Below are 72,089 nucleotides of genomic sequence, written 5' to 3'. Positions count from 1 at the left end.
CTCTCATTTTTGCTGCAGCTTTGAAGTGACTTTTTTATGGTAGTGCAAGAGGCCAAAACATTATTTTAGCATATAGTGGTGATATGTATAGAGTAGTTACAAGCTCTATCCAAGATCCCATGTTTCAGCAGGCAACAACTTCTAAATCTCCAACTGGGCGCTACCATCAATTCAAAACAAATTGTTAATATAATAAAAGACTTGCAAAGTTACAGTTTTGAATTAAATCATGCATCACTGCCAAAATAAATTACCTCAAGAAGCAACCTCTATACCCTCTCCGAGCACTTTAAAATTTATTGGTTTGATGAAGCAGTAAGTTCCGGAACACAATTCAAAGGCCACTCTGGTTATTTGTAGATTATGGTGTGAGCCTGCATCGTAGGTCAATCGGATCACGGATTGCTGAGATGGAAAAGAATCCTGAAGTTATGTTCAGCCAGTGTGTCAAACAACATTCTTACCTTAGACTATGGGGTATGGGGCGGGGGTTGGGGCGTGAGTTGGAGAGAAACGCCCAAGTCACCACCCCGGGTGGGCTTGGGTTTGGGCGTGGCCCCTTGGGCGGGAGTTTTAGGCCGGGCGTGGGGCGGGGCTACCACATGACATGGCGGAACCTCATTGGCCAAGAGTACTAGTCATTTGAAATGGTTTTTTTTCCACGCCTCCCAACCCACGCCCCACCATACCCCTTTGAAATTGGCTTTTGGTCTTGGGTGTCCCATAGTCCACGTGTCGCACCATGTCCCCAACCCACGCCCCACCATACCCCACGCTCTTAGTAAAGTTTCGAAGTAGCAATGGACAAGTTTGTATTTCAAAGAAAAGGTGTGTATCAATAATAACTAAAAGTATTGCAATGAAATGTCATATTAATAAGTTGATAACTAATGATAAGTGAAGAATGACAAAATTAAAATATTTTCTTAAATCCTCATTAAAAACTTCATACAATTGTTAAGAGTAAAGCCACACAAAATGACGCCGACTCGCAAGCTTTAAACATCGGAATTTGATGCTAAAAACTGGTGTTCTTCTTTTGCAAAAACTCTACTTTGCATATTAAAAATGGAAACTGAGGCTGCTATAACTGAGCTTTTAGTTGGTTTGAATTAGACTTGGAGATTTGATAATGCTAAAGCCCTGTTAAATTGTATATTTTCAAAATAGCACTTGTATTCAACTTACCTGTCACCACAACATTTTTGTTAAACACAAATGATATTCCCCTCAATATTTCAAGGTTACACTCTGGCATCATAATCAAATAAGATTATAAGTAGAGAATTCAACTAAGAAATTGAATTAACATAATTTAGGGAAAATTTGATTAGAAAGGAATTTGTTAAGGTATTGGTAACGGTACCCACTTTCCCCGTTTTTCGGTACCGGTACCGGTATCGAACCGGTATATTCGGTACCAGTACCGATACCAACTTTTCCCGTTTTTCGGTACGGAACGGGTACCGTGCTCATCCTAGTGGCACATCCTATATATTTAATCTAGTTACCAACATTCAATCAAAAGTATAAATAAAGGACTTGAAGGTGGAAGCAATGAATTTTGACATTAATAATCTAACTATTAGATGACTTTTACTAAATGAGAAAGATGATGAATACAAACCTTTGTAGTATCTAGTATCCATACTTATGATTCTATTGTGAAAAGAATGACTGGATTACAAAGATAATGAAAAAAATAGCGCCTGCAATCTATATCAGATTAATTAATAAACATTTAATTCAAATTTTTAATAAATATGTAGACAAGTCTTATAAAAACATAAACCTCATATGCAAATCTCTCAGATAATTTGGGTTGCCAAACTCTTCCCTCCAAATACAGCAGCAGCTTGACACAAATGAAACAACCCTATGTATCAATTTTGCATATTTCTTTAAACTGTAATTAGTAGGAAAAAAATACATAGACACACCTATTTTTGGGACAGAGAGCTTTTTCAATGCAGCAGCGTATCCGTCAGCTAAATGTACATGGATATAATCCTGTACCTAAAGTCCACGGTGTAAATTGAAATAGCAAGATCAAATTCGCAAACGTTGCATACTCAAAACCTTAGAATTTCTATGAAATTATAGAATATTAAAGGACTGCATATCTAAATATCCAATCAAGTAAACATTACACAACATACCCTTGTTCCATCTTTAGTTAAGTAGTCAGTTCCAAAAACTCTTAAGTTCAGGTAGGCTCCCAATGGCAACTTACTGAAAAAACATATGAGTGTTGGGGACCCCCACGTGAGTGTTCACCAATCTCACCAGTAGGGTGTGCACCAACAGGGTCAAAGTACAGCAATAATATTATTTTCTATTTATTATGTGAAGCATAGCCATATCTTCTCAATCATCAGCTGCAGGGATTGATCAAATAATTATTAGTATATAATACTTTGGGTGATGGACGAAGCAATGAAAAAATGATGTCTGTTTTGTATACCTGCAAAGTTACTCCTTTAATTTATCATCTCTGGCCCTACAAAAAAATCACAACAATTTAACGGAATTTATCAGAAAAAGATTATTTTTATTAGATAAACGCTATATAGTCAACTAATATATGCAGGCAGTTACCTGATCACCGAGCACTCTACACATGCAAGAAAGTTCCAGTGGTATCAATGTTGATTTGCATATATCAATATAAAACTTGTTCAACAGTGAACAACTGGTTTTGATTAGGAAATAGATATATGTAGAAGCAAATATTATAATTTCATCTATTGTAGTGAAACTATGAAAGATGATATAATCATACCTCTCCTATTGTTGTATCTTTCTTTCCCTTGCGTAAAAGCTTCACAGCAGAGCATAGTAAAGTCTACACTAAAGAAACGGCAGAAAATTAGTTTACTTCAAAGAAAAGATCGTGGTGACAGTTGACCAGCGATGATTATGAACAACGACCACTTTGTAACGGTTCCATCGGACCTCCGTCAGTGCGCTAGACTTCAGAGATATGATTAATGGATAATTGATATCAGTGAACTCAAAAAATCAAAACCCTAGATATGCAAATAAACATAAATCTCGCTGATTTAGGGTAAATCCCATAACTATGATGAATACACAAGCAAAGCGTATAAATCCATTAAAAAAACCCTTTGATTCAATGAAAATTAAAACGTACCTTGAGAGAGAGGCTGATACTACAGAGAGATACGATGAAGACGAAGATTGGTGGCTGGAGAGTGGAAAGATGCGAGAAGAGGGTATTTGTTTACCGAAACATGGGAGGTTACCAGCGAATAATGTGGGTAGGTGGAGAACGTGGAATTTAGGGGAGTTGTGGCGACGTGGGGAAGAGAGAACGGAAATTTAGGTGAAAAGCTAGAACCGTCGCTAACTGCAGGTTTATGGGAGAGAGAGTGTGGAACTGTGAAACTGCAAGTAACTGTAAAAAAAACCGCCATCATAGCGGTTATTTTTGGGAGTTTAAACGGCTGAGATTTCATCTCAGCATGATCGAACGGATAATATTGATTTCAAAGGTAACTTCCACTTAATGGGTTCCATATATATATATAATTATCCCATCCTGAATATAGAACACATTTGAGATGCACAACGCTGCAAGCTTCGTGTTTCTGGCGAACCTGGTCCTTATGGTGACATCCCTACTTCATCGTCAATGCACCAAACGAAACTTTCATCACCACAATATACCTACTTCGAATCAAAATTGTAAACTGCACAACGTTTTTTTTTTTGAAGCAAAATAAACTTGGATAATATACATTTTCTCAAGAATGTATTCTGATAGACTGATTATATAATATTATAAAAATAGAGATGAGTACAAACTAATGGCAGGTAGACGAGCAACAAGTTGCGCCGCTACCCCCTTCTGAATAGCAAACCCTACCCTGCTAAACACAAAATTCTGCCCCTTAACATGCGCGGTGTTACTGCTTACCACCTGCTGAACCCGCTTGAGGAACCGCACCGCGTCAGGGGCGAGAGCGCCAAAAGTATCGAAAGCGAACGGGACAAACACGTGTTGATTCTTGATGCAAGCTTTTTCATGCTTAGCTACTTTGGCCGCCTCTGCCTTGGTTATTGCTTGGCCCGCCACAAACCCGTGGTCCCTTAGCCCAACGAGGGGGGACACACCTGTCAAATCAATACACGCGTGTTTCCCTCCTTCCCATCCAAAAACAAGAATGTCAGTGGCTAACGGTTGAAATTAACGGCGTTAGGTAGCAGGGGTACATTGATGTCTTTTGGAAACGTCAGGGTGTTAAATTGACACAAAGGGCCAAATCCACCACATGTAGGCCGGGTCAAAACTATAACATGCTTGCTACTACTTTGTGTTTCTAAACCCATGCAAAAAACAGTAAACACCCATCGAAGTAACTACATGTAATAAAAGAAAATATACTGAGGAGAACATCATGACCCCATAACAAGTCCCATGCGTTACACAACATTTAGCTTCACGGTTAACTCCCTTCAAGAAAGATTACGTCCTGGTAATCCGTGAAAGCGATTCCCATAGAGCACCTAAATCCACATTCCCCCCCCCTGAAATTACAATCCCAATGTTTTGAGAGCAATTCCAGCGAGAATTTTTCTTGGAGTTATCGGAGAGTACAGCAGCAAGTCCTATTGCAGCACTTGGTTCAACTGCCACCTTAAGTACCTCATAGTTGTATCTCATTGCTTCTAGAATCTCTTCATCGTCCACTGTGATGATGTCATCAACCAAATCACGTACAATTGGCCTACGTAAAATAATTATATTAAACCAAGGTTGTGGAAGCCCATATTGGTTTTGGTTATCTTAATTATAACAAGGCTAATCTACTTTCTGTGAATGTATTTTACATAAATTAATAAGATGTAATAAATCTTCTTTGGGTGAGTTTGACATAGTGTTTTTAAAGTGATTATTTTACTAATGTGTTTTCTATTAATTTGTTGATAACTAATTTCTAATGCTTGGTAGAGTGAAACTGTTTTTAACTAGTAATTTGTTTTCGACAAACCACCTAAAACAACATGCATATCAGAATCTTTCACACACAAAATAATTGACTATTGAATTTAATGTATGTTTTTGGCACTAGTTATTATGTGTATGATATTATTACCAAGTGATATCTCCCAGGGAAGCTCGAAGGCCATCAGCAATTGTGTTGGTGTGACTCAAGGTTATAAGTCTACCATATGCTTTTGATTGTGCTGCATCATCGGCTCCTTTTGGCTCAGCACCCAAGACCCGTATGGCTGGATTCCTTGACTTGGCTCCAACAACCACCCCAGAAATTAAACCACCACCTACATGTTTCAACTTCGCGTTAACAATAAGGAAACCAAACAAACAGCTTAAGAGCATAAGATTCATAGATGATAGCGGAATATACAAACCACTTATTGGAATTATTAGAGTGACAATGTGGTAGTGAACCACATATGCTGGAATTCTTTGAAGATTTGCAGCTAAAGCTAGTGCCGCAACATGATTACCACTAAATTGAAAAAAAAAGGAATGAAATCATAATATAAATTAGGTTTTAAGTGAATTTGGATTAGTGAAGATGAAATTTTCTTTAAACTATAAAAGCTAACAAATAATTTGTTAGCATTAACCTATCTGTACCATTGGCTACAAACAAATTAATTCTAAAATTAGTATGTTTAAACAAAGTAGTGGTATGTTACCTGCTGTGAGTAACTGAAAAGACACTCTTTGATGTGCCCCTGAATTTAGAACCGCCACTGATAATCATCAAAGAAAAAGCGTTAAGAAACATATTAATTTAACCACCTCTTGATAATGAAAATCTCTCTTACCTCTTCTTGAAGCATTCACATTTAGAAGATAATGTTTTTCCTGTAAGTGAATATAAGGCCGTTGAACGCATGGCCGGAGTTAAATTAGCATACTGCTTGATTACGCTTGTGCCATCAATATTGTATATATTCATAACAAGTGCATATTTCTTATACCCCCTTGTAATATCTTATGTATAACTCAAGTTACTGCAACAAAAAAAAAAAAAAAAAAAAAAATCAAACACTCAAGTTGGGATCAGAGTAGGGTTTTACTAGGATAGGATGGAGGGAGTAGAGATGGATGACTCAAGCATGTTTGGGTAGTGTATATATATAAATTTGAGACCCTCCACAATCTTCTATTTGTAGAAGTTAGGTAGAGAATCAACTTTGAGTGGAACATGTACCAACATAATCTTTACAACCTTCACAAATGCATGGTGGTTGTGAAATTAAAATTTTAATCCATGTGACAAAAATAATGGCAACAAGCTCGAGCCGGATTGTTTGACATACGAGAGCTTGAGCTTAATTCGTTAACTTACGAGAGTGCTCAAGCTCAGCTCGTTTAACTTACCTGAGATCGACTCGACTTGTTTAACTTATGAAAGCTTGAGCCTTGCTCGTTTTGTTTACAAGAGATCGGATTGGCTTTTTTAACTTACAAGAGGCTGGATCGGCTGTTTCGAGCTCTATTTGTATAGCCTGAGCTCTGTTAGTAACTAGTTTACTAGTTCATTTATATATAAATAATAATAATAATAATAATAAATAAACTAGTATTGTCATTTTTTAAAGCGAATGGTCAATTTATAAATTGACAAACTTCCTTAATTAGCAAACTCTTTGTTGGAAATTTTAGTGAAAATGAGTTTTTCACTAAATATTTTGGACATCAATAATATTTATATATGTGTTGTATAAATAATTATTTATGGTTTGTGTTCAAACTATGTCCAAATAAAGCTAAGATGAATGAGATATCGAAGCTTGAAGTTGTATGTTTGGAACAAACAAAGATGAATAAAATGGATTAGTTTTGTCAACGTGTCCCACATAGGTGGGATGACAAAATTCAAAGTGGTATATAAGGAGGAGCACTCCTTGTAAATTGTTTTCCTTAAAAGCAAACAATAGTGGGGACCAAAGGGTGCACCGCACCTGCACATATGCACGCGTGATGTGGGCTATAAGCCCAATGTGGTGCGTTTTGAACTTCGCATGCCGCCTTTGTATTTTTGCCCATGAGCGCGTGGTCAGATACATGGCGGGTCCGCTTATAGCGCACCCTTGGGTGGCGTAGGTGGATGCCTTGGCATGGCGCATGGCGCACGTCATTGGCTATGGCGAAGACTGCAAGTGGCGCACGAATATGGATGGCACATAACCAGGTGGCGTCCTGGTATGCGTAGTGGCATCCAATTAACGCGTGGTGCAAAAAGGTGTGTCTCCGCGGAAGCGCAGTACAGACTCAACTAAGGCGCGTCTGCATGCGCACTCGACCGGTCAAACCAGTCTACTTACTAGAGAGTTATTGTTAGACGGTTTCCACTAGTGCCATAAGTTGAATGGCGGTTTCTTTTTCTACCACTTAATATCCATTAAGTTAGTGTTTAAACCCTTTTTTATTACAAGATTAATTATCTTGTTAATAACAAGATTAATTATCTTGTTAATTACTTGATTAATGATTTTGTTTATGACAATCATTAAGAGGGTTGAATGAGTCTATACATCTTATTATAAAATGAATATTGTTTATTCATTTGAAAAAAAAGAGAAGAAAAATAGACAACAAATTCATCTTTGTTCCATGGAAATTTAGAGAATAGATTTCTCTAAATTGTATTAAACAACTTAAATTTTCCACTAGATTAGAACACTATTATACCCGGTGTAATCTCGGGCGTGAGTGCCATCTCCGGCAGTACACATACTGTTCCGGTTGTTGTACCCTGGGAGACAGACCGTCTGAGAGGAGGCGCGGAATCTGTTTTAAGGGAAGCGTGTTGAACGCGTGCCTCAACCAAAACCGTCAACGATATTTTGCTTGTCTTGTAGTAGAGTTTCAGCCATGATGGATTGCACAAGAAGGTGCGGTTGAATGAAGTTCTTCCAAAGACATCGACTTGAATCATGATTGGTACAATTAAATTGTATTTACATTTGTTTGTTTAGTTTATGTAACCGGTATTGTACTAGAAAAATTTCCCACAAATAACGAGAGTCTCGTTATTATATATATTTGTAATATATTTTATTAAAAACGTGAACCTAGTTCCTACAATCTTAAAATAGACTTTCGTGAAGATTGTTTCTACAATCTTAAATCCCTTCTCTACCAGGATTTAGGTTCACGAAAGTTAAAATATTTAATGGGATTTTTGTTAAAATCTTGAAAATATTTTTGGGAAATAGTTATTTAGTACAATGAGTCGGATTAATTTTATGATTGGAGTACAATCTTTAATCCGAATACCGGGTTGCAAAACGACTGTTTTGATTCAGGTTTTACTGTTCATGGGTTTTTGTTCGTGTTTAGATAAACCGAACGATATACAAAATAATATGTATTTCAATATGTTTTGAAATACTAAAATTTTCTAATGAGCGTATTAGAAAAATATATTTTGTAACCCCATACAAAAATGTTTGTAACATTTTATTTTTTTATTACAAACATGTTATAAACTTTAATTGGTATATTAATATTGGTTTAAATGTCTTGAAACACATATAATTTCTAATGAGTGTATTAGAAAGTAATTTTTTTTTTTATAAAATTACAAGTTTTAAAACATTTATGTATTCTAACAAGCGTGTTAGAAATAATTATTTTGAATAATAATAAGTTTTAAAACATCTATATGTTCTAACGAGTGTGTTAGGAACAATGTTTTAAAGACGGTTGGATGTTCTAACGAGCGTGTTAGAAACAAAAGTTTAAAGACGTTTAGATTTTCTAACGGGCATGTTAGAAAAGATTATTATTACAAATAATTGTTAAACGAGCGCGTTAGAAACAATTATTTTGGATAATAAGAAATCTTGAAATGGTTTCGTATTTTTTTTTATTTCTAATGAGCGTATTAGAAATAGTTTTTATAAACTTCAAAACAAAAATTGTAATAAGTTATTTCTAATGAGCGTGTTAGAAATGATTTAACGACTTTGGCATTTTTTAATATTTCTAACGAGCGGGTTAGAAAACGTTTATTTTATATATGCCAAAAACGGCTTATGGCAATAAATGATCGTTTAATTCTAACAAGTGTGTTAGAATTTTATAGAATAATAAGGTTTAATATCATCTATTATATCTAATGAGCGTGTTAGATACGATAATTTTGTAAACCGAACTACTTAAAAGACGATCAGATTTTCTAACGAGTGTGTTAGAAAAGACTTTTGTTGCAAATAAGTATTAACAAGTGAGTTGGAAACAATTTATGGATAATAATTAACCTTGTAACGGTTTCGTTTGAACCTTTAAATTTCTAACAAATAAGTTAGAAACGGTTTTTTACATAAATGTTAAAACGGTTTCGTATTTGTTTATTTCTAATGAGCGTATTAGAAATAGTTTATATTTTTATAAACTTCGAAACAAATTCTGTAATCGTTTAATTCTAACGAGCGTGTTAGAAACCTTTTAACAATTTGCAATCGTTAATTTATAACGAGCGGGTTAGAACCGGGTTAACCATGATAAATTATTTAACATGATTTGTATCCGGTTTATATATTTTCTAACGAGCGTGTTAGAAAAGGTTTGTGTTTATTTCTAACGAGCGTGTTAGAAAACGTTCATTTAAATAAACCAAAACTGGCTTATGAGAATAAGTGTATTCGTTTTATTTCTAACGGGCGCGTTAGTAACGGTTTACTTTATAAAAAACCGAATATTTTGAATGTTTGATAAACATTTAAATTCTAATTAGCACATTAGAATTGGTTATCATACAAACCACTCATTTTAACGATCGGTAATCGTTATTATCTAACAGCGGTTAGAAATGGTTTAAATATGATAAACCAACTATTAAAACGACGTGTATTCGTTTTATTTTTCAAACGAGCGAGTTTGAAATTGTTTTATTTAATAAACTATTATAAGGTTTATTGTTTTGATTTTTAATCAAAACATAAATATATAGTTTATTTTTAAAACACTTGTAAAACGAGAAATGTTTTAAACAAATAAAACATGTCTTTGCGAATTATAAGTGATTCGATATACTTCCACGAGAAGTATAACGTCTTGAACCATATAATAGTCTCTGAAAGACTATTTAGTGAAAAACAACTCAATGTTGTTATAGACATAATAAGTTGCTTAACTACTTGCAAGTAGTTAATTGTAAACAACTTTATATTTTTGGACAACTTGTGATTATTCAAGTTTGGAGTTCCAAGATGAGGGAGTACCTCAAAACATGACACCGAACGAAATATTTGCGTTTATTTCGGTCAAAGTGTTGAAGATAATAACACTTTGGCATTTGATGTTTAGATATCTTTAGTGTATCCGTTTTATTTTTGTCCACTTTTAATTTATTATAAATGGTAGACTATCGTTTGGGTTTATTTAACATAAACAAATGGTTTAATTATAATAAAAAAATAAATATTTATTTTGGACTACTAATAATTTGTCAAAAGGATACACATTTTGGTACAAAGTGTCAAAAGTAATTTACACAAACACAACGAGCGGGTTGTGATCATGACTTATGTAATAAGTCACAAATCAAACATCAAATGCATAACGGCGTCGTAAGAAACGTGGTGAATGGTTTGAGATGAAATGCACGAAACCAAAATATGTCATCTAATGTTGAGAGCATCAACATGGAAATGCACATGTGAGTTTTTCATAGAATATAACATATGAAAGAAATATATGTTATTATTGTAAATGATTTTAATAAATTTAGAAAATTTATTAATGGAAATTTACAATAGTGATGGACTTGTAGATGTTTCTACCACCATCAATGTTGTTTAAACTATGTGGAGGCATGGTTCTCAATTTGGGAGAGTATCCCAATACATGGTATTAATGAAACAACAATGTAAATGTATATATCACTATAGGCATACGTGAATGCTTTGTTGTTGAGAGTCAATCTAATTGGCAATATCTCAAGACTCAAGTGATTTTATACAAAGATTTTTCATCAAAGTGACTTGGATTAAGACTTATGTTTAAGTCTTTAGGAAGTCAATGGTGAAGCCTTGGAGATAAAAAGACAAACGAGTTATGATCCTAATGGATGGAGTTAACTATGGTTTTGAGGCCTTCCTAAAAACCGATGGTTTTGGAATGGTGAAATAAATTTCATTATTGTGTCTAAACTAAGAAACGAATGTTCGAAAGAGATAGTGCGTTATCTCTTAAGGCTGTGAAGATTCAGAATGATGCATCTTCTGTTCACATGCTAGAGTATTGTGGTCTAAAGCATGCTAGACTAATACTTGTTAATTTATATGCTCGACGGAGATTAAATTAACTTTAAACATTCAAAATATGTGATGACACAAGAATGAATTTTGTGCTAAAACAAAACTGTAAAGATAGCTTCATTTTAGTCCTAAAGGATACTTAATTAAAATGCAAGCAATGTGGGGGGGAGGAACCATTTAAGAAACAAACCCTTTAGGGTATGAAGAAATGGTAGTTGAGAAGTTTTCTCAAACTCGAAATGAAAGGGAGAACCTTTCATCACCCCATTTGGATGTTATCCAATTACACTTAAATGTGGGGGTGGCTTGCATTTGAATGTGGAAATGGGAGTTGAGAAGTTTTCTCAAACTCGAAATGAAAGGGAAAACCTTTCATCGCCCCATTTGGATGATATCCAATTATACTTAAATGTGGGGGTGACTTGCATATATTGCAAACACATGACCAAGTGGAGTACACAATGGTTACATGGAGTCAATCGAGTAGATTGGACTCGAATGCCAATTGGTTAGATTCAAAATCTAGTAAGATGTCAGTCATGACACACCAAAGGCATGGTGAAAACGTGTCTAGCCATGAATTGAGTTTCATGTCATTCTAAAGACAAGGTACATAACTGGATCCAGGTTGAGATCACGAGTTATAAGTCTTATGAATCGACTAAAAGGCAAAAATGACTAGCAAGTCAAGAACACGTTAGAACAACTGATCTAAACTGAAAAATTATTGTTGTTGACTTAATGAAGTCAACAAATAATTTTGGATCCAACAACCAGTGGGTTGATAACAGATCACGTTGTGGAATGGGACTAAAGCCATGGAAAAAAAAGGGACATGAGGGAAACCTAACCTAGTTGACTGGAGATCCCAAGATCTAGGTTCAATAGGCCAACTTAATCATGAACCGAAGGGTAGTCACTATGGGGGCGTAGCTAATATATATGTTTATATATAAGCTAGTTTATATGTTTCATATACCCCCCTAAACTATAAAAGGGTGTTTAATTACATCCTAGTCCATTCCTATAATATTCAGTGACATTGTTGTGAGGTTAAGCATAATATGTGGTTTTATGATTTGTGTAAATCATAATAAACCATAATGCTTTTAATGATTTAAAGGGAAATCACCTATGTTGGAGAGAAGTGTGGTCGCTTCGAATGGAATTAGGGCATAATTCCTAGAGCTCCCGCAGAACCAGGAAAGTGCTCCATGACCATTATAGGACACGCTAGTGAGGGGATGGCCCGGCTAGGGAAAGTATTGTGTGAATGTATATTGTCGCTTACAGAAATGGGGGGTTGTTCAAGGACATCACGTCTACAAAACCCTAGTAGGCTAAGTATGCTTCACAAAGGAAGGTTCAAAGGCAAAACCTACCTATCCTGCAATACTTGACTGTTGAGGTTTCATCAGGGAATTTTGTGTGTTTATCGATCTCCATTCATGTGGGGGATTGTTGGAAATTTTAGTGAAAATGAGTTTTTCACTAAATATTTTGGACATCAATAATATTTATATATGTGTTGTATAAATAATTATTTATGGTTTGTGTTCAAACTATGTCCAAATAAAGCTAAGATGAATGAGATATCGAAGCTTGAAGTTGTATGTTTGGAACAAACAAAGATGAATAAAATGGATTAGTTTTGTCAACGTGTCCCACATAGGTGGGATGACAAAATTCAAAGTGGTATATAAGGAGGAGCACTCCTTGTAAATTGTTTTCCTTAAAAGCAAACAATAGTGGGGACCAAAGGGTGCACCGCACCTGCACATATGCACGCGTGATGTGGGCTATAAGCCCAATGTGGTGCGTTTTGAACTTCGCATGCCGCCTTTGTATTTTTGCCCATGAGCGCGTGGTCAGATACATGGCGGGTCCGCTTATAGCGCACCCTTGGGTGGCGTAGGTGGATGCCTTGGCATGGCGCATGGCGCACGTCATTGGCTATGGCGAAGACTGCAAGTGGCGCACGAATATGGATGGCACATAACCAGGTGGCGTCCTGGTATGCGTAGTGGCATCCAATTAGCGCGTGGTGCAAAAAGGTGTGTCTCCGCGGAAGCACAGTACAGACTCAACTAAGGCGCGTCTGCATGCGCACTCGACCGGTCAAACCAGTCTACTTACTAGAGAGTTATTGTTAGACGGTTTCCACTAGTGCCATAAGTTGAATGGCGGTTTCTTTTTCTACCACTTAATATCCATTAAGTTAGTGTTTAAACCTTTTTTTATTACAAGATTAATTATCTTGTTAATAACAAGATTAATTATCTTGTTAATTACTTGATTAATGATTTTGTTTATGACAATCATTAAGAGGGTTGAATGAGTCTATACATCTTATTATAAAATGAATATTGTTTATTCATTTGAAAAAAAAGAGAAGAAAAATAGACAACAAATTCATCTTTGTTCCATGGAAATTTAGAGAATAGATTTCTCTAAATTGTATTAAACAACTTAAATTTTCCACTAGATTAGAACACTATTATACCCGGTGTAATCTCGGGCGTGAGTGCCATCTCCGGCAGTACACATACTGTTCCGGTTGTTGTACCCTGGGAGACAGACCGTCTGAGAGGAGGCGCGGAATCTGTTTTAAGGGAAGCGTGTTGAACGCGTGCCTCAACCAAAACCGTCAACGATATTTTGCTTGTCTTGTAGTAGAGTTTCAGCCATGATGGATTGCACAAGAAGGTGCGGTTGAATGAAGTTCTTCCAAAGACATCGACTTGAATCATGATTGGTACAATTAAATTGTATTTACATTTGTTTGTTTAGTTTATGTAACCGGTATTGTACTAGAAAAATTTCCCACAAATAACGAGAGTCTCGTTATTATATATATTTGTAATATATTTTATTAAAAACGTGAACCTAGTTCCTACACTCTTGTCCTCAAAATGAATGGTACATTTATTTCAGGGTGACATCTTTGACCCGTATTTTAACATATATTCAAATCCATAACTTAACCTTTGATAATGAAAACCCAAACAATAAAATCGCAATATAACCAAAAGGATGTCTACATATTTATATTTTTAAGCAGTTAAAAAAACCTAATGCAATACCATTCTTTTAACAAAGTACCGCACAAACTGCATGCTACAACCATGGGCGGACCTACATAGATCTCTATGTGTGTGGGTGGGGGGTAAACAAAAAAATTAGTGTAATTTGTATGTAAAAGTCTTGATTGCCCCCTTAAAAGTTCGGTTAGACTGCCTGATCGTCCTCTAATATTATAAATCATAGGTCCTCCACTTACTATTAATCATAATCTTGTTTGTTATTGAATCTTAATTAAACCATTTCATATATGTATGACTTGACTTGAATTGAATATAAATATATAACAAAAAGAAAACAGAAAAAGAAGCTTATTTAAAAAAAACAAAACGAAATAAAGAAGGAACAAAAGATCGAAGATATTTTTAATATATATTTATGGATAATGTGAAATTGAAAAATAATTGATACGAGTTGCACATGTATGACGTTAATCCCTTGGCTTTTTTGCAGGCTTTACCAAAAAATTGCACATGGATTTTGCACCAATGTTTGTTACGACACCCATTGTACGAGTTCTTAACGAACCTTTAGATACCAAATTACAAATCACCCCACACTATATTATAATTACAATTAAGTGCCTCTATTATTTGTTATGTATCAGTTTTAAACGAAAAGAAAAGCAATAAGCTAATTAAGAGTGAGGGGCACAAATTGGCAGCCCCACACTATTCATAACACCTTCCGTTTGTTTATAGGTATAACTAGTGAGATTATCCGCGCGTTGTCGTAGGAATTCAGTAAATATATCTGTTAAGTTCGTTATGATAATAACACTCGCTATAGGACGTAAGAAAAAACCCAAAATATAGTCCAATGAATTTTATATGAAGGCGTAAGTAAAACTAGAACATTGCATTGATATGTTTGAGATTTGAAAAAAGAAATAAATAGAAAAGTAAATTAAAAAAAATCTAAAAAAGAACTATAGATTTACAATTTACGAATGCTCGTGATAGAAAAATACTAATAACTCATGTAAGGTTATGGGTTCATATACTTGTAAGTATAAAGTAGAGGTGGAATTAAGGTGTTAGTATGTTAAAAAAAGTAAATAGCGAAAAAAAGTCAAAGTATTAAAATAATGTTTTTAGGGTAAATTACTTTTTGAGTCCCTGTGTTTTAAGGGTTTTAACCACTTAAGTCCAAAATCAAAATGTTAAACGCCCTGAGTCCCTATAGCCACTTTCTTAACCATTTGAGTTCAAATTTCTAGCGCCATCCACCAAGTCTGTTAACTATGAGGGTAATTTTGTCATTTACACAAAAAATACAAGTCTTATATGCACATGAGTACAAGGAACAAGTCTTTAATATAATATATATAAAAATTAATAGATAAATAAAAAATAATATAATATATAAAATGTCTAAGAGCATTCACATCCTGAGAATCAAAATCTGTGTGTGAGGTTTTTTAAAATATAAAGAGTGTAAAAAATGGTTGTGAGTGGAGTGATGTATTGCAAAATACATCTTTTATTCGTGTAAAGTTTGTGTAGTTTTCGTTATATTTAGTTTTGATTTTCGTTAGAATATGTATACTATTGATCAAATCGTGTTTTGCAGGTCTTGATGTTCAAATATGCGAGAAACCGAGTAAAACGAGTTAAAATATTGAAGTGTCAAGTCTTGAAACATGTTGGAAAGGTTGAAGAGTTGAAATAGAGTTTAAAAGCTGAAAAGTCACTTTCTGGCACCCCATCACCCACTGAGCAAGTTTCTGGCACCTGGCGAGAGTCTGAAGTTAGTTAATGAGCTGAAAAACAAGGTGGCACCCCACCACCAAGTCCCTGATTTTCTGGCGCCCAGCCAGAACGTTCTGATTGGCAATTATTACGAATTTAGTAAAGGGTTTTTATGGAAAGTGATATAAAAACATCCTAAACTTGTGAAAAAAACCCTAATTCGACTTTGTGGAGTTCTTGGGCGATCGTTGAGCATTCTTGGAGCTTTTTCGGAGATCTTGAAGCCTAGGAATCATTGGTACGAGTTCGGGGAAGAAGACTTGAAGATCTAATCGGGTTTTCTAGTTCTTTGTTCTTGATTTTTCTTACGAAACTTGTTATGATGAATTCCCTGTTGAACATCTTTGATTTGTTTTCGTTTATGAACATGCTTGGCTAAACTTATAAACCACCTAGACATTGATGAATGGATTAATTTAAAGTTTTTACCGTTTATGTTATTTGCATGATAGTTATGGATTGATTGTGTTTTGTAAAAAGTTTGATTTAATGGTTTGATGTGTATGCGTACTTTGAATTGGTTCATTGTTATTATTTGCTTCGTATGATTCTTAGTGACGGTCTATATCACAACATAGAGTCATATTAGGGTTTAGGATTTCGGTGAGTGTCTATATCACATAAGAAAACCTTAACTCTTTAGGGAGAATTGGCCAATAAACCCTAGAAGTAAGTGGTAATAATTTGCTAAGTCTTAGTGTTCTGCTAGTCCTAATACCTGGAAAGTGAGGGGCTATTGGTAGGTCTTACCCGGCGAATCGCTTTAGATATTCCTTGGAAAAGGTCATGTCTTGGTTTACCTGTCGGTTTTATTTGTCTATCAAGTCAAATTAATTACTTCAAACTACCCTAGATCTATGATTGGAAAAGAGTAGGTCAATATTAGGGTACTTACACAATAATTAGACAACTGGAAAGGCGTCTAATAACCGGTAGAATTAACGGCCTAGGTAGTGCCACAGGTTTCTCCTTGAGAAGGGTCGAGGGGCCTCGTTGGTTCTTAATAGGTTTCGTACTTTACGATCCCGGTTCCATAACTCGTGCATGTAACTTAATCGGTAATCTCTTAAAAACAATCCAGGATTCTTGTCTAGGTGGTCTCGTTCTCGCATAAAGAAAAGTCCTTAGTCTTAATTCGTATTAGTCTAGTTCTAGTTTAATTTAGTAGTTTAATATAGATTTCTTAGATTTTCCGTAACCCCCCCCCCCCCCAAAAAAAAAAATAATTAAAACAAGTAAAGTCGTGTCTGTCAGCGTCTGTTAGAGTCTAATTTGCGTGATACATAGAGTCCTGTGGTTCGATACTCGGACTTGCTTAGGCTTTACTACATTGACCGGTACACTTGCCGGTTGTGTGGTTTAGGTTTTAGAGAGTCTGTTTTTATAAATTTAAAGCTTTGTAGTGTCTAGCTTAGGGAGTCTAATTTAGTTAATTTTTATAGTCTGTTTAGCACACATCAAGTTTTTGGCGCCGTTGCCGGGGACTCTTGGCAATCGCGTTCATTAGCTTTGATAGACTTTATTGACATATACGTGCTACGTGTTTAGTTTGTTTGAGTCTTTTGTTTGTGTTTTTATTTTCGTTTGAGTCATAGTGACTACTGTGGCTTTTCTCACATTCAGGTTTTTGCGGATAGTGGATGCCACATCTGCGCTCGCACGGACCGCCACCGAAGCCACCAGTCACCGAGTCATCATCATCGTCTCGTTTGGGCCAAGGCCCACAGGTTAGTATTTCATCCACGTCTCAGTTTCCCAATTTCGATTCCAGTCCATTACCCACCCCACTTCAATCACCCAAAACATCACCTAAGATTTCCCCACCCGATAGCCCTACTTTTAGCACCTCTAGCATCCCAGAGAACCTAGAACACATGGCCAACGCTAGGCAGACCGTTCACCAACAAGCCACCCAAGGCTTCACTGGTCTAGCGTCACCCATTACTGTTCCACCTATAGTTAGCGAGAACTCATGGCAGATTCCATCTTATGCCATGCAAGCCATCACCAATAGCATCCAGTTCCACGGTCGAGAGGATGAGGACGCACCGGCCCACATAAACCGGTTCTCCCGTATCCTTGCTACTTTTAGCCTTCATGGAGCACCTAATGATGCTACTTACCTTCAGCTTTTCCCATTTTCACTAGCAGGGCGTGCGGCTACTTGGTTGGACTCTCAACCAACCGGTACCTTCACCACATGGGCTGGGCTTCGTCAAGCCTTTCTGAATAAGTATTTCCCGCCAGCTAAAGCCTCACGTCTTAGAGACCAAATCCACTCCTTCCGCATGGAGCCCGACGAGCCTTATTACCTTGCGTGGGAGCGTTTCCAAAACTTGTGTGCTCGTTGCTCCCAACATGGTCTTTCCGATTGGGCTTTATGTGAGAAATTTTATAACGGTCTCACCCAAGAGACTCGTGATAGGTTCAACACTAATGCGGGGGGGCATATGATGGGTATCCTTACAGTTGCTGAGTGTCTAGAGCGTTTTGAGGCATTTGCTCAGTCTCAATCCCAATCACGATCCGATCAGAGGTATCAAAGTGGTGGTTCCAACACCACTACTAGTGCACCCGCCCGAGGGGTGAACCATGTCACCATGGACCCTAGTTTAGCCGCTGTATTGGAAAACATGTCTAGGGAACTTAAGGAAATTAAGGCTAAGGTAGACAAATGTGAGTATTGTTGAGGGGGTCACGACACGAGTGCGTGTCCACTGCTAGTAGGTGAGGAGCAAGTCGATTTTGTAGGAGGGGGTCAAGGTAGAGGTCAACCTAGTGGGTTTGGTAATAATAACTTTGGTTCGGGTTGGCGTAATAATAATAATAATTTTGCTTCTAACAACAATTTTCGCTCAAACGGACCCCCTGGTTTTCAAATAGCTAAAAATTCAAATAGGGGTTTAGGTTCACTCTTTGGTGGGGGTTCAAATGGGCAAGTTAATGATGGGGGGTCAAGTAGTCAGGTTCAATCAGGTCAAGGGTCAAGCTATGATCTTGGGGGTAGTCTAGAAAGGATGGAATCCATGATGAGTCAATTAATTGTTAGGGATCAAACCACCCAAAAGAAACTTAGCGAACATGACCTTATGCTTAAGAATCACCAAGCTGCTTTCCAAGACCTTCAAAGGGTTGTAGGTGATATGTCTAAGAAGTTAGAGGAGAGATTACCCGGTCAGTTTGCGGGTAACACCCAACCGAACCCGAATGCTCATGTAAAGGCCATTACCACCCGTAGTGGCAAAACCGTAGGGGACCTGAGCGTAGAGGAGAGAGTGGTCGATGAGGATGGAGATATTGTAGACGAAGAGATAGAGATGGAGGCTCCCGGCAAAGTGCAATCGAGGCTGCGCCCAGCAAGTACCGCACAGCCCGGTGAGTCTCAAGGTGAGAAGAGAGTAGAGAAACCCCCCGTGGATGTTAGGCCTTCGCCTTTAGTAAACCATGCGTATGTACCTTTCCCTTCCCGTCTTAAGAATCAAAAATACTCGAGGGAATACGGGCAGTTCTTAGACATCTTCAAGCAATTGAAGATTAATCTTCCTTTTATCGAGGCACTTCAGTCCATGCCTAAATATGCGAAATTCTTGAAGGACCTTCTTAGGAATAAGGAGAAGTTAGGGGAGTTGTCGAATGTCCCATTACATGGAGGATGTTCGCCGTTGTCTCAAATCAGCTTCCTGAAAAGCTTACCGATCCCGGTGTTTTCACAATTCCTTGTCTATTCGGTAGTAACACTAATACTAGAGCTTCAGCCGACCTAGGTGCTAGCATCAATTTGATGCCCTATTCTCTCTACGAAAAACTAGACTTAGGCGAGCTTTCACCCACCCGAATGACATTATCCTTAGCTGATAGATCCGTGAAACACCCTAGGGGCATAGTCGAGAATTTGCTTGTTAAGGTGGACAAGTTCGGTTTCCCGGCTGACTTCGTCATTCTCGACATGGAAGCCGATGAAAACGTACCGTTAATCTTAGGACGCCCATTCTTGAACACCGCTAAAGCTCTCATAGATGTCTTTTTAGGCACCATCACACTTAGAGCGGGCGAGGAATCAGTAGTTTTTAAGGTTATGAATTCGAGAGGGTCAAGTGATAGGGTGCAAGCGGTGTCGTTAGTGGGTGAGTGTGAGAAGGATGAGAGAGATGAAGAGAAGGTGGTGAGTGATCCGAGTCTAGAGAAGGTGATAGGACTCAAGTGTGGGGATCCACCGGATAGGAGAGTAGAGGAATTAGAGGAGAGAATCGTGCATTTAGAATCTAAGCTAGAGATACTAAGTAAAGCTCAATTAGGGGAGAAACTTCGATATGACGAGTCTAGATTCAAACCGCAAGATGAGGAGTTGAGAGGTTGTGAGAGTGATAAGGGTGTTTGGATTGTTTCGGGCAATAAGTATAATGGTGCTACAGCCCGTGAGTGTGTGTTTGGAGGTGAGCTGCATCTCTATGATCCTCCATAAGTATGTGAAAAGTTGAAATCTCAAGTGTAGATTTTGTACCATTTGTATCTTCGTTTATTTTTCGTGTTTTTGGTAGCGAACAGTTGTTTTTCGTAGTTTTTTCGGGTCCTTGTTTGTGTTTTGAGTCGTTTGCAGGAGTGCATCACCGAGGATTTGCAGGAAATTGCGAGGAGAATAAGGTTCCAAGTAAGTTTTCAGTCGTAGAAAAAGAAACAAAAATTCGGTGGGTTTTTGGATGGTTTGGGTAAAATCAAAATTGTTTTTAAGGCATGAAAAGGAGATTTGGGGTAAACTTTCCAAAAAAAATATATATATGAAAACAAAATTTTTCGGAAAATAATACATGGTGGCGGGCCGCCACCATTTATTGAACTTTCTGGCCAGCGGCCAGAAGCTATAGCTGAAACCCCACTTCGTTAAAAAAAAAAAGAAAAAAATGAAAAAAATATGATTGTAAACTCTTCTGTTTTTGATATAAGACGGTTGGGAATTGGTCCAGTGATCGTTCCTTTAGTCCTATAAGCTTGAGGCGGGAGTAGATGGACCGTAGATTCTAGCGTGAGACCCTAGGTAGACTGACCGCACTTAAATTAAATTCACATGATAAGGGCTTAGGATTGGATTCGGGTTTAAGGGGACAAGTATATTCGCAATCGCAGCTAACGCAAGTCCTGGTTTTAATTAAATATACCTATGCTTTTGACCCGAGTGAATATTTGTCTATGATTCCGTTGCATAATTCTATTTCGAGGACGAAAAAAGAGTAAGTGTGGGGATGTTTGATGTATTGCAAAATACATCTTTTATTCGTGTAAAGTTTGTGTAGTTTTCGTTATATTTAGTTTTGATTTTCGTTAGAATATGTATACTATTGATCAAATCGTGTTTTGCAGGTCTTGATGTTCAAATATGCGAGAAACCGAGTAAAACGAGTTAAAATATTGAAGTGTCAAGTCTTGAAGCATGTTGGAAAGGTTGAAGAGTTGAAATAGAGTTTAAAAGCTGAAAAGTCACTTTCTGGCACCCCATCACCCACTGAGCAAGTTTCTGGCACCTGGCGAGAGTCTGAAGTTAGTTAATGAGCTGAAAAACAAGGTGGCACCCCACCACCAAGTCCCTGATTTTCTGGCGCCCAGCCAGAACGTTCTGATTGGCAATTATTACGAATTTAGTAAAGGGTTTTTATGGAAAGTGATATAAAAACATCCTAAACTTGTGAAAAAAACCCTAATTCGACTTTGGGGAGTTCTTGGGCGATCGTTGAGCATTCTTGGAGCTTTTTCGGAGATCTTGAAGCCTAGGAATCATTGGTACGAGTTCGGGGAAGAAGACTTGAAGATCTAATCGGGTTTTCTAGTTCTTTGTTCTTGATTTTTCTTACGAAACTTGTTATGATGAATTCCTTGTTGAACATCTTTGATTTGTTTTCGTTTATGAACATGCTTGGCTAAACTTATAAACCACCTAGACATTGATGAATGGATTAATTTAAAGTTTTTACCGTTTATGTTATTTGCATGATAGTTATGGATTGATTGTGTTTTGTAAAAAGTTTGATTTAATGGTTTGATGTGTATGCGCACTTTGAATTGGTTCATTGTTATTATTTGCTTCGTATGATTCTTAGTGACGGTCTATATCACAACATAGAGTCATATTAGGGTTTAGAATTTCGGTGAGTGTCTATATCACATAAGAAAACCTTAACTCTTTAGGGAGAATTGGCCAATAAACCCTAGAAGTAAGTGGTAATAATTTGCTAAGTCTTAGTGTTCTGCTAGTCCTAATACCTGGAAAGTGAGGGGCTATTGGTAGGTCTTACCCGGCGAATCGCTTTAGATATTCCTTGGAAAAGGTCATGTCTTGGTTTACCTGTCGGTTTTATTTGTCTATCAAGTCAAATTAATTACTTCAAACTACCCTAGATCTATGATTGGAAAAGAGTAGGTCAATATTAGGGTACTTACACAATAATTAGACAACTGGAAAGGCGTCTAATAACCGGTAGAATTAACGGCCTAGGTAGTGCCACAGGTTTCTCCTTGAGAAGGGTCGAGGGGCCTCGTTGGTTCTTAATAGGTTTAGTACTTTACGATCCCGGTTCCATAACTCATGCATGTAACTTAATCGGTAATCTCTTAAAAACAATCCAGGATTCTTGTCTAGGTGGTCTCGTTCTCGCATAAAGAAAAGTCCTTAGTCTTAATTCGTATTAGTCTAGTTCTAGTTTAATTTAGTAGTTTAATATAGATTTCTTAGATTTTCCGTAACCCCCCCCCCCCAAAAAAAATAATTAAAACAAGTAAAGTCGTGTCTGTCAGCGTCTGTTAGAGTCTAATTTGCGTGATACATAGAGTCCTGTGGTTCGATACTCGGACTTGCTTAGGCTTTACTACATTGACCGGTACACTTGCCGGTTGTGTGGTTTAGGTTTTAGAGAGTCTGTTTTTATAAATTTAAAGCTTTGTAGTGTCTAGCTTAGGGAGTCTAATTTAGTTAATTTTTATAGTCTGTTTAGCACACATCAAGTTTTTGGCGCCGTTGCCGGGGACTCTTGGCAATCGCGTTCATTAGCTTTGATAGACTTTATTGACATATACGTGCTACGTGTTTAGTTTGTTTGAGTCTTTTGTTTGTGTTTTTATTTTCGTTTGAGTCATAGTGACTACTGTGGCTTTTCTCACATTCAGGTTTTTGCGGATAGTGGATGCCACATCTGCGCTCGCACGGACCGCCACCGAAGCCACCAGTCACCGAGTCATCATCATCGTCTCGTTTGGGCCAAGGCCCACAGGTTAGTATTTCATCCACGTCTCAGTTTCCCAATTTCGATTCCAGTCCATTACCCACCCCACTTCAATCACCCAAAACATCACCTAAGATTTCCCCACCCGATAGCCCTACTTTTAGCACCTCTAGCATCCCAGAGAACCTAGAACACATGGCCAACGCTAGGCAGACCGTTCACCAACAAGCCACCCAAGGCTTCACTGGTCTAGCGTCACCCATTACTGTTCCACCTATAGTTAGCGAGAACTCATGGCAGATTCCATCTTATGCCATGCAAGCCATCACCAATAGCATCCAGTTCCACGGTCGAGAGGATGAGGACGCACCGGCCCACATAAACCGGTTCTCCCGTATCCTTGCTACTTTTAGCCTTCATGGAGCACCTAATGATGCTACTTACCTTCAGCTTTTCCCATTTTCACTAGCAGGGCGTGCGGCTACTTGGTTGGACTCTCAACCAACCGGTACCTTCACCACATGGGCTGGGCTTCGTCAAGCCTTTCTGAATAAGTATTTCCCGCCAGCTAAAGCCTCACGTCTTAGAGACCAAATCCACTCCTTCCGCATGGAGCCCGACGAGCCTTATTACCTTGCGTGGGAGCGTTTCCAAAACTTGTGTGCTCGTTGCTCCCAACATGGTCTTTCCGATTGGGCTTTATGTGAGAAATTTTATAACGGTCTCACCCAAGAGACTCGTGATAGGTTCGACACTAATGCGGGGGGGGCATATGATGGGTATCCTTACAGTTGCTGAGTGTCTAGAGCGTTTTGAGGCATTTGCTCAGTCTCAATCCCAATCACGATCCGATCAGAGGTATCAAAGTGGTGGTTCCAACACCACTACTAGTGCACCCGCCCGAGGGGTGAACCATGTCACCATGGACCCTAGTTTAGCCGCTGTATTGGAAAACATGTCTAGGGAACTTAAGGAAATTAAGGCTAAGGTAGACAAATGTGAGTATTGTTGAGGGGGTCACGACACGAGTGCGTGTCCACTGCTAGTAGGTGAGGAGCAAGTCGATTTTGTAGGAGGGGGTCAAGGTAGAGGTCAACCTAGTGGGTTTGGTAATAATAACTTTGGTTCGGGTTGGCGTAATAATAATAATAATATTGCTTCTAACAACAATTTTCGCTCAAACGGACCCCCTGGTTTTCAAATAGCTAAAAATTCAAATAGGGGTTTAGGTTCACTCTTTGGTGGGGGTTCAAATGGGCAAGTTAATGATGGGGGGTCAAGTAGTCAGGTTCAATCAGGTCAAGGGTCAAGCTATGATCTTGGGGGTAGTCTAGAAAGGATGGAATCCATGATGAGTCAATTAATTGTTAGGGATCAAACCACCCAAAAGAAACTTAGCGAACATGACCTTATGCTTAAGAATCACCAAGCTGCTTTCCAAGACCTTCAAAGGGTTGTAGGTGATATGTCTAAGAAGTTAGAGGAGAGATTACCCGGTCAGTTTGCGGGTAACACCCAACCGAACCCGAATGCTCATGTAAAGGCCATTACCACCCGTAGTGGCAAAACCGTAGGGGACCTGAGCGTAGAGGAGAGAGTGGTCGATGAGGATGGAGATATTGTAGACGAAGAGATAGAGATGGAGGCTCCCGGCAAAGTGCAATCGAGGCTGCGCCCAGCAAGTACCGCACAGCCCGGTGAGTCTCAAGGTGAGAAGAGAGTAGAGAAACCCCCCGTGGATGTTAGGCCTTCGCCTTTAGTAAACCATGCGTATGTACCTTTCCCTTCCCGTCTTAAGAATCAAAAATACTCGAGGGAATACGGGCAGTTCTTAGACATCTTCAAGCAATTGAAGATTAATCTTCCTTTTATCGAGGCACTTCAGTCCATGCCTAAATATGCGAAATTCTTGAAGGACCTTCTTAGGAATAAGGAGAAGTTAGGGGAGTTGTCGAATGTCCCATTACATGGAGGATGTTCGCCGTTGTCTCAAATCAGCTTCCTGAAAAGCTTACCGATCCCGGTGTTTTCACAATTCCTTGTCTATTCGGTAGTAACACTAATACTAGAGCTTCAGCCGACCTAGGTGCTAGCATCAATTTGATGCCCTATTCTCTCTACGAAAAACTAGACTTAGGCGAGCTTTCACCCACCCGAATGACATTATCCTTAGCTGATAGATCCGTGAAACACCCTAGGGGCATAGTCGAGAATTTGCTTGTTAAGGTGGACAAGTTCGGTTTCCCGGCTGACTTCGTCATTCTCGACATGGAAGCCGATGAAAACGTACCGTTAATCTTAGGACGCCCATTCTTGAACACCGCTAAAGCTCTCATAGATGTCTTTTTAGGCACCATCACACTTAGAGCGAGCGAGGAATCAGTAGTTTTTAAGGTTATGAATTCGAGAGGGTCAAGTGATAGGGTGCAAGCGGTGTCGTTAGTGGGTGAGTGTGAGAAGGATGAGAGAGATGAAGAGAAGGTGGTGAGTGATCCGAGTCTAGAGAAGGTGATAGGACTCAAGTGTGGGGATCCACCGGATAGGAGAGTAGAGGAATTAGAGGAGAGAATCGTGCATTTAGAATCTAAGCTAGAGATACTAAGTAAAGCTCAATTAGGGGAGAAACTTCGATATGACGAGTCTAGATTCAAACCGCAAGATGAGGAGTTGAGAGGTTGTGAGAGTGATAAGGGTGTTTGGATTGTTTCGGGCAATAAGTATAATGGTGCTACAGCCCGTGAGTGTGTGTTTGGAGGTGAGCTGCATCTCTATGATCCTCCATAAGTATGTGAAAAGTTGAAATCTCAAGTGTAGATTTTGTACCATTTGTATCTTCGTTTATTTTTCGTGTTTTTGGTAGCGAACAGTTGTTTTTCGTAGTTTTTTCGGGTCCTTGTTTGTGTTTTGAGTCGTTTGCAGGAGTGCATCACCGAGGATTTGCAGGAAATTGCGAGGAGAATAAGGTTCCAAGTAAGTTTTCAGTCGTAGAAAAAGAAACAAAAATTCGGTGGGTTTTTGGATGGTTTGGGTAAAATCAAAATTGTTTTTAAGGCATGAAAAGGAGATTTGGGGTAAACTTTCCAAAAAAAAATATATATATGAAAACAAAATTTTTCGGAAAATAATACATGGTGGCGGGCCGCCACCATTTATTGAACTTTCTGGCCAGCGGCCAGAAGCTATAGCTGAAACCCCACTTCGTTAAAAAAAAAAAAGAAAAAAATGAAAAAAATATGATTGTAAACTCTTCTGTTTTTGATATAAGACGGTTGGGAATTGGTCCAGTGATCGTTCCTTTAGTCCTATAAGCTTGAGGCGGGAGTAGATGGACCGTAGATTCTAGCGTGAGACCCTAGGTAGACTGACCGCACTTAAATTAAATTCACATGATAAGGGCTTAGGATTGGATTCGGGTTTAAGGGGACAAGTATATTCGCAATCGCAGCTAACGCAAGTCCTGGTTTTAATTAAATATACCTATGCTTTTGACCCGAGTGAATATTTGTCTATGATTCCGTTGCATAATTCTATTTCGAGGACGAAAAAAGAGTAAGTGTGGGGATGTTTGATGTATTGCAAAATACATCTTTTATTCGTGTAAAGTTTGTGTAGTTTTCGTTATATTTAGTTTTGATTTTCGTTAGAATATGTATACTATTGATCAAATCGTGTTTTGCAGGTCTTGATGTTCAAATATGCGAGAAACCGAGTAAAACGAGTTAAAATATTGAAGTGTCAAGTCTTGAAGCATGTTGGAAAGGTTGAAGAGTTGAAATAGAGTTTAAAAGCTGAAAAGTCACTTTCTGGCACCCCATCACCCACTGAGCAAGTTTCTGGCACCTGGCGAGAGTCTGAAGTTAGTTAATGAGCTGAAAAACAAGGTGGCACCCCACCACCAAGTCCCTGATTTTCTGGCGCCCAGCCAGAACGTTCTGATTGGCAATTATTACGAATTTAGTAAAGGGTTTTTATGGAAAGTGATATAAAAACATCCTAAACTTGTGAAAAAAACCCTAATTCGACTTTGGGGAGTTCTTGGGCGATCGTTGAGCATTCTTGGAGCTTTTTCGGAGATCTTGAAGCCTAGGAATCATTGGTACGAGTTCGGGGAAGAAGACTTGAAGATCTAATCGGGTTTTCTAGTTCTTTGTTCTTGATTTTTCTTACGAAACTTGTTATGATGAATTCCTTGTTGAACATCTTTGATTTGTTTTCGTTTATGAACATGCTTGGCTAAACTTATAAACCACCTAGACATTGATGAATGGATTAATTTAAAGTTTTTACCGTTTATGTTATTTGCATGATAGTTATGGATTGATTGTGTTTTGTAAAAAGTTTGATTTAATGGTTTGATGTGTATGCGCACTTTGAATTGGTTCATTGTTATTATTTGCTTCGTATGATTCTTAGTGACGGTCTATATCACAACATAGAGTCATATTAGGGTTTAGAATTTCGGTGAGTGTCTATATCACATAAGAAAACCTTAACTCTTTAGGGAGAATTGGCCAATAAACCCTAGAAGTAAGTGGTAATAATTTGCTAAGTCTTAGTGTTCTGCTAGTCCTAATACCTGGAAAGTGAGGGGCTATTGGTAGGTCTTACCCGGCGAATCGCTTTAGATATTCCTTGGAAAAGGTCATGTCTTGGTTTACCTGTCGGTTTTATTTGTCTATCAAGTCAAATTAATTACTTCAAACTACCCTAGATCTATGATTGGAAAAGAGTAGGTCAATATTAGGGTACTTACACAATAATTAGACAACTGGAAAGGCGTCTAATAACCGGTAGAATTAACGGCCTAGGTAGTGCCACAGGTTTCTCCTTGAGAAGGGTCGAGGGGCCTCGTTGGTTCTTAATAGGTTTAGTACTTTACGATCCCGGTTCCATAACTCATGCATGTAACTTAATCGGTAATCTCTTAAAAACAATCCAGGATTCTTGTCTAGGTGGTCTCGTTCTCGCATAAAGAAAAGTCCTTAGTCTTAATTCGTATTAGTCTAGTTCTAGTTTAATTTAGTAGTTTAATATAGATTTCTTAGATTTTCCGTAACCCCCCCCCCCCCAAAAAAAATAATTAAAACAAGTAAAGTCGTGTCTGTCAGCGTCTGTTAGAGTCTAATTTGCGTGATACATAGAGTCCTGTGGTTCGATACTCGGACTTGCTTAGGCTTTACTACATTGACCGGTACACTTGCCGGTTGTGTGGTTTAGGTTTTAGAGAGTCTGTTTTTATAAATTTAAAGCTTTGTAGTGTCTAGCTTAGGGAGTCTAATTTAGTTAATTTTTATAGTCTGTTTAGCACACATCATGGAGGATAGAGAAAATGTCACTATTCATCTATATATTTGGGGGGACACTATTCACCCACTATAATTTTTTAATATATATTGAAAGTGGTTGTGAGTGAAGAAGAGAGAAAATGGAGTCTTGCCTCTTTTGAAAGCATTCACATTTAGAAGTTAAATTAACATATATATATAGTGCTTGATTACGGCTTGTGCCTTCATTATTGTATTCGTAGCCACTGCACAATGGATTGATAGATGGATGACTCAAGCATGTTCGAGTAGTGTACATATATAATATCTGAGATTCTCCACATGAATCTTCTATTTGTAGGAATTAGGTAGAGAATCAACTTTGAGTGGTACATGCATCCGTATCATCTTTACAATACAAATGAAAGTTTGTTGTGAAATTAAAACCATGAGGACAGTTGTTATAAAAGAGGTGATCAATTTGAAGGTACTAAGATACAAATAGAAACCAAACCTACCACTAGGGCTCTTCACGAGCCGAGCCGAACCGAGCCGAATCGAGCGGACCTTTGCTCATGTTTGGCTCGTTTACAAACCGAACCGAGCGAAGCGGCTCATTTAAAACCGAGCCTCAACTCAAGCGAGCGTGTTTTGAGCAGTAAATATTCCGAGCGAGCGTCGAGCGAAGTTCGAGTAATTTGGACAACCGTGTTGCCCGATTTAAATTTACTGAGAGAGATAGAGACAATGTTTGGTCTCAAGTTTTATGTCTTTAAAAACATGCACATTTCATCGTATAATATTTTTCTTATGAATAACAATGTGGCCGATGAGACGATGATCATATTGCATGAACAATTACATTGAGAGCAGGAGACGATCGACTTAGGGTAACGATAGGAAACATTGAGGCGATAAGCAGCCTGTCTTTTATCGGTTTATGGTTTAACTTTTAGATTTGATATTAATTTTTTTTATTGGCGGGATTGGTCTAGTACGTATAGACGTAATTGTAAATTTGTATATAGTGAACCAATATTTGTATATAGTGAACCAAAATCTAATATAGTGGTATATATAAAACTATAAATTTAATAATTTATATTTGTGCATATATATGTGTATATACATGTTTATATATGTATGTATACTAATTAAAAATAATACTTCGAGCTAAACCGAGCCGAGCGGACCTTTGCTCATGCTTGGCTTGTTTACAAACCGAACCGAGCAGAGCGGCTCGTTTACAACCGAGCGTCAAATCGAACGAGCATTTTCCAAGCAATTTCCGAACGAGCGTCGAGCGAGCGACGAGGGGTGAGCGATTTGAACGGCCCTACCTACCACTTTATGTCTTTTGATTTTCTACTTACTGAGATTTGGGATGTGTACTACGCAAATTCCAAAACTAAATGTGTTTATCTCAAAGCATATATGAAAACATATACCACTTTCACATATTCCATGGTGAGGCAAGAACTAAGAAGAAAATATACTAGCACATACTACAACAAATGATAAATACAAAACCCAAACAATAAAATCGCTACATAACCAAAATGATATCTAGATGTATTTAAAAAAAAAACTGCAATACCAATTTCATTAACAAAGTATGGCACAAACTCCTTGTTACAAACATGGGCGGACATACATAGGAAGGGGGGCGTAAATAAAAGATAGTGTAACTTTTATGAAAAAAATCCCAATCGCCCCCTCTTAAAAATTTGTTTAAATGCCCGATCGTCCTCTAAAAAAACAGATCATGGGTCTGCCATTAGTTACAAGTCATAATCTTGTTTGTTATTGAATTTTATTATCAAGATACACACTTGTTAAACCATTTCACACATATATTACCTAAACATACAAAAATAACAAAAAGAAAACAGAAAAAGAAGCTTATTATAGAAAAAAGAAATAAACGAAACGAAATAAAGAAGGAACAAAAGATCAAAGTTATTTTTAATTATATTATATTATACTAGGTTAGAACCCCGTGTGTTACACGGGTTGAATAAATATAATTTTATATATTAAATAATAAAAAGTAATATCATTATGAACCACGTATATTGTACGAGTTAAATAAATGTAATTTTATATATCAAATAATAAAATAGTTATAACTTAAAAATCATTTGTATTATACATATTAAATAAATGTAATCTTGTATACTAAATACTATAAACGTCGTATCTTTAAAAAACCCGTGTATAATCGGGTTGAATAAATCTACCAAATAATAAAAAAATTACATCCTTAAAACCTCGTATATTACACGTGTTGAATAGATCTAAAAAAGAGTTATATCTTTAAAAATCATATGTATTACACAGATTAAATAAATGTAATTTTGTATATTAAATACTAAAAACGTCGTATCTTTAAAAAACCCATGTATAGTCGAGTTAAAAAATCTACCAAATAATAATAAAAAAAATTATATCTTTAAAAACCCCGCGTATTACATAGCAAATGATAAAAAAGTTATATCTTTAAAAACTTCATGTATTACACGGGTTAATTTTGTATACCAAATAATAAAAAAATTATATTTTTAATAAATTATGATAACATTTAATATTAATTCATTATTTATATATCTATATCTATCTATATACTATATATAAGCATTTCCCATGTACAAATTTGTAATTTTCTTTAAAATTTTAAGATGGGATATCAAAAGCCAAGTTAAAACCCCTAATTTTTCAGAATGCTTTTCCCTTTCTACCCTTCTCTCCATATAATAGAATAGGGATGTGGCTTTATTTTTAAGACGTCGTAGGGTTAAAATAGAGCATTTACTATCTGGAATTCCAATTGTCAAAACCGTCGATGCTTGGTGTTCTGTGATGTTGATAAATCACGGCAGACTTCAATCAAATCGCCTCCCCCGTTTATACAACATCCTCCATCTCCAAACATCACCTCCACTTCGCTGGTCACTCACCCTCATCAAGCACCGGCCGCCGCCGCCACTCACACGATCCATCTCCGTCTCCGGTCACCCACCACCGTACTCCTTCTCCACCCTGAACCCCAATCGCCGTACAAGGACGTATTTCTGGTGGCCGTCTCCGGCGGTGGAATGGACGCATCAATCACTGGTGAGTATCTATTACTTTTCAATTTTTCAGTTTGATTCATCTTCAATCTTATTGGAACCCTAGAATTCGTATCCATGTATATGTAACTCAATATGCAGGGTTTGAAGAGGGGTTATCACATACATGGTCAGCCTAGGGTTAGGATGAAGATTCAGTGAGATGACGGCACAGGTAAGCAAATGACATCTTAATTTATGCAAAAAAATCTGATTTGTTTCGATTCAGTATGGTGGGTTGAGTGTGGATTATTGTGATTGCAATCCTGAATTTACTATTGGTGATCCGGCTACAGTTGTTACTGTTAAACCAACCACTAAACAAACTGTGGAGATTATCGTAAATGAGGTAAAATTACAAATAGTTTTGAGAGCTGAAATCTTAATTTATTTGGTTTGTGAAAGCTCATAAGATGACAGTCAATAAACTTGAGATTTTAAAGGACTTCACCCGGTCATGACGATGCCATTTGGGCCCAATCAGCCACCCTCCTCCAGGTTTCAATTCCCTCCATTTTGACCTTTTTTATAGTTGAATTCAGTTTTGTTAGCCTGTTTCTGTTTTTGGTTCAAATCTAACTCGGATCGATACTCTTGATTTGTAGTTGAGACTAAAAGGTAAGTACTTTTTCAAGCCATTAAGGTTTTGGTGAGTGAAGCATTGGATCTGGATTTTCTTGTCAAACCAAGTAAGTCCGGTTCAACTGCTTTTGACTTGAATGTATTAAGTGTCAAGCCCTTCATCTCCAAACGCCGGTGAATCCCAAATGATGTTCCCAATCCCCCAACCGGTGAATCCCAATCGTCGTACGTTATGTGTTGTACATTGTAATTGTATACTATTTATTACAGATTAGGTATTCGATCAATCACTTTTGTAATTCAGATCATTTTTCTTGTTTTGTTTGGCGGTGTTCAGTCAAGAATCATTACATCGAGATTCGCTTTATGGGATTACTAATTCGGTACATCTAACATGGCAACATACAATTTTAGAATTTCATGAAAGCTACAAGGTAACCTATGCTTTATAAATCCTTTTTTTATTTATGGTTACTTATATGCCTGTTCGAGGTTTGTATTGATTTGTTAAGGCTTGGATAGATCCAACGGTTGTAGATAGATTTTCAGCTTAGTTAGGGTTTAAAATGATTTATTTTGAATTAATTTTAGGAATGATACATTTGATAATTTGTATTTGTAATTTTAGCGTAGTTAAAGTACAGTTTGATTTTAAAATTTATAGATGCTCAATTTGTATTTTGATGTTGGTTGAAGTTAACCAGTTATAAGTAGAATGTTATGTGGTAATGGAATTAGAGATGTTGAGTTTGTGACTTGAGCTATATTGATCTTGTGTTTTGAGTTTTGAAATCTATTAGGTTTAGGTCCCTTGATTGTATTTTGTTTCAATGTCGGAGCGAAAAATCAGTTACAAGGTTTTGAATGATAGAGAAAGCGTGAAAGATCTAAAGCATGAAGTGGATAGTTTTTGCTCAGTTAGTGTCATGATGATTCAGGTTATCATGTCTTTATTAACAGGCTGTGTCAGGACAAGCGTTGCATGGCTCTAATATTCGCGAGATGGTATCTGGTGCACGCTCGTTTGCAACCAAACACTCCTTTTCTACTGATAAAGGTATGACTCAGGCTGTTAAGTTTCTTTTTTATCTTATGGGAAACGTTGCATAAATACTTATGAGAAGCTTCGAGAACAGGAAAAATACAACTTTCTGATCAGCAGATGGTACGTTGCTACTGGATCAGTTTATTTTTGACGTTTTCTTGTTGCTTGGGTGTTCTTCATGCAAGTGGTCATCAATGAAGGCCCAACACTTACATATTTTGTTCCTTTTTTGCTTTCATCTTGCTGCACTAGATACAATATCTGCAAATCAATGAATTAGGACATTTTTATATTCATAGTGGTCATTGTTATCATATTAACCTTGATGTAACTTGACTATCTTGATGTAACTTAACTGTATTGATGAGAGGAACATAATTAACATTCTACACACTTGTAAACGTTGGGTAAGTAAACTGCATTATGTTTTTAATGGTTGCTGCTTTAAACTGAAATTTTACTAAACAAAGCATTTATCTGCAACAGAGGAAAGGCTAAGGGTGAGAGGGGCACTCCTCTCTTAGGGGAGTGACCTCTTTTACACACACCCAATCAGCACGCGACACGTCAACTCCCTTCTTAAGTCCCCATTTTGCACTCAAACGTTGACATCACTCCACTCACACAATTATCACAATTATTTGTTTATAAAAAAAGAAGAAAAAAATAGGATTGGTGGAAAAAAGGGTGGACCCACATTAACAACCAATCACCCCCTCTCTCTCTCCTCTCTCTCAATCGGTAAGTACACACCGCTCCCCCACCCCGCTTCCCCTCCCCGAATTGATGGCGGCGGTGTTCCCGCTCCCGGACTTCACTCCCCGCTCCCCTCCCCGAGAAGTGCCCCGCTCACCCTAAGCAAGAAAAGTAGATCCGAAAGCCCGCATCAGTCGAGATAGAAGCCGTTTAAAACAACAGTCTCTCAGTTCACATTTTTGCATATATACAAATATACGTTTTTTTTTTCATTTTGAATTATATTTCTGTCCCGTACTGTCCACTCCGCCGCAACGCGCGGGTTCCCGACTATACTATATAATAAAAGAAACCTGATTTTGGACACGTGTCATTCATTGAAGATGTCTACATTTGTAATTTCCTACATTTTCATACTTAATATTATTATTTACCAAATTGACACTTTTTTTTATTTAGTTTACCCTTATCTCTTATTTAGTATATATGGTTATAACCTAGGAATGATAGGAGACCCGTGTGCAAACATATAACCATGGTTGCAAAAGTCGTTTGGCGCTCCCTAGTCGGTCGACCAGGGAGTTGAGAGTAGTCGGTCTAGGCGGAGAGTACTCGGGGAGTACTCGGACATGTTAAATTGTAAAGAAATTACTTTTTGGAGATTAAATATATGTCAAATAGCATAAATTTACTAATATTTATAACAAAATATGTGAAAATGATATTCATTCTTTAATATGATAGGCATAGAAATTATGTTTTATTATTATTTAAGTCAAACTAGGACCGAGTTGACCTACTAGATCCAATTCTGGCCGAGGTTGACCGCGTTTGATGGACTCCGAGTAATTAGGCGGAGTCGAAGAAAGTCGCCTCGGCAGCCTACCTTGTAGCGACTACTCGGGGAGTACTCGGCCTTGGAAACCTTGTTTTACAACCATGCATATAACATATAATATATAATATATAATATATAGTTACTATAATATAATTGTTCTCTCTCTAATATATAGTAAACTATAATATATAGGAGAGATAAGGCGTATGTACTCCAACGCTTAAGTTATTATTAGATTGACATGTATGCGCAAGAATTGTAATAATATATAGTTACTATATATATTGTTTGTAATAAGTTTAGGTTATAACATTATATTAGTTTACAGGCGTAGCTTTTTATGTAACCAAAACTCAGTTATTTTTGTTTTTAGAAAATCATAATCCTTTTTTTTATTCAATCATTCTAGAAGTTTTAAAACTAAAATATAATCCATCATAATCAAATTCACATTTCAAAACTCTCAAAATTCAACCATTCAATAATCACAATTACTCACACGTATAAGCCCATATATAATCTAACCGACTTTTAATAAAGGATTCCAATTAATTCTACGTGAAATTCATAAAGACTTTTTGTTATACACTTAATTTCATATATAATCTAATCTAACTTTTAATAATGTATATATGTGTGGACGCTCGGAGGACAAAAGTGAAATTGCACTAATTTTAAAGTTATTTCACTAAATTTGTGAAAATAACGTTAAAACCGGCGGACGGTTAATCATGCATCATCATCATGTGGTGGCGTTGATAGCAGAAAGACAAAAGGGAACATGCACTAAACAGTCTTTGTCCCGATTGCTGAGTGTTATGTGCCTTATGTCCAAGGCTTGATGCAAAACTACTATCGAGTCGGGGTCTTACTGATAGCAGCCTCTACATCTTACTTTCCTCAGAGTCTATCTTAGCTTTGCTATTTGTGGGATTTACTGGGTATGATGATGATGATGATTTAGTATATGTAATTAGATTTATTCAACCCGTATAATACACGGGGTTTATAAAAATATAATTTTTTTATTATTTAGTTTATAAAATTACATTTATCCAACCCGTGTAATATACAAGGTTACAAAATTACATTTATTTAACCCGTGTAATACACAGTGTTTTTAAAGATATAACTTTTTTTATTATTTAGTATATATAATTAGATTTATTCAACCCGTACAATACACGATTTTTTATTATTTGGTATACAAAATTACATTTATTCAGTACAATACATGAGGTTCTTAGAGATATAACTTTTTTATTATTTAATATATAAAATTACATTTGTTCAAACCGTGTAATAAACGAGATTTTTAAAGAATAATTGTTTTAATTTAGTATATAAAATTATATTTATTCAACCCGTGTAACACACGGGGTTCTAACCTAGTTTTATATAAGATAAGTAGGAAAGATAGGTATTTGTTTTAAAAATATATTAAATTTACAATTTGGATTTGAGGATAATATTTTATTAAAAGTATGAAGATTTAATATTAATTTATTATTATTTAGTTAATATAAAATAAGTATAGATTTTTCAATAAATGACACGTGTACAAAAGTTGGTTTATTTTATTATATTTATGAAGAATTTGAAATTGGAAAATAATTGACAAGAATTTGCACATGGATGACGTTAATCCCTTGGCTTTTTTCAGGCTTGCAACGGTTTTCACCAAAAAAATTGCACATGGATAGGACATTTGTAGTAGTGTTTGTTAGGATACCCATTGTACGAGTTCATAAAGAACCTTAGATACCAAATTACAAAGAGATATTAGATTTTAATAATTTTAATTATTTGTTGTTAGTCGCTAACAGTTTAAACTTAAAAAATAATCACTGTTAATCCCAACTATTAACATATTAGCCTCCAATAAACCCTAACTAACCGAATCTTAATGTCGCTAGTCTCCGGTCGCCGAAAACCCGTTTTTGGCTGGAAAAGGTTTTCTAAAGGTCCGATCTAAGGTTATAAAGAGAGTTGGGACGAAAATGTTGAGTTTTCTGGCCAAAAAGTTGAGATTCCGGACAAAATGAAGTTTTCCGGTGAAAAATGAGTTTTTCGGCAACTTCAATAATTTGGGCTTTTACTAGAAAGCAATAAGGTTATAAAGAGGTTTGGGACGAAAATGTTAAGTTTTCCGGCCAAAAGTGAGTTTTCCGGCCAAAAACGTTTTTCCAGCGACTAGAGACTAACGGCACTACGGTTATATAAGTTGGGAGTGTTGGCGGCCAATGACTCATAATTAGGATTATTAAAATCCAATATTCCAATTACAAATTACCCCACACTATTCATAAAACCTTCAGTTTGTTTATAGGTATAACTAGGCTTGAGACCCTCGCTTCGCAAGGGAACAAACCATTTTGTCATAGATTTGACACCCTCACTTCACAACTGAAAGGAACCTATTTTTCAAAGACGCAAATCAAACACACAATTAAAAATAACATTAAACTAACGTAAAAAGAGATTCATAAAAAAGTATTAAAGTAACGTTAAACAAACATAAAAAAAGATTCATAAAAAAGGTATAAAACCGAGGAAAAAAGTAAAAGAAGTGGTTATCCCCTTCCATCTTAACATGTATGTAGTGGTTATCGTTAACATGTGCAAGCGTTATGAATAGTGGTTGTCGATCAGCCGGAGGACTCAATATCGGGAAGAAAGTGGAACTCCCATCGATGCTTAATAGGTGCACCCCGATACAGTACCTTTGTGCAATAAGAAGCCCTACGTGGGGGAAGTCCATCCAGTGACTCGGCGGACAACCGGACACTGAATCCCAAATTAGGCCCTCACGATGCCTGATAAAATATCCTTCATCCCATGCTTCAAATATTGGCAACCAGGTCGATTCGTTCTTATCCATCTCTTGCACAAGGTCTCTTCGAATGTGCCCCCATAAACGTTCTCCCATACCTAAGCCCACAGCCACAGACCGAAACCCACAATGACCATCCGACCTCACATCTTGTATGCATGACATGTGCGGGTGAAACATTGACGGAAGGGCAGACTTAAACTGTTTGATGATTTCCACGTTCTCGTCCCCAACTATTAACGAAAAACCGTTATCATCTCGTATCTCTTTCTTTTAGAACTCGTTGAACGGCTTCGGCCCGTTTTGGGCTTTTGAAACCTTATAACCGACTGTTGAGAGGCCTGTGAAGGAACGTACGAGCTGTGGCGGGTGTAACCGTAATTACTTTGTCGGGAACCTTCAAAGCACGCATATGCATCACCGAAGTAGCTTCTCCTCAATTCTTCGTCTATACGAGTGGCCTCGTCCAACCTTTGTTGTACTTGCTTTGTTGTTGGTCGACCATGAGTATTTTGTTGGACAGCCGGTGATTTCTTGGTAGATTTGGTTGGAGCCAACACCGCTTTAATCTTTGATAACAAGCTTTTTTTTTCTGAGTAGGGGGTGCGACTCTAATTGTTGTCTAACAATATTGAGCTCTTCGACCACATCAACGTCATCATCTATCAATTTACAAGGTTGGAAGTTAAGCTTTCGCCAGATGACGTCTATGTCTTCGAGTTGAATCGGACGCTCTGCATGGTTAAAAACAATATTGTTTAAGCCACATGATTAACAAACATATATCACACAAGTGTTATACGTTTAACAATTATTACCTGCACGCAGGTACTTTTCCAGCTTACAAGCACATGGCAACCCACAGCTGTACCACATCTGGCAACCACATGATGAATGATAGCGCTGCAAGACGTCTATCTTCCTAAGTAGCTCTCCACTCAACAAGTCAAGGGCTATATGGGAAAATTTTCCATGTAGGTGGTCAAACAACGGGTTGCTGTGGTGGTTCATTATTTTTTCTTCGATGCTTTCTCGAAAACTCCTCATTATTTCACCGTACTGTGTTTCAACTATATCCTGGACATAGCCAACTATACGGTCCAGCGAGCTCCTATCTAGGACATATCTCTTTAAGTTGTCGTGTTGGCTCTCAACTCTTTTTGTGGTACGGTTACCAAAGTTGCGACTCTTATTAGTCCACACAAGACGAACATTTCCTTATAATCTTTCAGCTAGTTATCATACACGTACTTGAAGACCCCTAAAAAGTAAAAATAATTACTAAATGTAAATAGGTGAGTCATATATTATTAAAAAAAAAACTTCCTTGAACGTCTGCACTCCACAAGTCGCTTTTGCAGGTTGTGTAAGTGGTACTCGTATATGGGTACTGATGGAGACTCACACAATGACCCCCAAAATGAGAGAAATTTTGTCAATCTTCTTCTATGAAGGTACTCTTGTAGTGCTTTATAATATTCTGTTGTATGTGAAACCTGCAGAGAAGCCTAGAGGCGTCTGGAAATACTTTAGCACACGTGCTCATTAGGGCCAGGTCTCTATCCCTTACAATCGCACGTGACTCCATACATTCATCCAACATTGACTTGATCCTCTCAAGCACCCATACAAAGTTATCACTCTGTTCTTTACAGATAACGGCATACGCGATACAAAACGAATGGTTGGTAGGCGTCATACCAACAATCTGGACGAATGGCATATTGTATATGTTTGTCTTGTACATCGAATTGATCAGCAAGACGTGGGGGAATGCATGTCACATATCACTCGAGTATGGATGAACAAAGAAGATCTCTGTTACGACCTCTGTTCCGGGTTCCTACCATGTCTCGTAAATAAATTCGTTTTTTATCAAGATGTTTTCTAGTGACTGCATGGGAGTCAATTCGTATCTTCGTTCGGCTCTAATCTTCTATACAACGTTTTGAACGTCTTTCTGAACATGAAACCTGCCAGGGTCTTGCTTCCTTATTGTTTGAAAATGTTTGCGCGGCTCCATGTTTTGAGCTGTCAACTGCTCAATCAGTTTGTATTCGTTTGGACTAAACCTTCGCACAAACGCGTGGGCCGATAGGTCCTCACAAAGTTCGTGGTTATGTTCAATGTTTCCCCCTTTTATCTCCCAGATTTCATACGGATGGTCTCGCACCGCCAGCAGGTAAAACGGGCAACCGGTTTTTTTTGCTTCCGGCTTTTCTAACCGTTGCTGTAGTATGGTGCTCACCACCATGGTCACATTCATGCCATACCCTCCCGGTCCTTCCCCCGATTTTCTTTGATCGACAGGTCACAATAACAAAACCATCCGCGTTTGCCATTTCTTGTGTCCATTTTTTAGTTCGTCTAAGGAGTTGAAAACCTGTAACATCGACAGGGTTAGGTTAGATTTTATATTTATTATTACTATAAAAGTTATTATACTAAAAATAATAATTTTTATTTTTATTATAAAAGTTATTATAATAATACAAATTTTAATAATAATAATAACAATAATAATAATAACAACAACAACAACAACAATTTTAATGTTGTAAATAAAGCTATTGGACCCAGACCCGTGGTGCTGGTGAAATATTGTAAATAAAGCTATGGTTAGTCTGATGTAATGTTGTATCGTTTAAGTTCCAATGGTTTAGTTTTACGATCTTGATACCACCCGGCCAACGGGCCAATAACCAAACTTGGGTCTGCCACCCTTCACAAAAATCACCGTTGTTCATTCCTTGAAAACCACTAATGTGATAATCGATATTCCCTCGCTCTCACTAGAACCTGAATTGGAGCAGATCATGGCTATGATATAATGGACAAGCCAATTTTCATCCTCTTTGCAACTCCCTGATTCAAGTTTCACACAATTGCACTTTGACTCCATAATCAACAATCGAGTACGTGACTCAACAACAAAGTATTTCACGGTGTTAAACATCGGTTCCAAGAGTCTTTGTGGCCTCTGGACAAAATATACTTAAACAAGCTCAAAGTAAATTGTTTTAAAAATAGATAAACATATAATAAATAGGCCCACTTCTATCACTACAAGAAAAAGATCCTATAGGGATGGCATTTTCTTTTGACTTGTAAAGAGGACATGTCCTCTCTATAAGCCTTTTTCACCTGTAGAGACGACATGTCGTTTCTACAACATATTGTCTCTATAGCCCCGTCCCTATAAGTCACCCAAGTCATTTCTATAAGTGTCGGCTATAGATGAGTTTGTAGTCTGATTAGAAATTTAGAACCGAGCTACATAAGCTTCTCAATTATGTCCGAAAGGATTATGTCCCTTGCAATCCATACGATTCCCAAAGAACACCAAGTTCCACATCCCCCTTAGAAAGAACAATCCCAATGTTCTGAGAGCTATTCCAAAGAGGATTTCTTTTGAAATTATTGGAGAGAACAACAGCAAGTCCTGTTGCAGCACTTGGTTCAACTGCAACCTTAAATATCTCATAACAATATCGCATTGCTTCAAGAATCTCAACATCGTCGATTATGATGATGTCATCAACCAGATCACGTACAATTGGCCTACATAAATACTTACACTTTAGACAAATAAAAAGTTAATTTGCAGTCAAATGTGGAAGATGAAGTGTAATTCGAACTATAATCCTGAGGCTATAATAAGGTATATTAAACCAAGTTTTTTTCGTCAGCCCTTATTGGTTTGCAAAATCCTGAGGCTAGGGGTGTTCAAAAAAATCCGTATCCAAAACCGAATCCGAAATATCCAAAAATCCGTATCCGAATATCCGAAATTTTGGATATCCGAAAACCGGATAATCCGAATTTTCGGATTCAGATATTAATTTCAAAAATTTTGGATAATCCGATTATCCGATATCCGAAAACTTATTTTTTTTTATAAATATATATCGTATATGAGCATTATATTTTGTTTGAAATATAGTAAAAATAGTAAATAATCGGATTCAGATGTGGATTTATGAATGTTTTTAGTTTTTAATGTTGGAAATTTGGAAAATCGAATATAAGTTTAGTTTTAATCTATGCACAAAATATTTTTTTTTATAAATTCAGATATCCGTTTGGATATCCAAATCCGTATCCAAAATTTCGGATATCCGAAAACCGGATATCCGAAATTTCGGATACGGATTCTGTTATCAATATTCACTATCCAAATATTCGGATATTCGGTTTTCGGATATCTGAAAACCGGATAAACCGATCTTGAACACCCCTAGATAAGGCTAATCTTCTTTCTATAGATGTATTACTTAAATTAACAAGATGTGAGAAGTATTCCTTGGGTGTGTTTGGCATGGTGTATTTAAAGTGATTATTTTACTAATTCCTTTTCAAGTTGTTGATAACCAATTTCTACTGCTTGAGTGTAGTGAGATTGTTTTTAATAATATGTTTAGGAAAAACAACATATAATAACATCCAACCTGTTTTGCAAAAACTGAATATCCATCTATGATTACTCTTATCACATATTCACTTACAACTATGAATGTAAGTGGAACTCTAAAACTGAATTTGCTTGTTTTTGGCACTTAATGTTATGTGTGTGACTATTGAATTTAATGTATGTTTTTGGTACTAGTTATTATGCGTGTGATTTTATTACCAGGTGATATCTCCCATGGAAGCTCGAAGCCATCAGTAATTGTGTTGGTGTGACTCAAGGTTATAAGTCTACCACATGCTTTTGATTGTGCTGCATCATCGGCTCCTTTTGGCTCAGCACCCAAGACCCGTATGGCTGGATTCCTTGACTTGGCTCCAACAACTACCCAAGAAATTAAACCACCACCTACAAGTTTCAACTTCGCGTAAACAATAAGGAAACCAAACAAACAGCTTAACAGCATAAGATTCATAGATGATAGCGGAATATAAAAACCACTTATTGGAACTATTAGTGTGTCGAGTTCTGGGGCTTGATCAAGAAATTCGAGTGACAATGTATCCTGACCACTTTAGAAAAAAAAAACAAGAAAACATTGGATGACTGTATATCAAACTTATAAATTACAAATGATATTTAAATCAGCTAAAAATGGGGAGTTGTTTTATGCATGTTACTACAAATTCAAACTTAAATTTTCTTTTAATTTTTAATTTTTGGTTTCTTGAAAAACTAACAGCATGCTTATGTGCGACCTGAAAGTCAAATGCCGTTCTAACTTGTTTAACTAGTCAAATGTCTAAATAGTTTGCAAGAACAGGTGAGCTGAAATTCTGAATAGATATTGGAAATAGATCCTTATATTTTACAAGCAACTTGTTCTCAAATGCAATTGTTCAAAGATTCAAACACTTAAAATATTAAATAAATACTAGTTACCTTATGTGTCACACCCCGATATTTCCACGTATTACCGGTGGGCCCGGTGGGGAGTATCGTGACGTAGTTGATATCATCATAGTCAAAATCAAAATTTTAAATGCACAGCGGAAGCAAAAGATGAATGACATTACAAACCGAAAATATAGTAACATCAAAGTATTACAACCGGACTGTAAAGGATCCACAGGTGGATCGAAAGATAAAAAAAAATGATGTTCAACAGACTTTAGCATCTTGAGCTTGCAAGACTTGATTAATGATGCCAGGAGTAACCAGCCTATTTCGTCTAGTACCTGCACTTAGCCTTTTTTGGGAAAATACGTCAGTTTACACTGGTAAATACTCATTTTGAAAAGAGTTTAAGAAAATTAGTTTGAATGCACATGGCACAAAATATCTTTTATAACTTGGGACAATTATTTAAAAATAATCTTGTATACAGTTTTACTTATTTGTCGTCCGTCAGGGCCGGTTTATAGAGCCGGACAAGATTAACTGACACGCCATAGGTATAATGCCCACAAGGTTTATTCCTTTAAGTGGATTACCAGTTTTTACATAATGCAACTGTCAGGTGTATGTCTACACCCCGTGCTTAGGTCGTGGCCATTTCTTTGAATGATGCCAAGGATATCCGGGACATGGTCATTTAACCCCCAAAGGCCATACACCAAATAATACAGATTAAAACATGTTATGTAAATACATTAATCACAATACGATTTAAATGACTACATACCCTACCAAGCGGTATTATTGTAATACCGTATCCCAAGCCCGTATAGGGAAAATAAGTTAAAAGTATTTACCTTAGCAACAGCAAGTGCACGTAGCTTTTACCCGGCTCCTAATCTGGAACGGAGGTTTTTAATAACCTATTAAATTCCTAACGGGTCTTTAATTAAGCCTAAACTTAGACCGGTTAGTTTTAAAGGAAGTTACGGTTCAAAACGCAAGATTAAGCGAAAGACCGGAATAGAATGTGATTTAGACCCGACAAGTTTGAAGACTTGTATAATATGGGTAACCTAAACACATTCCGGATTTTGAGACAAAAATGATAAGGTTTGACCCGTTTCGGCTAATTTATGCAAACTAGTCAAATAAACTGATCCGAACGCGAAAAGTGCGTAACGGGTAACCAAATGAGTCATGAACAGGTTTCCTAAGTTAATATGCCTTAAATATGTTGTGATATCAGTAGGATACCTTCCATTATGCCCAAAATGAATTTAAACTCAAATTATGCCCCGTAGGGGTATTTTGATCATTTTAAAGCTCATAAAAGAGATTAATTACAAATCTGAGTTTTAGGTCTGATATAATCAGTAAAAATATTCATTTTTATAAATCATAACAGTAGGGTGTTACATATATGTGAAATTTATCTTTTATAACCAAATTATGCACCGAAGGGGCATTTTGGTAATTTCACATAAACTTAAAAGGTCAAAACTGGAAATATGAGTTTAAAACTTTTGTTTACTGTTAAAGTATAAAAATTTACTTAAAATATCAGTAGGCATCAAACCTTATATGTTAAAAATAGTTTTAACTTATACTATGCGTTAAAAACGCTTAAAAAGGCGATTTTAAGCAATTTCCGGGTTTTATAAGAAAAGCTGATATTTTTATTATTCCAGAAAGCTTAAAATGTTTTATTTATCATATAAAATCAGTAGCAAAAGGTTTGGTCAAAATGTTTTGTAAAACTCATTTTACAGGCCAAAAGGGCAAAACCGACAATTACCGAATAAAGCTTAGAACCCTGTGTTATGCTCAGCCTAAAAATAAATAAAAAAAATCTTCAAATATTCCAAAATATTATTTTATATCAGTAGGTAAAAAGTTTGGTATCAAAAATCTGGTTTAGATAGGCTATATGCTAATTATGCCGTTAAATTAATAAAAAGCTCTTCATTTACGCTAATGAGCATAACTCCTAATCTAGACCTTAAACTGATGTGAAAATTTAGGGACATGTTTATATTTCAGTAATAAAGGTTTCCATCTTTTCACATTTTTAAAAATATCATTTTAAGGTCAAAAGGGCATAATGGTCAACAATTAAGCATATAACGGAAACATGCAAATGATTTGGATAACTAATGAACGAGGTTGTATTATCACGGAGGGTTATACTAACATGTAACCTGGCCCTAATAAAGCTCTAAGGCATTTCTAAACTATGCCCTAATGGGTCAGAACTGAAAGTCAAAGCAAAAGTCCACTTATGCGACTTTTGGTTCTAAACCGAGCTTAAACTGAAAATTGTCGGGTTGTTCATGTTAAGACATGTTCTTACATTAATTACCAAGTTATAAGAGTGATAAAACAGGTTGCATGGCTTCTACATTGTTAATTATGTGATTATTTGAAAATAAGCTTTCTGTTGACTTTTTATAATTAGCTTTGACCTGACAATTGACCTACTTAGAGTGGGAATCAGAGGGTACCCTTTTAAGGGTTTATTACCCGCATAATTACCAACTTATAGGTACTTTCAATTCGAGAATTGACTGGACCATTAGTGATTAATCACTAAGTCAAACCTTAATTACGATGGGTTTGACTTTAGGCCATTAAACTAATAAAACTGAATTAAGAGAGGTTAAGGACACTTACAAAGGTCCTAAGTATGATTATGGATCCTAAGGAAACTTGCTTGCTGACCAGGGAGCTCCAGAAATCCTCAGAATGAAGTTTCAAATGATGTGCGCAAAAGTTTGCAAGTGAACCTCTATATATATAAACTTTGATCTCATAGGATCATGCCAAACAACTCTACAATTGTTATGAGATGTAACGCCCTGTGTTTTGTACTTTCTATTTATAGCTTGTCTTACTCGTGTTGCTAATTTTGGAAGCTTTGTATCATTGTACTCGTTCCTTCTAGTACTCGTTGTAAACTCGAGATTTTGATCATGAATGAAAACTTGCATTTCCTTGTTACATACTATACATACACCATAATACGATTAATCATGAGATCATTTGATACTTCTTTGTGATACTTACAAACATATGTTGAACTTGTAAATATGTGACATATACTTGTTACTTACAAACATGTTACATACTTGTACATTACACTTTTTGCCTAGTTAAATCATGTTTTATTTCATATTTCACCTTGTTACAAGTTAGGGGAAACATTGTTGCATATTATTACACAACTTAACTAACAAAATTACTCATTATAATGTTTTAAAAAAATAAAGAAACATGGCAGCCCAAATTCAGCAAAATTCAGCCCCATATAGTTGGGTTTTGTGGGCTAGTTTCAAGGTGTAACCCCTTCTAAACACTTCCAAAGCCCAACCCATTGAAACCCTAATCCTTCCCCCTATAAATACCACTTATAACCAGCCTCCCTACCACTTTTGCAACACTAAAAACTCTCAAAACATCCTCCAAACCGTAGCTGAAAGCAAATGTTCGAGTAGATTGACACCCCTTCACGAAAATGAGCATAACTCACTCAATTCTTATCCGATTCACTCGATTCTTTTTCCTACTTGCTTGTATAATCATGGGGTTCGATTCCTAGACTTCTCCTTGGAGAAATCAGACCTGGAAATGCCCCGAAATAGTCCATAAACTTTCTGTTTGTTTTTATGTTCATCAAAAACTTGTTTAAATCTATGCAACTTGTGTCCAACACATCTCATACCTATGTCCTAATGCTTACAACTTATCCCATGGTTGGTTAAGCTTAAAAACAAGGTTGAGACATCTAAATCAGAGGTTAAAACCTCATAAACTTTCTGTTTTTAATTAGGGTTTTACCCACAAGTAATGTTCAAGTGTGAAACTTGTTGAATGTGTGATGGTTGGATTAGCTTGGGCTATCCTTCATAAGAATCCACTCATTACTTGATGTTTTGCTATAGATTAGTTGTTGTTAATACCTTGATACTTGTATGTTCATGACCCTCCTTGTTGTTTATAACAACAAGTGTAGTGGTGAACAATAGAGGTGCCTAAATGGAAGCTTGTTCTTCCTACCTCATGTATGTATTCTATGACACAAAGAGGTACCTAAATGGAGACATTAATCTCCTACCTCATGCTTGAATCATAAGACTTGTAAACTATATAATATCTAAGTTATTCTATATGTATACATCTAAGTAACTAAGACTTGATGATGACTTAATAGTTATTTGTTAAGTGGACGTTACATCATCTATGACCATGCCCTTGTTACGACTCTAATGGATCTTAGAATCCATGAAATCATACCAACTCTTTTGAGTTTCAATAGTGTCAAGAACAAGAGTTATGCGTACAAGATGATTATTTTCACCTATGTTACTTTCTATATATTAAAAACTCCGAATCTATAATCTTCCGTTATACGCCAAACTCACACACCTACGTTTCCTTGTGTAGAAGGACAAGGTGCTCCGAACTAATTCATCTACAAACTTGCTCTCGGAATTTCAAGTCATCACTTGTAAACCGTGAGTATACTCGTACTTTTCCCCTTTTTACTTTTACTACTTTTGGGGTGTAACATGTTTACCTATTGAAACTTACACACGAACTTTTGTCTAAACACATGAACATTCCTATAACATGCTTGTATATGTGATGACTTGATACTTTAAATTTGGGTGATTCTTATGTGTTGAACTTATCATTAACTTCGTACGAGCCAAACCTTGACATATGTAGCGCTATAGGATTAACGACCCGCCTCTACTGAAACTTTGGTTATGTCATGAGCAAGTTGCGTTTTCTTGGTTTGATATGTTATACACATGCCATATTTAATGTTTATCTTGAATCGCATGCTTGCTATGAGGAATTGTTCACACTTTTATCTTATGCTATGTATGTACCAAACTTGTATACTCGCCTTTGCTTTTGCATTGAATTATTTTAAACATGTTACAGGTTGATGAGGACGATGCTAAGAAAAGAAATAGCGTTGATGCCTAGATACACATATAGACGTTAGGGTTTAATATGTTGTATCAAATTTTGTTATGTTATCATGTTGTTTCGTTAAACTTGTTGTATTTGAATTTCTTGTAATGTTGACTATTTGAAGTTATGAAATGAAATGAAATTTGGATTTTCTAAATATTGTCACAAATAGCGTTATGATGTCTCTAGCAATCTTCACACTTCGTCTCATCCCGATGTTTCCGCCATTGGTTGGGGTGTGACAGATTGGTATCAGAGCCATAACTATAGGGAATTAGGAAAATTGCCATGCTTTTGCCCTAGTCTATAGTTTTAGGAACTTTGTCTCTTATTTGTTGTTTAAAACATTTGTGCTCTATCTTACATGCTTCCTAGCTACACTTCTTGTTAATAAATTTATGTGCCTTTCCTAAGGCTAACACGAATACACTTTTGCTATTTTATACTCTTGTAACATCAACGAGACAACTTTACCAAAATAGGCGTGAAACCCACAATTTGGTAAACGACTCTCACTCTACCTTTAATCTATTTTTGCACGAAATTTCACCATTAAGCTAGGAGTGACATCCACAACTTAATGGTAATTTCCATTTCAACTCTAGTGGACCCTTGTCAAAGTGTCAAAATTTTATTTTGGCCGACAAGTACCAACCACATTTAGGGTACGAAATCGTCAAGTTAGGGGTGAAACCCGCATCTTGTCGATTAAGTCCCATTCCTTGATTTTTTTTATTCTCGCCAAAGTCCCGAATGTTCCAATCATTTAGAGATGTGTAGTAACCGGAAGGGTAAGATACCGTTAATCGCTTCTCGACGAGAGTATCTTACTTATAGGCCAAGGCACAATATCTCTAAATCGAAAGGACTTTCGACCCACTTTGGAATTGTCGACGTTTCTCTACCCGAAACATTCCTATGTTTTATTGAGCCTCTCTTTTATGTATCTCAATTTATATGTGATTTTATACTTGAACGTTCATTCATTTCGAAATGTCGTTTTAATCATGTCGCACATTATCGCAATCACAAACAATAATAATTCTCATGAACCAACTAAATTTATATTTTCCTATTCGCAACTTATGTGCTATACATGTTGAATGTGTGTTGGAAACTTATGCTTTATGTGAACTTTACTTGGTACTTGAACATCTACTTGCTTTGCATACACAAACCTTGTTTTCAATTAATGATCAAAGTCTCATCCTTTCCCTTCTCTTTCAAATCTTTTAGATGTCTTCTAGTTCATCCAAGAAACTCAAGTCAAAGAAGGGTTCGACCTCCTCCGCCATGTCCCAAAAGGATTGTATGAAGTTTATGGCTAAACAATTTGCAAAGGTCCTACCCGACATTGTTAGCAAGATCCAAACCGATTCACCCCATGGTTCGGTCGACTCAAAGGCCGACAAACCCAAATCGACCTTCCAATTTAAGCACTTCATGGCTTGTAAACCCTTAGAATTTACCGGCAAGAATGGCGCTACCGCCATGATGAATTGGTTTGACTCCATCGAGCTTACCTTCTTACAAAGTGGTTGCCCTGACGAGTTGAGAACATTGAATGCAACCGGTGTGTTTCGTGAAAAGGCACTTGAGTGGTGGACAACTGAGCGTAACAAGAGAGGAAACGAGGTCGCACACGCTATGCCGTGGGACGATCTCAAACAACTTATGAAGGATCACTTTTGTCCCCCTCACGAACTCCAAAAGATGGAAAATGAATTCTGGAACCTCACGCAAAAAGGGAGTGACATGGATGGTTTGATTACACGCTTCAAACAGCTTAGTGTTCTATGCCCTGGTCAAGTAGAAACCGCCCCCAAAACCGTGGCCAAGTTCATTCGTTGTGTTGCACCTTCCTTAACAAACCATCTTGCATCTGCCAACCCTCAAACCATTGAAGACGCGTACCGCATAGCTACCGAACTTAACAACAATTGTGTTCTTCATGGAACCTTTGACAAGGTTTCAACAAAGAATGCGCACCAAGCCACCATTGACTCCCCTAATGAGTCTAAACCCTCCCAGCAATCTAAGAGAAACCAAGGCAAGAAGCGGAAGGCTTCAAGCCAAAACTGCGCGGTCGTCACTCCGCCAAACCCACAACCCCTTCAAACTGTGCCTGCTTTCGATGGTGAACGCAAGGTTTATACTGGAACGCACCCAAAGTGCGACAAATGCCGATATCATCACCCCCCAAACGCTCATTGTCGAAAGTGTGACAAGTGTGGCCGGTATGGGCATCTCTCGCCATACTGTCGTATCCCCCCACAGGCCTACCAAAACCAAGCTCTTTTGGCTCCAAATCAAGTCGCTCCTGTGCGAGCATGCTTCACGTGTGGTGATACCAACCACATGGCCAATGTGTGTCCTCAACGATATCAACCACAACAACCTCGACAGCAACAACCACAGCCACAACCCCAACAACAACAACAGGTTCAAGAACCCGCTAGGGGTCGAGCTTTCCTTCTCACCACAGCTCAGGCTCAAAATGCAAACGACGTCATCACTGGTACGTTTCTCATTAACCATGTCTATGCTTCATGCCTATTTGATACTGGTGCCGATAAAAGTTTTGTGTCGTTAGAATTCGAGTCTTTGCTCAAGTGTAAACGCTCTAAGTTGCCAAAATCTTTCGCTGTCGAAGTTGCTAATGGTAAAACCGTCAATGTCAATTCTGTTCTCTCCAATTGTTCTCTAATCCTTAACGATCATACGTTCTCAATCGATCTCATACCTATGCAAATGGGTAGTTTCGACGTCATAGTAGGTATGGACTGGCTTAGGCGAGTTCGTGCTGAAGTTGTCTGTTCTGAGAAGTTTATTCGCTTGCCTCTTCCAAATGGTGATTCTCTACACGTCTATGGTGAAAAGCCTTCTCAAGGCCTTAAGCTTATGTCATGCATCAAGGCAAACAAGTGCTTACGCAAGGGTACCTTCGCCTTTCTCGCCCACATCGTGGAAAAGAAGGATAAAGGCCCAAGCATAAGTGACGTTCCTGTTGTACGTGACTTTCCGGATGTATTTCCCGAAGACCTTCCTGGTCCTCCTCCTGCTCGTTCTGTCGATTTTCGCATCGATTTAGTGCCTGGCGCTACGCCTGTCGCTAAGTCCCCCTATCGTTTAGCACCCTCTGAGATGCAAGAGCTCTCGAGTCAACTTCAAGAGCTTCTTAACAAAGGCTTCATACGCCCTAGTACTTCTCCTTGGGGCGCTCCCGTTTTATTCGTCAAGAAGAAAGATGGGTCCTTTCGTATGTGTATTGACTATCGTGAGCTCAACAAGCTTACTATCAAGAATCGATACCCTCTTCCTCGCATTGATGACCTCTTCGATCAATTGCAAGGCGCAACCTGCTTTTCAAAGATCGATCTTCGTTCTGGGTATCATCAACTTCGAGTACTCGAAGAAGATGTGCCTAAAACCGCCTTTCGTACGCGTTATGGTCATTATGAGTTCGTGGTCATGCCCTTTGGTTTGACCAACGCACCTGCTGTCTTTATGGACTTAATGAACCGCGTGTGCAAAGCATACTTGGACCGTTTTGTGATCGTCTTCATCGACGATATCCTCATCTATTCCAAGACGCAAGCAGAGCATGAGCAACACTTGCGCCTTATTCTTGAACTCCTTCGTACTGAACACCTATATGCCAAATTCTCCAAGTGTGAATTTTGGTTACAAGAAGTTCAATTCCTTGGTCACACTGTCAACAAACTTGGTATTCACGTTGATCCCGCAAAAATCGAAGCTGTGAAAAATTGGGTCGCACCTAAATCTCCGTCCGAAATCCGTTCATTTCTTGGTCTTGCTGGTTACTACCGTCGTTTTATCTCCAACTTTTCGAAAACCGCTGTTCCTTTGACCTCCTTGACTCAAAAAGAGAGACCTTTTGTTTGGGGTCCCGAACAAGAAGAGTCTTTTCAAACGCTCAAGGACATGCTTTGCAATGCTCCTATCCTAACGCTTCCTGATGGTAACGATGATTTTGTCGTGTATTGCGACGCTTCAAACCTTGGTCTTGGTTGTGTCCTTATGCAACGTGACAAAGTTATCGCTTACGCATCGAGGCAACTCAAAATTCATGAGAAAAACTATACTACTCACGACCTTGAACTTGGTGCGGTCGTTTTTGCATTGAAGATTTGGCGACACTACCTTTATGGTACTAAATGTGTAGTCTTCACCGACCATAAGAGCCTTCAACACATCTTCAATCAAAAGGAACTAAACATGCGTCAACGTCGTTGGGTGGAATTGTTAAACGACTATGATTGCGAAATCAAATACCACCCGGGTAAGGCGAATGTAGTAGCCGACGCCCTTAGTCGTAAAACTCACGTCCAAAGTATCCGTTGTTTCCAACTCGTCCACGATCTTCAAAAATCGCATACGTAACGCCCAGTATACATCCGTTAATGAGGGTAACCTCTACAACGAAATGCAATGTGGTGCTGAGAATAGTCTCGTGTCCAAACCCGATGGTATTCTATACTATCTCAATCGCATCTGGATTCCCAATCGTGACGATCTTCGCAATTTCCTGATGAAGGAGGCCCATAACACGAAATATTCTATTCACCCTGGTGCTGATAAGATGTACCATGATATGCGTACTTCCTATTGGTGGCCTGGAATGAAGAAGGATATAGCCACCTTCGTTTCTAAATGTCTTACGTGTTCCAAAGTAAAAGCCGAACATCAACTTCCCTCTGGCTTGCTCGAACAACCAATAATTCCCGTTTGGAAGTGGGAGAGCATTGCCATCGATTTCATCACTAAGCTTCCTCGCACTACAGCTGGTCATGACAGCATATGGGTCGTCGTTGACCGATTGACCAAATCAGCTCACTTCCTCCCCATTCGTGAAGACTTCAAAGTCGAGAAATTGGCTAAAGTCTACATGAAGGAAATCATCTGTCGTCACGGGACGCCCATTGATATCATTTCTGATCGTGATGCTCGTTTTACGTCTCGTCTTTGGGAAACTTTTCAATCTGCTATGGGTACTAAGCTTAACCTTAGCACCGCCTTCCATCCTCAGACTGACGGTCAAACCGAGCGTACTATCCAAACCTTAGAGGATATGCTTCGTTCATGCGTAATAGATTTTGGTGGCAACTGGGATTCATACTTGCCCTTGGCTGAATTCTCGTACAATAACAGCTATCACACGAGTATCCAAATGGCTCCTTTCGAAGCATTGTATGGTCGCAAGTGCCGTTCGCCTATTTCTTGGCACGAGATTGGTCAAGCCCAAATCACCGGTCCCGAGCTTATACAAGAGGCTACGGACAAGATTTTACAGGTTCGAGACAACTTATTGAAAGCCAGGAACCGACAGAAGAGTTACGCTGACAAAGGACGCAAACCTATGGAATTCGAGACAGGTGACAACGTGCTTCTCAAGGTATCCCCTTGGAAAGGCGTGGTTCGATTTGGCAAGAAAGGGAAACTCGCACCTCGCTACGTTGGTCCTTTCAAGATTCTCGAAAGGATTGGCAAGGTTGCGTATAGACTGGACCTGCCTGAAGGACTCAGCAATGTACACCCTGTCTTCCATGTGTCCAACTTAAAGAAATGTCTAGCTGACGAAGGACTCCACGTTCCTCTCGAAGACCTGCAAGTCAACGAAACGCTTCATTTTGTGGAAAAACCGGTCGAAATCGTGGACCAAGGAACCAAGCAATTGAGGCGCAGTCGAATTCCTATTGTCAAAGTTCGATGGGAAGGAAAACGTGGCGCTGAATTTACTTTGGAGCTCGAAAGCGAAATGAAATCGAAATATCCTCATCTTTTCCCTAAGTCTTCCTAAATTTCGGGACGAAATTTCCTAAAGGAGGGGAGACTGTAACGCCCTGTGTTTTGTACTTTCTATTTATAGCTTGTCTTACTCATGTTGCTAATTTTGGAAGCTTTGTATCATTGTACTCGTTCCTTCTAGTACTCGTTGTAAACTCGAGATTTTGATCATGAATGAAAACTTGCATTTCCTTGTTACATACTATACATACACCATAATACGATTAATCATGAGATCATTTGATACTTCTTTGTGATACTTACAAACATATGTTGAACTTGTAAATATGTGACATATACTTGTTACTTACAAACATGTTACATACTTGTACATTACACTTTTTGCCTAGTTAAATCATGTTTTATTTCATATTTCACCTTGTTACAAGTTAGGGGAAACATTGTTGCATATTATTACACAACTTAACTAACAAAATTACTCATTATAATGTTTTAAAAAAATAAAGAAACATGGCAGCCCAAATTCAACAAAATTCAGCCCCATATAGTTGGGTTTTGTGGGCTAGTTTCAAGGTGTAACCCCTTCTAAACACTTCCAAAGCCCAACCCATTGAAACCCTAATCCTTCCCCCTATAAATACCACTTATAACCAGCCTCCCTACCACTTTTGCAACACTAAAAACTCTCAAAACGTCCTCCAAACCGTAGCTGAAAGCAAAGGTTCGAGTAGATTGACACCCCTTCACGAAAATGAGCATAACTCACTCAATTCTTATCCGATTCACTCGATTCTTTTTCCTACTTGCTTGTATAATCATGGGGTTCGATTCCTAGACTTCTCCTTGGAGAAATCAGACCTGGAAATGCCCCGAAATAGTCCATAAACTTTCTGTTTGTTTTTATGTTCATCAAAAACTTGTTTAAATCTATGCAACTTGTGTCCAACACATCTCATACCTATGTCCTAATGCTTACAACTTATCCCATGGTTGGTTAAGCTTAAAAACAAGGTTGAGACATCTAAATCAGAGGTTAAAACCTCATAAACTTTCTGTTTTTAATTAGGGTTTTACCCACAAGTAATGTTCAAGTGTGAAACTTGTTGAATGTGTGATGGTTGGATTAGCTTGGGCTATCCTTCATAAGAATCCACTCATTACTTGATGTTTTGCTATAGATTAGTTGTTGTTAATACCTTGATACTTGTATGTTCATGACCCTCCTTGTTGTTTATAACAACAAGTGTAGTGGTGAACAATAGAGGTGCCTAAATGGAAGCTTGTTCTTCCTACCTCATGTATGTATTCTATGACACAAAGAGGTACCTAAATGGAGACATTAATCTCCTACCTCATGCTTGAATCATAAGACTTGTAAACTATATAATATCTAAGTTATTCTATATGTATACATCTAAGTAACTAAGACTTGATGATGACTTAATAGTTATTTGTTAAGTGGACGTTACATCATCTATGACCATGCCCTTGTTACGACTCTAATGGATCTTAGAATCCATGAAATCATACCAACTCTTTTGAGTTTCAATAGTGTCAAGAACAAGAGTTATGCGTACAAGATGATTATTTTCACCTATGTTACTTTCTATATATTAAAAACTCCGAATCTATAATCTTCCGTTATACGCCAAACTCACACACCTACGTTTCCTTGTGTAGAAGGACAAGGTGCTCCGAACTAATTCATCTACAAACTTGCTCTCGGAATTTCAAGTCATCACTTGTAAACCGTGAGTATACTCGTACTTTTCCCCTTTTTACTTTTACTACTTTTGGGGTGTAACATGTTTACCTATTGAAACTTACACACGAACTTTTGTCTAAACACATGAACATTCCTATAACATGCTTGTATATGTGATGACTTGATACTTTAAATTTGGGTGATTCTTATGTGTTGAACTTATCATTAACTTCGTACGAGCCAAACCTTGACATATGTAGCGCTATAGGATTAACGACCCGCCTCTACTGAAACTTTGGTTATGTCATGAGCAAGTTGCGTTTTCTTGGTTTGATATGTTATACACATGCCATATTTAATGTTTATCTTGAATCGCATGCTTGCTATGAGGAATTGTTCACACTTTTATCTTATGCTATGTATGTACCAAACTTGTATACTCGCCTTTGCTTTTGCATTGAATTATTTTAAACATGTTACAGGTTGATGAGGACGATGCTAAGAAAAGAAATAGCGTTGATGCCTAGATACACATATAGACGTTAGGGTTTAATATGTTGTATCAAATTTTGTTATGTTATCATGTTGTTTCGTTAAACTTGTTGTATTTGAATTTCTTGTAATGTTGACTATTTGAAGTTATGAAATGAAATGAAATTTGGATTTTCTAAATATTGTCACAAATAGCGTTATGATGTCTCTAGCAATCTTCACACTTCGTCTCATCCCGATGTTTCCGCCATTGGTTGGGGTGTGACATGAGATCCTCCCAGGTGTCCCTATAATGCCAAAAACTAGTTGCAAGGTCCCTGATTTTCGAAAACCATTCTTATAAGGCGGTGTAACTTGTTATACAGGCATCTGTCCAAAATTCTGCCCAGTTACAGGTCTTACGGACCGTAAGCCTTAGGCTTTGCGGCCCGTAACCGCTTTTCAGAAACCAACGCCCAGGTCCGCTCCCTTACGACCGTAAGGGTCTACCTTTGCGGTCCGTAAGCATTCATCAGAAGACAAAAATTTGTAAACTTTGAAGTTTTGTCCATGCAACTTTGTAATACCGAATCTCATGCTTTCTTTTCAGTGTAGGGACCATGAAATCAGACTTTGCATGTCTCTGCATGTGTTGCCATGCACAATTTGCCATCTTGGATTCTTGTGGGAGGGTCTTGAATATGATATTGTCGAAAACTCTCCTAACATCCATTTCTTTGAGGTTTTAATTAATTATTACTAATGATAACCGGATTTGAAATTCATATAAATCAGATGTTTATTTATATTAAGGTTTGGAATTTATAATTAGGTCGCTCAGAGGCATTTATTAACATGTCGACACCTTTAAATCCTATCATACATCTTTTAACTTGATCCGGGTTCCTGACACGTTTGCCTTACATGACACGTGTCTTTATTTTATTGGGCAAGAATTTACGAGGTGTTACATTATGATACGAGCATCATTAGACGAAGGAACGAGAACAGCTCCAGTTTCAGATAATACCTTGTTTGCCATCTCTTGTCTAGATTTCATAGTAGCCTCACTGAAGATGACATGACCTCCATAACATTTCACATTCTCTACCTTGCATTTTGGTGCATTATTTGGTACCACTACATATGCGGGAATTCCTCGAATTTTTGCAGCCAAAGCTAGTGTCGCAGCATGATTACCACTATTTAAGAGAGAAAGAGAGAGAGAGAACGAATGTTTGAAATCATAATATTAAGCTTCTAAGGGAAACTTATGCTTAAATTAGTTGTGAAATTTACTAGTTTAGATTTTAGAATGTGAACAATTTTATGTTACATTAATTTACTTATAGGTTAAAACATATTTAACTTTATGTATGTCTTATATATATAATAGGAAATCTAAAGGTCTGGTCTGGTAATTTTATTCAGTCGCTTTTTGCTATAAATTGTAAACCAAACCATTTGTTGCGGCTTGAGAGTACGGAACCGACAGACCCAGTGTTACCAAAAAAACAACAACTGTGAAACCTAACCATTGGCCGGTTTGAAACCGAACCATGAACACCCCTAGCTTAAACGAGTGATTTTGAATGAGTGAAGATGCGCGCATTTGAACATTAGTATGTTTGACCAGAACTTTTAAAGTATACTGGGTATGATTGTTGTTGTTGCTTCAAAGTATCAGTCATCTAGTCATCTTATCTGCTGTGTGTTACGACTCCTTTGGCTGCTTGAGCTTCATCGAGAGAGAAGATATTGTTTGATGCACCTCTGAATTTAAATGTGCCACTGATAATCATCAAAGAAAACGCGTTAACTAACATGCCCATTTCTAGATAACAAAAATGGATCGAGAAGACATCTCTTTACCTCTTTTGAAAGCATTCACATTTAAAAAATAGTGTTTTTCCTGCAACTGAATTTAAGGCTGATGAATGCATCATAGGAGTCAAATTAGCATGGTCCTTGATTACGGCTTGTGCCTTTATTATTGTATCTGTTGGATCAAAGAAGCAATAAACACAATTCAATCATTCGAATTAATCCATAGCAACCGCATATATCTTATATGTCATTGTTATATATTATATGAGTTAATGCAACAAAAAAAAAAAAAAACAATTATGTGAGAAACTAACATTTTATTCAAACACTCAAGTTGGGATCAAAGTAGGATGGATGAAAAGCACAAACCTATAGAAACGATGGATTCACATATGAATAACTCCATGTTTGAGCAATCTATGCATCAAACACGCAGTGGAAATCGAATAATGCTTGGAAATATCGGAAGATGGTAGTAGGGGTGGTGGTCGGAGGGATTGCGATGTAGGGTTTGGAAGGTGATGTAGGGTTTGGATGACGTGATCTGTTGTATTGATACGTAAGATTTAAACTCATGATGTATGCTTTAATTTTTGAAGTAAAGTAAATAACCAATTTTTATGAAAAGACCTAAAAAAAGATTTCTCCTCCTGACCAGTGGCGAAGCTTGAAAATTTCCACAACAATCGAGTGAGTACGTGACTCAACAACAAAGTATTTCACGGTGTTAAACATCAGTTCCAATAGTCATTGTGGCCTCAGGCCAAAGTATACTTAAGCAAGCTCAAAGTAAATTGTTTTAAGAATAGATAAACATATAATAAATAGGCCCACTTCTATCACTACAAGAAAAAGATCCTATAGGGACGACATTTATTTTGACCTGTAGAGAGGACATGTCCTCTCTAAGACTTTTTCACCTGTAGAGACGACATGTCTTCTCTACAACATATTGTCTCTATAGCCCCGTCCCTATAAGTTACCCAAGTCGTTTCTATAAGTGTCGTTGCTATAGATGAGTTTGTAGTCTGATTAGAAATTTAGAACCAAGCTACATAAGCTTCTCAATTATATCCGAAAGGATTATGTCCTTGCAATCCATACGATTCCCATAGAACACCAAGGTCCACATTCCCCCAGAAAGAACAATCCCAATGTTCTGAGAGCTATTCCAAAGAGGATTTATTTTAAATTATTGGAGAGAACAACAGCAAGTCCTGTTGCAGCACTTGGTTCAACTGCAACCTTAAATATCTCATAACAATATCGCATTGCTTCAAGAATCTCAACATCGTCGAGTGTGATGATGTCATCAACCAAATCACGTACAATTGGCCTACATAAATAGTTACACTTTAGACAAATAAAAAATTAATTTGTACTCAAATGTGGAAGATGAAGTGTAATTCGAACTATAATCCTAAGGCTACAATAAGGTATATTAAACCAAGGTTGTTTCGGTTGCCCTTATTGGTTTGCGCTTCTTAATTCTGATAACGCTAGGGGTGTTCAAAAAATCTGTATCCAAAACCGAATCTGAAATACCCAAAAATCCGTATCCGAAATATCCATAATTTTGGATATCCGAAAACCGGATAATCCGAATTTTCGGCTTCGGATATTAATTTCAGAAATTTCGGATAATCCGATTATCCGATATCCGAAAACTAATTTTTTTATAAATATATATAGAATATGAGCATTATATTTTGTTTGAAATATAGTAAAAAATAGTAAATAATCGGATTCAGATGTGGATTTATGAATGTTTTTAGTTTTCAATGTTGGAAATTTGGAAAATCGAATATAAGTTTAGTTTTAATCTATGCACAAAACAATTTTTTTATTTTTTTATAAATTCGGATATCCGAATACGTATCCAAAATTTCGGATATCTGAAAACCGGATATCCAAAATTTCGGATACGGATATCAATATTCACTATCCGAAATATTCGGATATCTGGTTTTCGAGTAATCTTCGCCTAGGCCGAGCACGTCCCAAGTACTTTCAAATCCGACTAGGAAGCGAATAAGGACTTTTGCAAACATGGCTGGCAGGTAAAACAAAAAAACTGAGCCCAACTGGCTCTCCGCTCTCTTCTTTCCGCACACCCGTGTTAAACCCTCACTATCCACGTTCCTTTTTCTTCACCTTTTGTTTGTTTTTACTTTTTCCAACTTCTTTTTTCGTTTTCTATAGTTAGTTACAACTTCTCTTTTTTAATTTATACTAGTTTTTTACGTCGTGCGTTGCGACGAAATTGAGCAAATGATAAAAACGTGATTTGAAAATAAAACATGTTGTTTAGAAAGTCAAACCATTAGAACGGTCTAGTTTATCATCGGATCGTTTTATGATACAAATAAATATTTTATTTAGAGTACAACTTTATTTTTAACAAAACTTATAACAGAATGTCGGGAAAAAATCAAGCATAACTACATACTTAAGTTTTTAGAAAAAAATTATAAACGTAAATTATTAAAGAGTATCAAATCAATCGATAAATTAATATATGTTCTAAAAAAGAATTATTTAAAAAATGGTATAGGAAATATATGGTTTTAAAAAAGGAAAAAAAATTAAAAAAATGCTATTAAAGTAAATATAATAATAAACTATTATAATATATTAAATAAAAGAAAAACAAAAAACTATATATTGTTAAAAAAATAAAGTTACTATTCATCGTCATTCGTCAACAGATACCAAATAAATAAATACTTTATTTATAGTACAACTTCGTTTTTAACAAAACTTATAATAGAATTTCGAAGAAAAAATTAAACACAACTACTTACTTAAGTTTTTAGAATAAAGTTATAAATGTAAAGTATTAAATAAGTATCAAATTAATCGATAAATTAATATATTTTCTAAAAAAAGGAAAAAAAAGAATTATTAAAAAAACGGTATATGAAATATATCGTTTTAACATAGGGAAAAAACAAAAATATGTTACTAAAAGTAAATATAATAATAAAATATTAAATAAAAGAAAAACCAAAAACTATATTTTATTATAAAAATAAAAGTACAATTCATCGTTCTTCGTAACAATATTTATATATTATATATTTATATAATATAATTTCTTTCAACACTTGGTAAATAGTTATTTTAATTATTTTAATGTTTATAAAAGCGGATCTACACTACGTTCATGTGATTAGTCTATGGATCTACAATACGCGTGGTTGAAAAGATTTTGGTTTTTTTTGGAGACTCAAGTTTAATCTCACTAGTGTCATATTTGGTGGATAAAGGCAATGAAAACTAGTTTTTTCAGACCCTGGGTCAAGAGTTCAAGCTCGAGCCACCCCGGGTTTTAGTCTACCGTGCGTTATGGCAAAGAGATTCTCTCTTGTGGCGGCGCAAGCCCCTACCGCTGGCAGTGGGTGATATGGTTTCCCGGCGAACACCATTAGCCAAACTCTGATGCTAGCGTGGACCCGGTTAAGACAACATAGTCTGGACAGAGTAGGGTTAGGGCCCTCTGTTTAGAAGGGTGTGAGATTTCTATTACAAAAAGTTAATGATTCTCACCGTTCAAAAAAAGTTTAAGTTTCCCGTTTTAATAAATTAGTTTGGACTTTGGAACGAAGGATAAACCAAAAGACCAACTTTTTCGGCGTGTTGAGGCTTCTAACAGGAAGCGCGTATTCGACTCTAGACCGACGCTTCCTTATTCGCTTTTTTTAACGAACGTTTTCTACAGTGATGACCTTTCGTGGTTTCTAGATATATCTTCGTCAAATGTGTTTTTTCTATGCGACACAAAAAAGGATGTTATCAGTGGCGAAGCTTGACCCGAATAACGGGAGGGGGGGGGTCGAAAACGTATATACCCAAAAATTTCTATACGAAAACTACATATATAACACTACCGAGCGAAAAGTTCGGGGGTCGGGCACCCCCTCCCGCCCCTTCTATAATTCGCCCCTAGGTGTTATCCCAACGCATAACGCGAGTTCATACGTTATTTTTTGTTATTCATAAAATATAAGGTGGTTTTTTTTTAATTCAACCGTTTAGATTTGATGAATTATTTGAAAATCTTTTACGTAGCATTTTATTCGTTTTTGTTTTCTTTAAGAATTATTAGGTTCGTTATAAGATACTATTTATTTTAGTAGATGACTTTTATATTGAATCTCAAAGATCAATAAATCAATAATAATCCATTTGATGGTAAAATTCTACACATAAACAAAATGCAAATTTTATTGACTCACAAAAGAAGTATCATCACATATACAAATCAGATTGTGTAGCTACATCAACTTTTCGTCATATTTAAAAACTGAAGTTGGTTGAAACTGAAAGCTAATAGCCCTTTAGACGAGTTGTGAAGAGGCACAGAAGACACCATGTCACGCAATGGCACATTTTGTAGATTCACCTGAAGTTAGATGATAAATGTAACTAAACGCAAAACAACCTACGGTTTTATGGGTACCTATATAAGCAACACATTTTGTATAGAGTGTTACTCAACAAAATAATTTATCACTATATATTGTAATGAAGCTTCTATGCTATAACACTTTTGTATGTAATTTAGCTCTATATATTGTAATTAAGCTTAGCTTTGAATTAGCCAAAACCGCCTCTTAGGGCGGGTACAAATCCTAGCTATACATACACTTCGCAATAGAAAAAAAAAAAAAAAAACCTTAAAAGATGCTATTTGGTACTTTTGATTTCCTAGCTTTGGAGGACGTGGAATTCCTAAACAGGGTCCAACAGATCATGCATGGTAATTTTTCGACCTCTAAGATTCGTAGCTTTGCCTTTTTATAGGATCGATTTTGTTATTCAAAAATGGGTTGTGGCGCAGCTTGTTAATTGTCTGTTTACTTCCCACTTTCTGTAATTGGCCTAACGTTGTGTACAAAGAAGTTCTATATAATATGTGAATCATTCATGTATTATGTTAAATGATCGGTTTACTTTGTATTTCAATTTTAAAATAATTTCATATGTTTCTTAGTTATTCATCATTCACGACTAGTTTCCTTCCTAAGCCCGTGCGTCACACGGGTGCTAAACCGAGTAATACAATATATTAAACGCGATGGTAAAAAAACATCCGTAAAGCTTTGTTTTGTTGTGAATTTTCCAGTGTTGTAAAAATCGCGACTAGGCGGCGACTAGCCGGTGATTAATCGCTAGTCGGTTAGTAACTGAGAAATTTTTCGTTAATCAGTCCATTAATCGCTAGTCAGGCCTAGTCGGCCTAGTTGGACCTAGTCGGGCCTAGTCGGACTTAGTCGTCCAGCCAAAAATCGGTGATTCCGGCCAGATTCCAGCAAAAAACCTGTATATTCCGGTCAATTTACAACCAAACCATGTGAATTATAACAATTAATCTTGTATACTTAAAAAATGAGTTGAGTAAAAGTTAAAACCTAGTTACTTAAATATTTACCAATAAAAATGTGTATATGTATACATAAACCTGAAAATTACATATAAAAAACTCGATCAGATTAATCACGAGTAATCCCGAGTAGTCGCTAGTGCCCACCTCACCGGCCGACTAGCGAGTTCTCCAACATTGGAAATTTCAAAAGATGTATTGTCAACAATTAATAACGATTACACTTAAAAGAGGTTGTTGGTGCAACCTAGTAGTACAATATTAAATGCATTGGTAAAAAAAACATCCGTAAAGCTTTGTTTTGTTGTGAATTTTCAAAAGATGAATTGTCAACAATTAGACTACACGGTATGCAGACGGACAGGCGATCCAGGACGGAGCTCGACGGACGGGGCGGCATGGTGTTGGCTCCGGCGACGGGGGTGGGGCCCACCTGGAAGATCGTCCCGAACGGCGAAGAAGGGACGTTGGCGACGGGGACGGAGCTCAGGACGGAGGGGGCGGCACGGTGTTGGCTCCGGCGCCAGACCGCGACGCACCGGGGCTGAACCCCATACCGACTAGCCTTAATAACGATTACACACTTAAAGAGGTTGTTGGTGCAACCTAGTAGTACAATATTAAATGCGTTGGTAAAAAGCATTCGTAAAGCTTTGTTTTGATGTGAATTTTTGTAGAAATATATGATTTTAACACAATCACAAACAAAACAACAGAAATAGCGACAAAACCAGGTGACAAAATCTTATTTAACCAACCCAAAAGAGATTGCCCCCCAAATACCCAAAGATCTTACAACAGTAAGATCAGATCTTACAACAGTAAGATCAAATGTACAACGAATACAGAAATAAGAAAGAAGATCATCTACAGATGATGATCAACAACAGAACAAACTACCAGAACAATCTCTCAGATACAGATGAGAGATTGTTCATATACAGGATGATGAAACCCTAACGGAGTACAAGAGAACCAGATGAAAGAATGATCTCAAAGTACAACAATGATAGTAGAGAACTCTTTTATATCTTGTAAAATAGAACTTTCATTGTAGCCCTTCAAGAATGCACCGCCATAACGAATAGCCCTCAAAGTTACATAATCAACCCTGTAGATATTTATGGAAACCAACTAACAAACCAATCAGCCCATAACAACTTTAACAACTTGTAACAATAACATCCGGCCCAACATCAACTTGTAACAGGCCCACAATAAATAACACAACTTGTAACAAAGCCCAATGAATGAATAAGTATAAGATTTATATCATTTTAACACCCCCCTTCATTCATTTGGCTTAAACAGATCAACTAATTTCAACTTCTCACAAAATTGAACATGTTGATCAACACCAAGTCCTTTAGTGAAAATATCAGCTAGTTGACTTTCTGAGTCAACCTTTTCAGGACTTACAATACCATTTGACACTTGCTCTCTTAGAAAATGTAAGTCCAGCTCAAAATGTTTAGTCCTTTCATGGAAAACAGGATTAACAGCTATGGACATGGCTGATTGACTATCACATTTTAAAACAATAGGCAAAGAACAACTAACAGACAATTCAGATAGTAAATTTTTCAACCACATTATTTCACAAGTGGCTGAACACATAGCACGATATTCAGCTTCAGCTGAAGATCTAGAAACTGTACTTTGTTTCTTACTTTTCCAAGAAACTAGACAATCACCTAAATAAACACAATAACCAGTGACAGACTTTCTAGTAGACAAACACTTAGCCCAATCAGCATCAGCATATCCAAGTAAATCAAGATTCAGACCTTTCTTGAAACTCAGTCCTTTACCAGGACTTTGTTTCAAATATCTTAACAGTCTTAATGCAAGACTAAGATGAACTTCAGTAGGTTTATGCATGAATTGGCTCAAAAATTGAACTGTGTAACTTATATCTGGTCTTGTTAAAGACAGATATATAAGTTTACCAATCAATTTTTGAAAGCCTGTTATATTGTTTAACAACTTTTGATCTTTATCAAGCTTAGACTTAACCACATAACTCTGTTCTATAGGAGTATTGACAGGCTTACATCCTAAATATCCAAATTCATTCAAAAGTTCCAAACAATATTTTCTTTGACTAAAACAAACTTCACCTTTATTATACAACACTTCAATCCCTAGAAAATACTTTAAAATTCCTAGGTCTTTAATTTTAAATGTATCATGTAAAACCTTTTTAATCTTTTCAATCTCAACAACAGAATTACCTGTTAATACAATGTCATCCACATAAACAAGTAAAAACACAGTAACATTATCTTTGTTCAAAATGAACAAAGAATGGTCACACTTACTTTGTATGAACCCAAAATTTAACAGAACAGCAGTTAATCTCTCATTCCACTTCCTAGGTGCCTGTTTTAGGCCATATAGAGATTTGACCAACTTACAAACTTTAGATTCATTTTTAGAATAGTACCCTTGAGGTAACTTCATATAAACATTCTCAGTTATAGTACCATGTAAAAAAGCATTATCAACATCTAACTGATATAAAGACCAGTTAAAAAACACAGCCAAGGCAACAACAGTTCTTATAGTCACCATTTTGACCACAGGAGAGAAAGTCTCTCCAAAATCAAGACCTTCCCTTTGGTTAAAACCCTTAGCCACAAGTCTAGCTTTATATCTCTCAACTTCACCATTGGATTTATATTTAACCCTAAACACCCATTTGCAGCCAATTGCCTTTCTATCTTTAGGAAGATCAGCTAGAACCCATGTATGGTTTCTGAACAAAGCTTCCATTTCTTTGTTCATAGCCTCAACCCATTTGGGGTTACTAGCTGCTTCTTCATAAGAAGAAGGCTCAACAACTTTATTTAGAGAAGTAGTAAAAACTAAGTTATCAGAAGACAAACAAGAATAACTGACAACTTTATCCAAACTATATTTAACTTTACTATTTAGCACAAAATTTTCAAATTTTTTAGGCACAACAACTGTCCTAGAAGACCTTCTAACTGAAGGACTTGTTCCCTCAGATGGGTTAAACTCATCATGTGAGATACTAGCTTCTTCTGCCCTACCAGATTCATTACTACTACTACTACTCTCTACTCCAACTACAGAATGCTGATGATCAGCACTGCTAGGAGAGGCAGATGTAGAGGGAATCGGTTGCTGATTTTCACCAGTAACCTCATGAGTTTGATTACTCCCCTCTTCATCATTGGGAACTATAGGTTTGGTTGTTAATACCTCAACAATATCAAAAAAATTCAGATGATTTAAGTTTTCAGTTAAACTAACATCTTGGTTAACTGTCTTATTTGATTTAAAAGGAAAAACATTTTCATAAAACTTTACATCTCTAGAATAAAATTCCTTTTTGTTATCTAAACTCCACAGTTTATAACCTTTCTTTGTATTAGAATAACCAATCAAAACACATTTCTCAGCATTAAAAGATAGTTTATCTGAATTATTTAATATAGTACTAAAGCACAAACAACCAAACACTCTAAGATGAGCAAAAGAGGGTTTAAAACCAAACATTAATTCATAGGGGCTTTTACCTAACAAAACAGAGGAAGGTAACCTGTTAATAAGATAAACAGCAGTCAACACACAATCAGACCAAAAATTTAGTGGAACACCACTTTGAAACAACAAGGATCTTGCCAAGTTTAAAAGATGTCTATGCTTTCTTTCAACCACACCATTTTGTTGTGGTGTGTAAGCACAAGATGTTTGATGAATAATTCCTTTAGTTTTACAAAAAACTTCCATTTTATTATTAACAAATTCAGTCCCATTATCACTTCTAAATGTTTTAATTTTAACTTTAAACTGTGTTAATAGAAGTTCATAAAAACTTTCTATATTTTCAAACACTTCCATCTTGTTTCTTAGTAAATAACACCAAACAGTACGAGTAAAGTCATCAACAACAGTCAGAAAATATTTAAAACCATCCCTACTTGTGACCTTATAAGGTCCCCAAACATCTAGATGAACAATATCTCCTATACTTTTGGTTTTATATTCACTTAAAGGAAATGGAACTCTAACTTGTTTGGCTCTATGACAAATCTCACAAGAATTTTTTTTCAAAACTTCCAACACCCAGATCATCTTTTAAAATTGACAAGACTTGGTCAGCAGGATGACCTAACCTACTATGCCATAGACTGCTATTATTTAAACTATTAAAACAAAAGTTAACAGAATTACCATTCTTCCTAACAAAATACAGGCCATTGTCCTGTTTACCAGTCACCAGGATTCTCCCTGATTTCGAATCCTGAAGCACACAATTATTATCATTAAACAAAACAGTTATATTATTATCTTTAGCCAGTTTATAAACAGACAACAGATTGACACTGTAAGAAGGAACAAAGAACACATCATTTAAAATGACATTTTCAGCTAACTTAATACTACCAATTTTAGAGACTTTAGCTTTAGTACCATTAGGATGAGACACAGAAAGATCATACTCAGACACATCAACACTATTGAACATGTCACTATCAGTTTTAACCATATGCTGGTTTGCACCAGAATCACAAATCCAGTTGCAATCAAATTCAAAATTTAACTGACTAGAACAACACATAAACTGATTTGAGGAATTGAAGACAAAATTTGACTCACCTCCCATATTAGAAGGTTGAGACTCAGAGTTGGTTTTTTCACCAAGAAGACTTAACAATTTAGCAACCTGTTCAGGAGAGAAAGGAGATACAGATGGCAAAGAAGACACATTTGACTTAGAATTAGAAAAAGTTTTACCAGTTTGACCTCCAGGTTTCTTTTTGGAACCTGAAGGGTACCCAACTAACTCAAAACACCTATCTACAGTATGTCCAATCTTATGACAATGTGTGCATTTTAGATTAGGATTAGGACCTTTATAATCTTTTCTTTTCTGTTCAAAAGATTGATTAGTTTTAGATACAAATGACACATTTTGACCTTTTGAATTACCACTAGAATTTCTATGTGATTCTTCTCTTGAAACAATAGAAAAAGCAACTTTGACAGTAGGCAATGGCTCTCTAGTTAACAAACTAGTTCTTACAGGCTGATAGACATCATCTAAGCCCATAAGAAACTGCATTAATTTGATTAATGTAGAAAAGTCATTGAAATCTTTTGCAGCTTGACATGAACATGTGGGCAGTTGAAGCACAGCATCAAACTGCTTCCACATGGTATTCAACTTATGATAATATTCAGAAACAGAACTCCCATTTTGAGTAATACAATTAATCTTTTTATACAAATCATAAACTATAGAGCCATCAACCTTGTCATAAGTTTCTTTTAGGTCAACCCAAACTTCTGAGGCTAACTTAGAGAACACTTGTCCTAAGTACAGTTCCTCAGAAACAGAATTTAACAACCAACTCAGAACAACTGAGTTACACTTGTCCCATTGACTACTTAACACCTCATCATCAGAATTCTTTTTACATTTACCATCTATAAACCCAAATTTGTTTTTAGCTTCAAGAGCCAACTTCATAGCACTAGACCAAACTCTATAATTTTCAGTTCCCTTTAATTTTATACCAACTATAGTTAAGGAACTAGAATCACTAGGATGCAAAAACAAAGGATCTCCTATATCCAATTTACTAATCAAGGTCTGAGAAGACCCAGCAGTATCATCTTTACCAGTCATGATTAACAACCAATAAAGCAAACAAATAAAATCACAACAAGATAATAACACAACAACCCTAAGGCGAAGCTGTATCAGTGTCCAGATTCCAGGTTCGTCACTTATAGTGCCTGGACAGGTCTTAATACAGGAGCCAACCCTAAGACCAATAATCAACAACAACAACAGCAGATAAGAAATCAAACAAACAAACAAACAAATGCCGGTCCTCACTACCCCGACTTCAACTAATCAACCAACAACAGAAATAAAGAGAGGAGAGAGAAAGATCTCACAGTGGGTGCAAGCTATCCAAAAAAACACCAGATCTGAAACAGATCTGAGGTTTTTAATACAATATGAAGCACAAACAAACTGGTCAGTTTGCCCTAAACCTTCAAGGGTTTAGAGACCAACACAGTTCTTCAACAAGATATACGAAACCCTAGCTAGGGTTTGAATATCAACAACCTCCCAAGATCCAGAAGATCTCCCTCAACAACAAGTACAGATCTGCAACTTGAAGCAGACCTACACACCAAGAACAATCAAACCAGATCAGAAAAAAACAGCGGAAATAAGATCGGATCAAGAGCTCAATAGCTCTGATACCATGTAGAAATATATGATTTTAACACAATCACAAACAAAACAACAGAAATAGCGACAAAACCAGGTGACAAAATCTTATTTAACCAACCCAAAAGAGATTGCCCCCCAAATACCCAAAGATCTTACAACAGTAAGATCAGATCTTACAACAGTAAGATCAAATGTACAACGAATACAGAAATAAGAAAGAAGATCATCTACAGATGATGATCAACAACAGAACAAACTACCAGAACAATCTCTCAGATACAGATGAGAGATTGTTCATATACAGGATGATGAAACCCTAACGGAGTACAAGAGAACCAGATGAAAGAATGATCTCAAAGTACAACAATGATAGTAGAGAACTCTTTTATATCTTGTAAAATAGAACTTTCATTGTAGCCCTTCAAGAATGCACCGCCATAACGAATAGCCCTCAAAGTTACATAATCAACCCTGTAGATATTTATGGAAACCAACTAACAAACCAATCAGCCCATAACAACTTTAACAACTTGTAACAATAACATCCGGCCCAACATCAACTTGTAACAGGCCCACAATAAATAACACAACTTGTAACAAAGCCTAATGAATGAATAAGTATAAGATTTATATCATTTTAACAATTTTCATAAAAAGTTGTTGGTGCAAATTTGTAACTTCATCTTATAAGTACAATAATTGAATTCCAAACTGATGTAAAAAGTGGCGACCGTATTTGAAAAGAAAAATTCTAAGACAAGTACAATAATTGAATTCCAAAATGACGTAAAAAGTGGCAACTGTAAAAAAAATATCTTTTGATGACCAAAATAAAAAAATGTAAGCCTCCCTATTTCTCATCTTTTAAATAAATTCTATTATATTATTAAATATTAAATAATTATTAAGTTTTTAAATAAAATAAATAAATAATAATTAATATGTTTCTTATAATAACTCAAAAAGGAAAATAGTGAAGTCAAATAAAAAAAAGAAAGCAAATGAGAGGTTGTTAGCAGTAGTTAATGTACATGTAAATTCAAAATGTATTTTATATATATAATAATTAATTAATTAATTAATTGCATAACGATTGTTTGCTAAGACAAGCATCAAGACTTTAATGTTTTCTATATGATGTTCATTACTTTTTTAATTATCTATTTCTTAAGAAATTAAGTAATTGCCATTATTTCAAACCATTATAACATACATCAATATCATTTTTGTTTTTACAACTATAATATATGATTTAACTGGAATGGTTAAAATAAGAACCCCATTGAATTGCAAGACTTGTGAGAACCTTTTGAAATTTTTTTTTTTTTTAAATTAATTGTTGTCTACGACAATTTACATCTGTGTAACAACAATTTACATAAGTGTGACCCGAGCAAAATGTTTTTTCTATGTTTCTTTTTTTAAAAACATTACACTCGTGTATGTGTATGCACTCAAAACCTGGCGCGTAAATGAACGCTAGACAATTTTTTTACAGATTTCTAACATAAATATTCATCTACATTTGTGGAAAAATGGTTAAAAAATCGCACAGGAAATAGGATTTCCATAAGAGTTCTAAAGTTCTCGTCTGAAAAGAGTTCTCATCAGAATCTAATCCTATATTAAAATGAAACAAATAAGTCTGTACTTTTTGATTTTATTTTGAATGGCAAATTTTTTTAATTCTTGTCTTCTATGGGACTTGAACTCATAGCCACCACTACAACATTAAGATGTTGTCGTCCGAACCTGCCAAACTACCATCGTTGTTTCACTGGTTTTGGGCGGCATAGAAAGACCCACAATTGCCTTTATTTAGACCGAATGCCGAACCTAAGAACTAACTTCATAAGGATCAACAATTTTTGAGATGGGTTGCGTATCGGTAGATATTAATTTTTTTATTTGGTTCGGACAGCCTCACATGATAAAAAGATAAAACCATATTAAATTTCAAATACATAACAAATATACTTTAATCGTCATTAGCAACGCACAATAGACGTTGTTTTTAGAACATTATTGGATATTTATTGGGTACTAAACTAGATGTTTTATCGGTTCACTAGTCAAAATAGATGACACAATAAATAATTCTGAAATTAAAAATGTGAAAATCACATACACATTAAAAAAAGGGTCCTAATATTAATACATGGCAAAAACTTATTTACACATGGTGTATACGGGCCGTATACAGTTATACGGCCCGTATATAATAAAATAAAACTAACAAAGTCATACGGGCCGTATAACTGTATACGGCCCGTATACACCATGTGTAAAGAATTTGGCCGGTCGTATACAATGGATACGAACAATGTATACGGGCCGTATAACTATATACGGCCCATATGAAAAGAAAATTAGATTTTACCCAAAGTATTTAATGGATTTAAGGTGTCAATCACACGAGACATTTTACAGTCGTTAGGTGGTCAAATCTTTCTAAAAGTAGAAAAAAATAAAACATTAACAAGTAACAAAGATTGAAAAACAAAAAAACGTGTCGTATGACTGTAATAAAAAGGAAGGGTGAGACATTTGATGAGAGTTGTAAGGAGAAGCGTTTTAATCACTTGTTTTCAACGGGGATGTAATGCAATGATTCTGCTAGTGGTCGGGCTTCCAATGCTTACACAGGGTGATAAACAACGCTGATATGAACCCAAACCAACTGCTTTGTCTTGAGTCGTCGGGAAAACTTTTCCTCAGGGGAGGGTGAGTAGTATTAGTCT

General features: G+C 36.6%; 1 protein-coding gene, 3 long non-coding RNA genes and 1 pseudogene across 13 annotated transcripts in view; 2 read left to right on the top strand and 3 right to left on the bottom strand.

The window, feature by feature from the left end:
* Positions 1 to 4,291, bottom strand: part of LOC110910647 — a 4,557-nt gene extending 266 nt beyond the window's left edge. The window contains exons 1-9 of one of the 10 annotated variants that reach the window (XR_004881637.1): positions 3,155 to 4,291; positions 2,599 to 2,845; positions 2,465 to 2,500; positions 2,160 to 2,378; positions 1,793 to 2,016; positions 1,628 to 1,716; positions 1,189 to 1,251; positions 255 to 405; positions 1 to 160 (exon numbers count right to left, since the gene is read on the bottom strand). The exon at positions 1 to 160 is cut by the window's left edge and continues 266 nt beyond it. This is a non-coding gene — a long non-coding RNA (uncharacterized LOC110910647). Of the gene's footprint in view, positions 161 to 254; positions 1,252 to 1,627; positions 1,717 to 1,792; positions 2,017 to 2,159; positions 2,379 to 2,464; positions 2,501 to 2,598; positions 2,846 to 3,154 lie in introns of all 10 variants that reach the window. The other 9 variants (XR_004881641.1, XR_004881634.1, XR_004881639.1 and 6 more) reach the window with 9 other exon arrangements.
* An 18-nt stretch (positions 4,292 to 4,309) lies between these two features.
* Positions 4,310 to 6,327, bottom strand: LOC110910646 (serine racemase). The gene is made up of 5 exons (XM_022155260.2): positions 5,824 to 6,327; positions 5,692 to 5,748; positions 5,398 to 5,498; positions 5,121 to 5,307; positions 4,310 to 4,751 (listed from the first exon to the last, which is right to left on the bottom strand). The coding sequence occupies exons 1-5, from the start codon at positions 5,955 to 5,957 to the stop codon at positions 4,490 to 4,492; spliced, it is 741 nt and encodes a 246-aa protein (XP_022010952.1). The 5' UTR covers positions 5,958 to 6,327; the 3' UTR covers positions 4,310 to 4,489.
* A 25,078-nt stretch (positions 6,328 to 31,405) lies between these two features.
* Positions 31,406 to 32,508, top strand: LOC110910648. The gene is made up of 3 exons (XR_002576358.2): positions 31,406 to 31,689; positions 31,788 to 32,183; positions 32,291 to 32,508. It is a non-coding gene; the product is annotated as an uncharacterized LOC110910648 (long non-coding RNA).
* A 586-nt stretch (positions 32,509 to 33,094) lies between these two features.
* LOC110910649 lies at positions 33,095 to 33,745 on the top strand. Its single transcript, XR_002576360.1, has 2 exons — positions 33,095 to 33,324; positions 33,404 to 33,745. It is a non-coding gene; the product is annotated as an uncharacterized LOC110910649 (long non-coding RNA).
* A 1,493-nt stretch (positions 33,746 to 35,238) lies between these two features.
* LOC110913278 lies at positions 35,239 to 58,145 on the bottom strand (annotated as a pseudogene).
* Positions 58,146 to 72,089: the final 13,944 nt, after the last annotated feature.

This window comes from Helianthus annuus, chromosome 15, assembly GCF_002127325.2.
Source record: "Helianthus annuus cultivar XRQ/B chromosome 15, HanXRQr2.0-SUNRISE, whole genome shotgun sequence".
Lineage (NCBI taxonomy): Eukaryota > Viridiplantae > Streptophyta > Magnoliopsida > Asterales > Asteraceae > Helianthus > Helianthus annuus.
Note: the sequence above shows the minus strand (reverse complement) of the source record. Positions and strands in the feature narration are given on the sequence as shown.

Excerpts from the sequence above, each read along its gene's own strand:
- LOC110910646 (XM_022155260.2), bottom strand. The coding sequence starts at position 5,957 with ATGAATATATACAATATTGATGGCACAAGCGTAATCAAGCAGTATGCT. Across the intron at positions 5,749-5,823 it reads TGTGAATGCTTCAAGAAGAG|TGGCGGTTCTAAATTCAGGG; the intron begins GTAAGAGAGATT and ends GATGATTATCAG. Across the intron at positions 4,752-5,120 it reads TCCCTGGGAGATATCACTTG|GCCAATTGTACGTGATTTGG; the intron begins GTAATAATATCA and ends TATTTTACGTAG.